Below are 72,089 nucleotides of genomic sequence, written 5' to 3'. Positions count from 1 at the left end.
ACATGAAGACAGATTCTGCGCTGACATAAGGCCAGATTCTCTGTTACGGGACCTCTCTCCTCTGCCTGGGTGCCTGGGCCTAAATGTGTGACAGTGGCCTGTTCCAGTGGTGGGTGACGTGAAGCCTGATTCTCTGCTATGACATGAAGACAGATTCTGTGCTGACATAAGGCCAGATTCTCTGTTACGGGACCTCTCTCCTCTGCCTGGGTGCCTGGGCCTAAATGTGTGACAGTGGCCTGTTCCAGTGGTGGGTGACGTGAAGCCTGATTCTCTGCTATGACATGAAGACAGATTCTGCGCTGACATAAGGCCAGATTCTCTGTTACGGGACCTCTCTCCTCTGCCTGGGTGCCTGGACCTAAATGTGTGACAGTGGCCTGTTCCAGTGGTGGGTGACGTGAAGCCTGATTCTCTGCTATGACATGAAGACAGATTCTGTGCTGACATAAGGCCAGATTCTCTGTTACGGGACCTCTCTCCTCTGCCTGGGTGCCTGGGCCTAAATGTGTGACAGTGGCCTGTTCCAGTGGTGGGTGACGTGAAGCCTGATTCTCTGCTATGACATGAAGACAGATTCTGCGCTGACATAAGGCCAGATTCTCTGTTACGGGACCTCTCTCCTCTGCCGGGGTGCCTGGGCCTAAATGTGTGACAGTGGCCTGTTCCAGTGGTGGGTGACGTGAAGCCTGATTCTCTGCTATGACATGAAGACAGATTCTGTGCTGACATAAGGCCAGATTCTCTGTTACGGGACCTCTCTCCTCTGCCTGGGTGCCTGGGCCTAAATGTGTGACAGTGGCCTGTTCCAGTGGTGGGTGACGTGAAGCCTGATTCTCTGCTATGACATGAAGACTTATTCTGTGCTTACATGAAGCCAGATTCTCTGTTACGCGACCTCTCTCCTCTGCCTGGGTGCCTGGGCCTAAATATGTGACAGTGGCCTGTTCTAGTGGTGGGTGACGTGAAGCCTGATTCTCTGCTATGACATGAAGACAGATTCTGCGCTGACATAAGGCCAGATTCTCTGTTACGGGACCTCTCTCCTCTGCCTGGGTGCCTGGGCCTAAATGTGTGACAGTGGCCTGTTCCAGTGGTGGGTGACGTGAAGCCTGATTCTCTGCTATGACATGAAGACAGATTCTGCGCTGACATAAGGCCAGATTCTCTGTTAAGGGACCTCTCTCCTCTGCCTGGGTGCCTGGGCCTAAATATGTGACAGTGGCCTGTTCCAGTGGTGGGTGACGTGAAGCCTGATTCTCTGCTATGACATGAAGACAGATTCTGCGCTGACATAAGGCCAGATTCTCTGTTACGGGACCTCTCTCCTCTGCCTGGGTGCCTGGGCCTAAATGTGTGACAGTGGCCTGTTCCAGTGGTGGGTGACGTGAAGCCTGATTCTCTGCTATGACATGAAGACAGATTCTGTGCTGACATAAGGCCAGATTCTCTGTTACGGGACCTCTCTCCTCTGCCTGGGTGCCTGGGCCTAAATGTGTGACAGTGGCCTGTTCCAGTGGTGGGTGACGTGAAGCCTGATTCTCTGCTATGACATGAAGACAGATTCTGTGCTGACATAAGGCCAGATTCTCTGTTACGGGACCTCTCTCCTCTGCCTGGTTGCCTGGGCCTAAATGTGTGACAGTGGCCTGTTCCAGTGGTGGGTGACGTGAAGCCTGATTCTCTGCTATGACATGAAGACTTATTCTGTGCTGACATGAAGCCAGATTCTCTGTTACGCGACCTCTCTCCTCTGCCTGGGCCTAAATATGTGACAGTGGCCTGTTCTAGTGGTGGGTGACGTGAAGCCTGATTCTCTGCTATGACATGAAGACAGATTCTGCGCTGACATAAGGCCAGATTCTCTGTTACGGGACCTCTCTCCTCTGCCTGGGTGCCTGGGCCTAAATGTGTGACAGTGGCCTGTTCCAGTGGTGGGTGACGTGAAGCCTGATTCTCTGCTATGACATGAAGACTTATTCTGTGCTGACATGAAGCCAGATTCTCTGTTACGCGACCTCTCTCCTCTGCCTGGGTGCCTGGGCCTAAATATGTGACAGTGGCCTGTTCTAGTGGTGGGTGACGTGAAGCCTGATTTTTTGCTATGACATGAAGACAGATTCTGCGCTGACATAAGGCCAGATTGTCTGTTACGGGACCTCTCTCCTCTGCCTGGGTGCCTGGGCCTAAATATGTGACAGTGGCCTGTTCCAGTGGTGGGTGACGTGAAGCCTGATTCTCTGCTATGACATGAAGACAGATTCTGCGCTGACATAAGGCCAGATTCTCTGTTACGGGACCCCTCTCCTCTGCCTGGGTGCCTGGGCCTAAATATGTGACAGTGGCCTGTTCCAGTGGTGGGTGACGTGAAGCCTGATTCTCTGCTATGACATGAAGACAGATTCTGCGCTGACATAAGGCCAGATTCTCTGTTACGGGACCTCTCTCCTCTGCCTAGGTGCCTGGGCCTAAATGTGTGACAGTGGCCTGTTTCAGTGGTGGATGACGTGAAGCCTGATTCTCTGCTATGACATGAAGACAGATTCTGCGCTGATATAAGGCCAGATTCTCTGTTACGGGACCTCTCTCCTCTGCCTGTGTGCCTGGGCCTAACCTAAATATGTGACAGTGGCCTGTTCCAGTGGTGGGTGACGTGAAGCCTGATTCTCTGCTATGACATGAAGACAGATTCTGCGCTGATATAATGCTAGATTCTCTGTTACGGGACCTCTCTCCTCTGCCTGGGTGCCTGGGCCTAAATGTGTGACAGTGGCCTGTTCCAGTGGTGGGTGACGTGAAGCCTGATTCTCTGCTATGATATGAAGACAGATTCTGCGCTGACATAAGGCCAGATTCTTTGTTACGGTACCTCTCTCCTCTGCCTGGGTGTCTGGGCCTAAATGTGTGACAGTGGCCTGTTCCAGTGGTGGGTGACGTGAAGCCTGATTCTCTGCTATGACATGAAGACAGATTCTGCGCTGACATAAGGCCAGATTCTCTGTTACGGGACCTCTCTCCTCTGCCTGGGTGCCTGGGCCTAAATGTGTGACAGTGGCCTGTTCCAGTGGTGGGTGACGTGAAGCCTGATTCTCTGCTATGACATGAAGACAGATTCTGTGCTGACATAAGGCCAGATTCTCTGTTACGGGACCTCTCTCCTCTGCCTGGGTGCCTGGGCCTAAATGTGTGACAGTGGCCTGTTCCAGTGGTGGGTGACGTGAAGCCTGATTCTCTGCTATGACATGAAGACAGATTCTGCGCTGACATAAGGCCAGATTCTCTGTTACGGGACCGCTCTCCTCTGTCTGGGTGCCGGGGCCTAAATATGTGACAGTGGCCTCTTCCAGTGGTGGGTGACATGAAGCCAGATTCTTTGCTATGGCATGAAGAGACTGATTCTCTGCTGACGTGAAGCCAGATTCTCTGCAATGGGACCTCTGGCCAATTGATATTGGGTCATTTTTATTTTTTTTATTTTAATTTTAATTCATTTCCCTATCCACATTTGTTTGCAGGGGATTTACCTACATGTTGCTGCCTTTTGCAGCCCTCTAGCTCTTTCCTGGGCTGTTTTACAGCCTTTTTAGTGCCCAAAAGTTCGGGTCCCCATTGATTTCAATGGGGTTCGGGTTCGGGACGAAGTTCGGTTCGGGTTCGGATCCCGAACCCGAACATTTCCGGGAAGTTCGGCCGAACTTCTCGAACTCGAACATCCAGGTATTCGCTCAACTCTAGTGGTGACCCCTAACTCACCTTGCGGCTGGCACCTGACTGCCCTGACGTCCCTAAATGGGTTCCTCACCCGTGCGGCGATCACGTGCCTAATCCCTGGCTTTCCCTAATATGAGCCCTAGATAGTGAACGGGCCGGTGGGATCGCTAGTCCGCACCAGGGAGAGGACAGACAAAACAGACAAACACATACACCCAGGTGGGTGACCACAATATACCAAAAAGGTCCAACAGGGATCCGGAGGGTAGCGTTCTGGACCAACTACCAGAGAACGCAGCAACACAGCTCCAGAAGGTCAGAATAGATGTCCAGGCAGAAAGCTCTATCTCTGGCAACCAGAGAAGTGTGAGAGAGGAATATAAGGAGGTCTGGGAGTGCTGGACAAGGAACAGCTGAGGAGAAGGAGCTACGGATCCCTGAGTGAGCCAAAAGGGTTTGCAAAGCAAACCCAGAAAGCTACCATAAGGAAAACAGCCCTATCTTAAATAGAGCATGCAGCCAACCGCTGCGACTTCCTGACCCTGGGTATAACGGAGTCAGGCGTGGTTCTCGATACCCTCGTGACAGATACATTCACTTGCTGCTGAACATGGCCATATAGCTCTGGGATGCCCTTCTGGGGAAAAAATTTCCTTCTGGGGACCTTCCATTGCGGTGTGCCAATGGCAACAAATTTACTAAAGGCCTCCAAGTCCACCAGTTTTTATGGCAGTAGTTGGCGGGCTACAGTTCCGATAAGCCAGCGGTCAGCCGTTGGGCAAGAGGGTTATCCAGCGTCATCAACTTTTTACCCTCAAACATTTGGGCCACAGATGCTTGCTTTTTGCCAGATGAACGCGACGACGGCACGGTGGAAGGTGGAGTGTAGGACAAATGGGAGGAGAGAGGAGAAGGAGAAGAGGCAAGATGTGGAGCGTCGGGAGTGTGGCTTTGTGAGTTTTGACGGTGTTGCTCCCACTGGGCTTGGTGATGGGAGGGCAGGTGCCTTCCTAAGGCAGTTGTCCCTAGGTGAGTGTTGGGCTTACAGCGACTTATGCGTTGACAGCACAGGCTGCAGATGGCAACACTATTGTCAGCAGCTGACACGTTAAAAAAGCCCACACTGCGGAGCCATGTGCCGGCGTCCTGGGAGCGCCAGATGTGACCATGCATGGTGGGTGGCTCACTCCAGATACATTTGCAGTCTGTTTTTTGCCTCCTGTGCACTGCGAGTTCTGCCTGCTTCTCCTCCTATCTGCTGCTCTGTCTCTCTCTCTGAACTCCCTCCTCTTCCTCTCTTGTGGGCACCCACGTGACATTCATCGATACGTCATGATCGTCACCTTCACCACCACTGACATTAGAGATCTTGGAGTAGTCAGCAACAGCGGGGACCTCCGTCCTTGGGCTAATCTGGGTACTGTCGTCAGACTGCTGGGTGGCGGCCGTTACCAACTCCTCTTCCTGATCCGATGCCAAGAATGGCTGCGCATCGGTAAGGTCTGGGAATTGATGGGAAAATAATTCCTCTGACTCGAGTGGAGGTGCTATGGTGGTGGTGGTGGTGGTGTATTTGGGGGTGCACACAGCAGAGAGTGAGGAGGGTGCAGATACAGAGGATGAGGAGGTTTCAAAAGCGGAAGGCTGAGTGAGCCACTCAACCAACTCTGGTGCGTCCTTTGACATAATCGCACGTACCTTCTCCAACTTCCCACTTAGGCTCCGGCCTGGTGCACCGACCCCTACCACCCCTGCGGAATGGCCTGCCTCTTCCTGTCATTTTCAAAATGACCCTGTGACAAATTCCCTATAGAAAAGCAGAATTTGTGGAAGCAGGTATATCGCAGGCCTCAATCAATATTTGGTGGAAGCTGGTATATCAAACCCCTTAATCAATATTTGGTGGAAGCCGGTGTATCGCAGGCCTCAATCTATATTTGGTGGAGGCCGGTATATCAATCCCCTCTATCAGTATTTTGTGGAAACAGGTATATATAACCCCTTAATGACTATTTTCTGGAAGCCCGTATATTAAACCCCTTAATCAGTATTTGGTGGAGGCTGGTATATCGCAGGCCTCAATCTATATTTGGTGGAAGCTGGTATATCAATCCCCTTTATCAGTATTTTGTGGAAACAGGTATATAGAACCCCTTAATGAGTATTTTTTGGAAGCTGTTATATCAAACCCCTCAATCAATATTTGGTGGAAGTTGGAATATCAATCCCCTCTATCAGTATTTTGTGGAAACAGGTATATAGAACCCCTTAATGAGTATTTTTTGGAAGCTGGTATATCAAACCTCTTAATCAATATTTAGTGGAAGCTGTATCGCAGGCCTCAATCAATATTTGGTGGAAGCTGGTATATCAATCCCCTCTATCAGTATTTTGTGGAAACAGGTATATAGAACCCCTTAATGAGTATTTGCTGGAAGCACGTATATCAAACCCCTTATTCAATATTTGGTGGAAGCTGTCATATCGCAGGCCTCAATCAATAGTTGGTGGAAGCCAGTATATCAATCCCCTCTATCAATATTTTGTGGAAGCAGGTATATCAAACCCCTTAATCAGTTTTTTGGGGCAACAGGTATATCACACCAGTTGCAATTAGTAATTCCAATATCTTTTGTCCCTCTATCTAGCTGCAGTATCTCAGCAGAACCGTACACAACTGCTGCACAATACAAATGCACTATAATATACTTTCTATGTTTGAAGGTATATTAAAGGTATATCACACCCCTCAATCAGTTTTTTTTAGGGGAGCAACAGGTATATCACACCAGTTGCGATTAGTTATTCCAATATCTTTTGTCCTTCTATCTAGCTGCAGTATAGCAGCAGAACCGCACACAACTGCTGCACAATATAAATACACTATAATATACTTTCTATGTTAGAAAGTATATTATAAGTATATCACACCCCTCAGTATGTCACACCTATTGATAGCACACCTATACCAGTCCTTAAAAGTACTTTTCTGGCCCTATTAGCTAGCGTTTAGTGTTCCTGCTCCACACAGCAACCTCACCCTACACTGGCAAAAAACAGAATGTAAAATGGCTGCCAGATCGGGTTTATTTATAGGGTAGTGGGTGTGTCCATGTGCTGAAATGTCTTAATTGGCTGTCCTGTCCCACCTGATGGATGTGACATGGGTCAAAGTTCAGCAAAATGCACAAGAATATGACACCGGCGGACATCGCCATGTGTTCGCATGTTCAGCAAACTGTGACCGAGCAAAGTTTGCTGCAAAACCACCGCTTGACGAACCGCAAGGCCATCTCTATTCTTGAGAGGCAAGATGACCAAACCCGACAATTCTAGCACTATGTGAGTCATTACAGATGCGGAAATTCCAATTATTTTATTTTTGCTTTATGTATAGATTCATAACCAAATCGATTGACAGGCATGGACTCGTGGGGCAGGGATGTAATATTACTACTTTACAATGCGTTGGTGCAGCCTCATCTGGAATATGCAGTTCAGTTCTGGGCACCGGTTAATAGAAAGGATGCTGTGCAGCTGGGAAAAGTACAGAGGAGAGTGACTAAACTCATAAGGGGCATGGAGGGTCTAGGTTATGAAGAAAGATTAAAAGAATCAAATTTTTATAGTCTTGAGAAGAGACGTCTAAGGGGGGACATGATTAATGGGAACCTGTCACCGGGATTTTGTGTATAGAGCTGAAGAGTAGGACATGGGTTGCTAGATCGCCGCTAGCACATCTGCAATATCCAGTCCCCATAGCTCTGTGTGCTTTTATTGTGTAAAAATGATTCATTTTTTTAAACAATAAAAGCACACAGAGCTATTGGGACTGGGCATTGCAGATGTGCTAGCGGTGATCTAGCAACCCATGTCCTCAGCTCTATACACAAAATCCCGGTGACAGGTTCCCTTTAACCTATACAAATATATAAATGGGCCATACAAAAAATACGGTGAAAAACTGTGCCATGTAAAATGCCCTCAAAAGACAAGTGGGCACTGCCTCCGACTGGAGAAGAAAAAGTTCAGTCTCCAGAAGCGTCAAAGCTTTGTTAGGCCCCTTTCACACGAGCGAGTATTCCGCGCGGATGCGATGCGGGAGGTGAACGCATTGCACCCGCACTGAATACCGACCCATTCATTTCTATGGGGCTGTGCACACGAGCGGTGATTTTCACGCATCACTTTTGCGTTGCGTGAAAATCGCAGCATGCTCCTCTTTGTGCGTTTTTCACGTAACGCAGGCCCCATAGAAATGAATGGGGTTGCGTGAAAATCGCAAGCATCCGCAAGCAAGTGCGGATGCGGTGCGATTTTCACGCACGGTTGCTAGGAGATGATCGGGAGGGAGACCCGATCATTATTATTTTCCCTTATAACATGGTTATAAGGGAAAATAATAGCATTCTGAATACAGAATGATAAGTAAAACAGCGCTGGAGGGGTTAAAAAAAAATAAAAATCATTTAACTCACCTTAATCCACTTGCTCGCGTAGACGGCATCTCCGTCTGTCTCTTTTACTGTATAGGACCTGTGGTGAGCATTAACTATAGTTCAAGGACCTGGGATGACGTCACTCCGGTCATCACATGGTACATCACATGATCTTTTACCATGGTGAATCACCATGGTAAAAGATCATGTGACGTACCATGTGATGACCGGAGTGACGTCATCACAGGTCCTTGAACTATAATTAATGCTCACCACAGGTCTTTCAACAAAAGAGACACAAGGAGATGCCGGGCTACGCGAGCAAGTGGATTAAGGTGAGTTAAATAATTTTTTATTTTTTTTTAACCCCTCCAGTGCTATTTTACTTATAACCATGTTATAAGGGAAAATAATACAATCCACAGAACACCGATCCCAAGCCCGAACTTCTGTGAAGAAGTTCGGGTTTGGGTACCAAACACGCACGATTTTTCTCACGCGAGTGCAAAACGCATTACAATGTTTTGCACTCGCGCGGAAAAATCGCGGGTGTTCCCGCAACGCACCCGCACATTTTTCCGCAACGCCCGTGTGAAAGAGGCCTTACTGTAAGAACTTTGAATCTGTGGAATAGACTTCCTCAGGACGTGGTCACAGCAGGAACAGTGGACAGTTTTAACCCCTTAAGGACCGGGCTCATTTTCACCTTAAGGACCAGGCCATTTTTTGGAAATCTGACCAGTGTCACTTTAAGTGCTAATAACTTTAAAACGCTTTGACTTATCCAGGCCATTCTGAGATTGTTTTTTCGTCACATATTGTACTTCATGACACTGGTAAAATGAAGTAAAAAAAAATATTTTTTTTGCACAAAAAAATACCTAATTTACCAAAAATTACCAAAAATTTGGAAAAATTTGCAAATTTCAAAGTTTCAGTTTCTCTACTTCTGTAATACATAGTAATACCCCAAAAAATTGTGATGACTTTACATTCCCCATATGTCTACTTCATGTGTGAATTGTTTTGGGAATGATATTTTATTTTTTGGGGATGTTATAAGGCTTAGAAGTTTAGAAGCAAATCTTGAAATTTTTCAATTTTTTTTGATCGCTTGCTATTACACTTTTTGTGACGTAAGATGGCAAAAAATGGCTTTTTTTACACTGTTTTTATTTTTATTTTTTTACGGTGGTCATCTGAGGGGTTAGGTCATGTGATATTTTTATAGAGCCGGTCGATACGGACGCGGCGATACCTAATATGTATACTTTTTTTTATTTATGTAAGTTTTACACAATGATTTTATTTTTGAAACAAAAAAAAATCATGTTTTAGTGTTTCCATAGTCTAAGAGCCATAGTTTTTTCAGCTTTTGGGCGATTATCTTGAGTAGGGTCTCATTTTTTGCGGGATGAGATGACGGTTTGATTGGTACTATTTTTGCATACATGCGACTTTTTTGATCACTTTTATTACCTTTTTTGGGAAGTAAGGTGGGCAAAATTTCAATTTTCTCATAGTTTTTATTTTTTTATTTTTATGGCGTTCACCGTGCGGGGAAAGTAACATGACCATTTTATAGATCAGGTCGTTACGGACGCGGCGATACCTAATATGTGTAGTTTATTTTATTTTTTTTATTTTTATTCAGTGATAAATGTTTTTTTTTTATCTTAACTTTTTTCACTTTTTTTTTACATTTTTTTGACCCAGACCCGCTTGGTTCTTGAAGATCCAGTGGGTCTGATGTCTGTATAATACAGTACAGTACAATATATATTGTTCTGTACTGTATTTTACTTACACTGAACAGATCTATGCTTTCAGCACAGATCTGTTCAGCACCATGGACAGCAGGACGCCTGAGCAGGCGTCCTGTTGCCATGGGAACCCTCCCCGTCTGCTCAGAACTTCGCAGACGGGGAAGGGTAAGGGGGGCTCTCTGGGGGCTCTCTCCCTCTCCATCGGGGGGCTGCAAAGGCACAGCAGCCCCCCGATGGAGAGGGAGGGAGCTCCCTGACCGATGACAGATTACTTTTTCTATACAGCGGTCCGTACGGACCGCGGTATGGAAAGGGTTAAACGGCTGACATCTGCACAGATGTCAGCCGTTTATACCAGGGTGCCAGCAATGTGCTGGCACCCTGGTATAACCACTAGAAGCCAACGATCGTTCATGGGGAGGCGGGCGGGGGATCGCGATCCCGCCTGCCGCACCGCCCGCCTCCCGCAACGCCCCCACCGCCTGCGACACCCCCCCCGCACCACCCGCCGGCATCAAATCATGCAGGGGTGCGGGGGGGGGGTGAAAAATATAGATTATAGGCACTCAAAAGTTTCTGATCCCCGCGGTCAGGGACCGCGGGCATCAGAAACTGCAAAAAGCGCAGCAAACCGCAGGTCTGAATTGACCTGCGGTTTGCTGCGATCGCCGACACGGGGGGGTCACATCACCCCCCCTGGCGTTGTCACAGGATGCCGGCTGAAGGATTTCAGCCGAAAATCCCGTTCCGTTTAACCCCTCGGGCGCCGGAATCCCGATTTAAAGGTTAGGACGTACCGGTACGTCCTTGGTCCTTAAGGGGTTAAAAAGGGTTTAGATGAATTCTTGAAAGTAAACGACATTAATGTTTATGAAAATGTGTAGAAATCTGAGTCTCACTTCCTTCTGGGATTCATATCCCCACCTAACCCTTGGTTGCCACAGCAGTGGTTGCAAGGTGTTTGTTCTCTGATGTTTCTTGCCTAACATGACAAGGTTCATCTGTCCAAAGAAAGCAGAAAACAAGACTCATCGGAGAAGGCAACCCTTTGCCAATCAGTTGAGGTCCAATTCCAATACTGGTGTGGAAATTGGAGCCTTTCCTGCCAATGCAACTTCATTAGCAAAGGTGCAGTGACCATCTGTCTCCTTCAGAAATGTTGTTTTAGACATACGTCTGGTAGCCCCCTGGTTCATGTCGGTGGTGAGCTTCTCCACTGTAGCAACTCCCCTTCCCTGGGACTTTAGACGACAGTTACTTCTCACTTCAGTGGCACTTGGTGCTTTGCAGTTTCCATCTCGTTTACTTACAATGGTACCATTTGCTCACTCACTTTCACCACAGCAGCATAACAGTTAGCAGGTTGTGCAGTTTCAGAAATACTGTAATCCTTGGCCTGAAAGCTAATAATCATCCCTTTCTGCAACTCTGATTAATCAGCCCTTTTAACCCATGACAGCATTGAGGGATATGTGTGCAGACAGCCCATCACACACCTTATATACCCACCAAGCAAGCTCACTAGTGAATTCCTTTATAAGATACATGCTGTAAATTTCAAAGTAGAAAGTGGTCATAATAATGTGACTAATAATATGAATGTATATGATTTGGATCAGTGTCTCAGAGTAAAAAGCAGAGTAAATTCAGACAGGACTCCTTGGAGAGACAGTGAGAGTCTCTATTCACACCTCTCCTCTTATCAGTATGTATACACAGAAGGCTGCCAATCATCCTGTATGTGAGAGGGGTAATCAGGACTATCACTGTCTCTCCTAGGAGTCCTGACAGGATTTACTCATTTACTTCTCTCCTTCTATGATATCCTGTGCTCCACTAAGGCTACAAAACTTGCTTGACAGTTTTTATTAAACTTTTAACCACCCCCCCCCCCCCTTCCCCAAACTATTGTAATGGCTGGATAGCTCTAAAGACTTGCAGATTCAGAACAATTAGGGGGTCATTGACTATATTGAAATATTACACAATTAGGCATATTTCAGGTGCAGACAGCGGCACAATGGTTAGTTGCGCCACTATCTGAGACTTTGCCCCGCTCACGCCAGGTCTAAAATTGTGGGAGTGGCAATGGTGGGGAAGGGGATAGGCTGGCATGTCCCTCTATTTCACAATTTTCTATGCCTATTTTATGTATAGAAAAAGGTCTAAATGTAAGATCGTCCAGAAGATGTCTTACATTTAGAACTGGCGCTGGATGCGCCGCAGTTATGGAGAGGTCTGCGCCTCTTCATTACTTCAGCGGATCCACCACCAGTTTAGAGCCTTATTATTCCCTTAAGGACCCATGACGTACCGGTACGTCATGCATAGTTCCGCTCACCGCCGCCTGGCGGGTGGTGATCGGAACTAGGCTAAATGTGCGGGGGGGGGTCCAATTCAGACCTGCGGTTTGCGGCTTTTTATTGTGCAGGCGGCTGTAGTCGGCGGTGCCATCAGGTCCCCATGGGGCTGTGGGGGGGACCCGATGGCATGGAAGGCAGCGCGATGCCTTTCTGAGGCATCTGTGCTTCCTTCCGGTGAAGAGCCTGTGAGATCCAGCCCCCTGGATCTCACAGGCCGGAAGCTGTATGAGTAATTCACACAGTATTAGGCCTCATGCACACGAACGTTTTTTTTCACGGTCCGCAAAAACAGGGTCCGTAGGTCCGTGATCCGTGACCGTTTTTTCGTCCGTGGGTCTTCCTTGATTTTTGGCGGATCCACGGACATGAAAAAAAAGTCATTTTGGTGTCCGCCTGGCCGTGCGGAGCCAAACGGATCCGTCCTGAATTACAATGCAAGTCAATGGGGACGGATCCGTTTGACGTTGACACAATATGGTGCCATTTCAAACGGATCCGTCCCCATTGACTTTCAATGTAAAGTCCGGAGTCCCTTTTATACCATCAGATCGGAGTTTTCTCCAATCCGATGGTATATTTTAACTTGAAGCGTCCCCATCACCATGGGAACGCCTATATGTTAGAATATACTGTCGGATATGAGTTAGATCGTGAAACCTCATTTCCGACAGTATATTCTAACACAGAGGCGTTCCCATGGTGATGGGGACGCTTCTAGTTAGAATATACTACAAACTGTGTACATGACTGCCCCCTGCTGCCTAGCAGCATCCGATCTCTTACAGGGGGCCGTGATCAGCACAATTAACCCCTCAGGTGCCGCACCTGAAGGGGTTAATTGTACTATCATATCCCCCAGTAAGAGATCAGGGCTGCCAGGCAGCAGGGGGCAGACCCCCCCCCTCCCCAGTTTGAATATCATTGGTGGCCAGTGCGGCCCCCCCCCCCTTCCTCCATTGTAATAAATCGTTGGTGGCACAGTGTGCGCCCCCCCCTTCCTCCCTCTATTGTAATAATTCGTTGGTGGCACAGTGTGCCCCCCCCCGCCTCCCCCCCCCTTCCTCCCTCTATTGTAATAATTCGTTGGTGGCACAGTGTGCCCCCCCCCGCCTCCCCCCCCTTCCTCCCTCTATTGTAATAATTCGTTGGTGGCACAGTGTGCCCCCCCCCGCCCCCCCCCCCCTTCCTCCCTCTATTGTAATAAATCGTTGGTGGCAATCATTGGCCCCCCTCCCTCTATAGCATTAACAACATTGGTGGCCAGTGTGCGGCCTCCCATCTTGCTTCCCCCCCCCCCCCCCCCCCGATCATTGGTGGCAGCGGGTTACTAGCAATAGTACAAGATTCATACTTACATGGGAGCTGTGATGTTCGTGTCCGGCCGGGAGCTCCTCCTACTGGTAAGTGACGGTTCATTTAGCAATGCGCCGCACAGACCTGTCACTGTCACTTACCAGTAGGTGGAGCTCCCGGCCGGACACGAACATCGCAGCAGCAGGTAAGTATTAATCTTCTACTATTGTACTATTGCTAAGTAACCATGGCAACGAGGACTGTAGTAGCGTCCTGGTTGCCATGGTTACCGATCGGAGCCCCAGCGATTAAACTGGGACTCCGATCGGAACTCCGCTGCCACCAATGATGATGGGGGGGGGGGGAGATGGGAGGCTGCACACTGGCCACCAACGTTGTTAATGCTATAGAGGGGGGGGGGGCAATGGGGGGCGCACACTGTGCCACCAACGATTTATTACAATAGAGGGAGGAAGGGGGGGGGCGCACACTGTGCCACCAACGAATTATTACAATAGAGGGAGGGGGGGGGGGGGGCCGCACTGGCCACCAATGATATTCAAACTGGGGGGGGGGGGGGGGTCTGCCCCCTGCTGCCGGGCAGCCCTGATCTCTTACAGGGGGATATGATAGTACAATTAACCCTTTCAGGTGCCGCACCTGAAGGGGTTAATTGTGCTGATCACGGCCCCCTGTAAGAGATCGGGTGCTGCCAGGCAGCAGGGGGCAGTCTTGTACACAGTTTGTAGTGTATTCTAACTAGAAGCGTCCCCATCACCATGGGAACGCTTCTGTGTTAGAATATACTGTCGGTTCTGAGTTTTCACGAAGTGAAAACTCAGCTTTGAAAAAGCTTTATGCAGACGGATCTTCGGATCCGTCTGTATAAAAACTAACCTACGGCCACGGATCACGGACACGGATGCCAATCTTGTGTGCATCCGTGTTCTTTCACGGACCCATTGACTTGAATGGGTCCGTGAACCGTTGGCCGTGAAAAAAATAGGACAGGTCATATTTTTTTCACGGCCAGGAAACACGGATCACGGATGCGGCTGCAAAACGGTGCATTTTCCGATTTTTCCACGGACCCATTGAAAGTCAATGGGTCCGCGAAAAAAAACGGAAAACGGCACAACGGCCACGGGTGCACACAACGGTCGTGTGCATGAGGCCTAACTCATACAGCCAATGCATTCCAATACAGAAGTATTGGAATGCATTGTAAAGGATTAGATCCCCAAAAGTTCAAGTCCCAAAGTGGGACAAAAAATAAAGTGAAAACAAGTTGAAAAAATAAACTTTTCCCCCCAAAAAATGAAAAGTTTCAAGTAAAAATAAACAAAAACATAATTTTCCCCAAATAAAGTTAAAAAAAATTGGTAAAAAATAGGGGAACAAAAAAAGTATACATATTAGGTATCACCGCGTACGTATCGACCGGCTCTATAAACATATCACATGACCTAACCCCTCAGATGAACACCGTTAAAAAAAAAAAAAAAAAAAAAAAAAACTGCGCTAAATAAACCATTTTTTTTGTCACCTTACATCACAAAAAGTACAACAGCAAGTGATCAAAAATGCGTTTGCCCACCAAAATAGTGCCAATCAGACCGTCACCTCATCCCGCAAAAAATGAGACCCTACCTAAGATAATCGCCCAAAAACTGAAAAAACTATGGCTCTCAGAATATGGAGACACTAAAACATGATTTTTTTTTCATGTGTCTGGAAGCTCTATGTTGGTGACATCACTGGTTGCATCATTGGGATTTACAACAGTAAAAATCACCCTTTTATACATGCATTATTAATAGGTATTAGATTATAAATAAGTAAAATCTGTCACTGGCGACCTCCCAATCGTAGCTTTGGTTCCCCTGATTAAAGCACTGTTTGGCATGTTTGGCATTACATGTTCCAAAATTCTGTTACATCTCATTTTAGGCACATTTATTATTCAGATGCATTAAAAGAATGACTTTTTCTGGCATCCTTGACATTTCCTGTCTAGAAACTTGAATCCGGGTGTAGCCAACTTGTGCCTATCTTTTAGATATGTCAATGAAGCTGAAATTCACAATGCTGGTGCATAAAAGTGGTGCAGATTGGACCAACTCAAAGTTGGCCTAAAGTTTTTGGTGGGCACAATTTTGGCGCAATGGGATAGATTTTGGCTCATGGGCACCCATTTTCAGGGCACTTAGGCTACGTTCACACCAGCATTTTTGCTGGATTCGTCATGGATCAGCAAAAACGCTTCCGTCATGATAATACAACCGCCTGTATCCATTATGAAGGGATCCAGTTGTATTATATTTAAAATAGCCCTGACACATCCGTCATGAACACCATTGTAAGTCAATGTGGGACGGATCCGTTTTCTATTGTGTCCGAGAAAACGGATCCGTCCCCATTGACTTACATTGTGAGTCATGACGGATCCGTCTTGCTCTGCATCCCAGGACACACTAAAAAACGCTGCTTGCAGCGCTTTTGTGCGTCATGGGAACGCAATGAAATGGAACAGAATGCATTCTGGTGCACTCCATTTTGTTCAGTTCAGTTTAGTCCCCATTGACAATAAATGGGGACAAAACGGAAGCGTTTTCCACCGCTATTGAGATCCTATGACGGATCTCAATAGGGGAAATTGAAATTGTTGGTGTGAAAGTAGCCTTAGGGCTCATGCACACGACCGTATGCCTTTCGAGACATACGGTCCCCGAGCGGCATACATCATGCAAATGGGAGCTCACAGCATCATAGGTTACTATGATACTGTGCTCATCGGGCTGCCAGCGGGACTATTGTCCTGCACTCATTTGACCGGGTTTTTTTGCAACTTTTTACAAAGTCACAATGATAAATCTGGCTAAGGGCTCATGCAAACGCCTGTAGTTTTGGTTTGCATCCGAACCACGTTTTTTGCAGTTTGGATGTGGACCCATTCATCTCAATGGGGCAGCAAATGATGCGGAAAGCACTCCGGCATCTGTAAGTCCGTTCCGCAGCCCGACACAAAAATAAAACATGTACTTGTGTTTTACGGACCTACAATTTGCAGACCACAAAAACGGATACATTGGTGTGCAAGAGAATGTAGCTCTGCCCACAAAACATCTGGTTGCCGCTTAGTAAATGTAACCTGCCAGCAACAATGAAACTGCAAACCACACTAAAAAGGACACAAGCACTTTATACACTTCACTTTTCTAGTGCTGCACATTTGACACATCACCCCCTAAATTTATGACTTAATAGGATGGAAGATCACATTCCGTCAGCTGCCAGACCTAACACCAAATAACCTCACTCCCAATTAACACTCTGACACAAACTTCTTGGTATAAATGGCCGTAGCAGCCCATTTATTAAACAACAAATTCTTCATCAACTTTTCTTTTAACGATCATAATAATGAACACATAAACACATAAATAAATAACTTCCAACACATTGCAAAAGGATCCTAGAAGGCAACCCAAGCAAGCTGCGTTCTTCACTCCCATCTCCACCTTACCCTTGGCCGCAGTCACCGACCCAAAGGTACCAAATCCTTCAAAATTATATCTCCATCCACCCCTGTGGGCATTTTAGCCCAAACAGGAGTCTTAGCCATCAGCTTAACGAATCTCATAAGATGCACGCTCCAACGTGTCATGCACCTCTTAAACATTGTATTGCCTTCCAGGACCCTCCATTAACCTGCAACAAACGAACACAGGAGACACCTCACCTGTGGACGTCCCGCCACACCCTCAAAGCTATCTCAAGACCATCCTGTAACCCCGAGGGCCACAAATCCATACCCACATCATTAAGATGCACAGCATCAGCCCTTAAGAATTGAGGCGACGCAGCCTCCAACTCCCTATGTCGAACCACAAATCCGCCCTGACCAGTGGCACACCTACAGGGGGGGTCCAGCCCTAGAACAACCAGCCGAATTTTTATATTTTTTATCCTTCAGGGCCGCACCGCCGATCACCACAGGCGGCGCGGCCCTGGATGTAATTGCGGCCGCGGCGGTGGTGGTGGGGGGGGGCGGTAGGAGTACTAGGAGATGAGCGCTTCCATTGTGGAAGCGCTCATCTCCATATCTAATCCATCTCTATCGCCGTCCTTAGGACAGCGATACAGATGCCTGTGCTGTGCTGCGGCAGGGGAGGGAGAGGTGTCCCTCCCCTGTTCTTCTGATAGGCCGCAGGCACTAATGCCTGCAGCCTATCAGAGGCCGGCTCAGGCGAGATGACGTCATCATCACGCGCCTGAGCCGGGCAGCACACAGCAGGGACACAGGCCGGAAGAGCCTGCATCACATCGCATCGCTGCTGATGGAGGTAAGTATCAGTGTATTTTTTTTTGGGTTTGTTTTTTTGGAGGGGGGGAGCTGGCACTATGGGGGCACTAAAGGGGAGAACAGCACTATGGGGCATCTGGTGGTACTTTTTTTTTTAGGTGGCACTTTTTACTGGCACATTATGGGGGGGGGGACCATGGGGGAGAGGAGCAGTATGGGGGCTCTAAAGGGGCTTTTTTTTTTTTTTTTTACACATTATGGGGGGCACTATAGGGGAGAACGGCACTAGGGGGCATCTGGTGGCACTATAGGGGCATTATTTGGGGGGCACCATGGGGGAGAGGAGCACTATGGGGGCTCTAAAGGGGCTTTTTTTTTTTTACACATTATGGGGGGCACTATAGGGGAGAACGGCACTATGGGGCATCTGGTGGCACTATGGGGAAGTGGGGGTTCTAAAGGGGCCTTTTTTTCTTATTGGCACATGGGGGCATTATGGCATCTGGTGGCACTAAGGGGGCATTTTTTACTGGCACATTATGGGAGGCACTATAGGGGAGGGCGGCACTATGGAGGAGTGGTGCACTATTAGGGCATATGGTGGCACTTTGAAGGGGCATTTTTTACTGGCACATTATGGGGCGGCACCATGGGGGAGAGGAGCACTATGGGGGCATCTGGGGGGTCTAAAGGGGCTTTTTTTTATTGACCTATTATGGGGGCACTATAGGGGAGAATGGCACTATGGGGCATCTGGTGGCACTATACGGGCATTATTTGGGGGCACTAAGGGGAAGTGGGGGCTCTAAAGGGGCCTTTATTCTTATTGGCACATTATGGGGGCATTATGGCATCTGGTGGCACTAAGGGGGCATTTTTTTACTGGCACATTATGGTAGGCACTATGGGGGAGTGGAGCACTATTTGGGGATATGGTGGCACCTAGAAGGGGCATTTTTTACTGGCATATTATGGGGGACACTATGGGGAAGGGGGAGAGGAGCACTATGAGGGCATTTACTGGGGCACTATATAGGGGTATTTTATACTGGCATACATTATGGGGACATTAGCTCAACAGCGGGCACTAAGCGGGGGTATTTCATGTACTGTCATATTGTATGGAGAATTATTAGTACTAGGAGGTATTATGCAGAGCTTTGCTAATACTGGGGGGCTATGAGGAACATGATTACTAGTGTGGGCACTATAGGGGCATTATTACTACTAAGTGTGCTCTGGCAGAGAATTATTTCTATTTTGGGGAGCCCTGTTACTTTGGGGGGCACCCTGCCACAGTATCAGCTTAGCACAATAATTTTTGGGGGACATTATCTTTATACTATTAGTGTCTGGGTGCAGTTATTTTTTTAGAGCACTGTGTGCCAATAATTGTTGAGGGGGGCACTATCTGTGTGGTAGCAGTATTTCCAGGGGGACTGTTTCTGCAGTATAGTATTGGGGGCACAGCGGGAACAGTATTGGGGGTGGCAGGAAAGGGTGTTCAGAAGATGTGAAGATGATGGAAATGTGGGAAACTAATGTCTGTTTGTTAATCTCTGAGATGGGAGATGGCTGAAAAATCATCATGGCGGTCTGGTCTGAATGGAGAAGATGAGGAAAGAGAACGTCTACAACAAAGGTGACATCACTGGATGTAAGAGGTAGGGGGCGCTATGTAGGAAAGGAGATGCCACGGCTCCTCCCCCTACCATTTGCAGAAGGAGGATTCAGAGCTGGGTGAGGATGGCGAAAGAGGGCAGCAGGCCACGGGCGGGTGGCAGATGGTGGGGGGAACCACAGGCCTTGAGCAGGATCAGGGGAAGGAGGAGAGCGGAGGAGCTTCCTGGCTGTAGCCTGCTGTCTATTGTATAATGTGAAGCAGGCAGTGCAGCCAGGACAGACCCTCCCCTCTCCGTATAATGTGTAGAGACAGGCCGAAACTATAGAATGTCAGCTGTACAGTGTTTGTTGGGAGTGGCCTATTATATATAGGAGGGGCTTTTAATAATGGGCAGGGCCCAAAAAATGTTAATTTTCCTGCAGTGCTTTTACAATCGCCAATTAAAGAATCAGCACAACACACTACTCCCTTTCCCTGCATTTTTAAATATAAAGGGGGCTTTGAAAAATTGAATTAGCACAGCGCACTACACATGCCACATTTTTTTGCCTTTCGGACCCCCCCTAAACAAAATTCCTGGGTGCTCCCCTGGCCCGTGACGGACAAAACGACCAACCTCCTTATTTAGCTTCGCCCCCGCGCCTTATTAATTCGATCTACTGACCTCGCAAACCGCCACGACCTTCTAGCAACCACCTCAGACCAAACAACCAACAAATCAGGAAATTCACCCAGCAACCGCAACAAATCCAGTTTGATGTCACGTATCACATCCCTAGAGCGACAAACACCTAAATCGTTCCCCCCAACGTGCAGAACTAAAATGTCTGGGGGCCTATCCAACCCCGCAAAAGCATGAAACTCCAGCAACACCCGACCCCACAACATCCCTCTCACGCCAATCCACCACACTTGCAACTCCTCCGGCCGAAAACCCAATTGCCTTTCGTTCCTCCGCACGTCTTGCTCTCAGCGCTCCCGAGTGAACGTAGGAATGACACAGAATCCACGCCAAACATGAAGATGACCCTAAAAAACAAACACAATGAGACTTGACCCGAACCTGCAAACTCCAACGAACCTCCTCCCCCACTACAACATATGAGGGCGAATATATCGCCGCAAGCAATCCGATTCCCATCGTCCAATCCGCTTGATAACTACATCACTGAGACCCCACCTTGCCGATTCAGTCGCCGCCCCGATTCTGAAAGAATGCGATGCAAACTCCATGGCCGGATGACCCGCAGCCGCCAGACACCGCCTGAAGATCGCCACAAACTGGAAAAGAGACATCCCCGAACCATCTTGGTGCATCAAAAAGCCCGCCACACCCGGCCATAATAACAAAAACTCCTCCACACACCGAACAGGGCACAGCACAGACCCAGCTAATGGGCGCAACAAAACACAAACCCCCTTACCGACTTGATCAGTTTTCGACTTACGCAACACACATCGTACACCTTCCTCACCCAAACTAATGTCATCCATCAGGGGAGTAACTAGAAGTGACTGGGCCCCACAGCAAATATTTGTAAGGGCCCCTCCAGCGTGCTTCGCACCTCCCTCCTCCTGTGTAAACCCCACTCCTTTGGCACAGTGTAGCGGTATACTGTATATTGTGTGGCACAGTGTAGCGGTATACTGTATATTGTGTGGCACAGTGGATGCTATATGTGTATAGCATAAACATATTTCACATGAAAACTTACAGTTACTTGACCCTTGGGGATCTCGGACACCACTTCCACACTTGGCCGGGGGCTCGGCGGAGCTGATGTTGTGCTTTATCCTAATGAGAAAGATTTCATAATAAGGATTTGGAGAAGGGGCAGAGGGATAGCAGAACAGGGAGAGGTTGGTGCTGCTACTAGGGGGTCATACCATGGGGAGTAATAAAGCCCACCATAATGCCCCCCAGTAGTAATAATTCTCCTTATAATGTGACAGTGCAAAAATACCCCCTTGTAATGCCCCCAGTTGAGCTAATGTCCCCATAGTGCCCCTATATCCCAGTATAAAATACCCCTATATAGTGCCCCCAGTAAATTCCCCCATAGTGCTCCTCTCCCCCCTTCCTGCTAGTGCCCCCCATAATGTATCAGTATAAAATGCCCCATATATAGTGCCCCAGTAGATGCCCCTCAGTGTCCGGCCTCTGATAGGCTGCCGGCCTAGTGTCCCCCATAATGCCCCCCAATAATGTGCCAGTAAGTGTCCCCATAGATGCCCCCCATCATGTGCCAGTATCAAGTGCCTCTCTCCCTCCCCCCATGTGCCAGTATCAGGTTCCAAACCCCCCTCCCCCCCCAGGTGCCAGTATCAGGTGCCAACCCCTCTCCCCCCCATGTGCCAGTATCAGGTGCCTCTCCCCCCCATGTAACAGTATCAGGTGCCTCCCCCATGTGCCAGTATCAGGTGCCTCTCTCCCCCCATGTGCCAGTATCAGGTGCCAACCCCCCCCTCCCCCCCAGGTGCCAGTATCAGGTGCCAACCCCTCTCCCCCCCATGTGCCAGTACCAGGTGCCAACCCCCCCTCCCCCCAGGTGCCAGTATCAGGTGCCAACCCCCCCTCCCCCCCAGGTGCCAGTATCAGGTGCCAACCCCTCTCCCCCCCCATGTGCCAGTATCAGGTGCCTCTCTCCCCCCCATGTGCCAGTATCAGGTGCCAACCCCCCCTCCCCCCCAGGTGCCAGTATCAGGTGCCTCCCCCCATGTGCCAGTATCAGGTGCCTCTTTTCCCCCCATGTGCCAGTATCAGGTGCCAACCCCCGCTCCCCCCATGGCAGTAACAGTCGGGTATTAAAAAAAAATAATAAACACTTCTACTTACCTCCATGTCAGCGATGCGATGCAGCGTCTTCCTGTGTCCCGCCCTGTTTGTCCATATATGGAGTCAGTGTTTGTATTGGGATTTGAACCCACGACCTTCTGTATCAGAGGCAAAGCATTTAACCACAAGACCATAACAGCTGCCTTGCTGCTGACTGAAAAAATATGAGACTTCTACTGTTATAGCTGGCTAAGTGTACATCTATACACATGGCAGCTGCTCATATATAGAGATATAGCAGAGCTGAGTGTGCTGGGACAGCTGTCATATAGAGATATAGCAGTGCTGGGTGTGTTGGGGCAGCTGTCATGTGTATAGCTGTCTTAGCCAGCTATAACAGTAGAAGTCTCATATTTTTTCAATCAGTTGTATTGCAGCCTTTATGGTTGTGAGGGTAAATGCTTTGCCTCTGATACACTGATACATTGGAGGTTGTGGGTTCGAATCCCAGACACATCAGGAGACTTTAGGAGACAGTAAGATTAGATCACATTAGCGAGGGGGCCTGGTCAGCCGCTGCTGTGAATCGATATTTAACTAACTTGAAAATTAATTGTCACACACGCTGCCGGGACGCCGGTCCCCGAAGCAGCTGCTTCCCCGGGAGTTACACCACTGTCATCCATCAACAATCCACCGCCATTCGCCCTACTACTCGCCACCAGCTTAAGGCCCCAAAGAAAGCCAAAGAAAACGAGGCCCTAAACAAACACACTTCATACTCAGAATTGCACACCACACCAACCTGCTCCCACACCTGTTGTAACACCGAAAAGGAAATAGGACGACGAGCGTCCTTCCTAACAGCCCTAGCCCTTCAGAGCCTGGCGCACCAAAAAACTCCGGGATACGTCAGCTAAACCACGCAAACGCAACCAAAAAGCCACAGCCGTCACCCTTTTAGAAGCCACCGAGAAAGACAATCCCGAACTATAAGCCAACCCCACAAAATAAACCAACAGCACATGAAAATCCTCCACTGCCTCACAACCCCCCACCTGATCTACAAGCCGCTCCCAATGAGACCACACTGAAGAATAAGCAGACCACGTACTCCTACTCACGGACTGCCGAATCAGATCTGACGAGACCCCAAGGCCATGCTCCGGAGCCACTGAGGACAGGGCAGACCCGTAGCATCCGCGCTGGGCACCAAACTGCGAAAACGATCCCACTGAAAACGAGAAAGGGAATCAGCGATAGAATTATCAACACCAGGAACATGCACCGACACAAAACAAGCATCCAAACGTAACCCTCTGAGGACCAGGTGCCGAAGCAAACGCACAACAGGAGGTGAATTAGCTGACTGACTATTTACCGCTTGCACCACACCCAAATTATCACAACAAAAACACACCCGTTTATTCCGTAACAATTCCCCCCACAGTTCAGTCGCCAAGACTATTGGGAACAACTCCAACAACGCTAGATTACCAAGCAAGCCGGTCCCTCTCCACTCCTCCGGCCAAGGCCCCGCACTCCAATGCCCTCGTCATTACGCGCCATACCCGATCCATCCGTAAACAATTCCAAATCTGCACTAGAAACGGGCGCCTCCATCCAAATCGAACGGCCGTTATAATCCCCCAAAAAACGCTCCCAAACGCCTAAATCCTCCCATACTTCCGCAGACAACCTCAAAAAATGGAAAGGTACCTTAACTCCCGCAGTAGCTTTGGCCAATCGCCTACAAAACACCCGACCCATGGGCAAAATTCTGCAAGCAAAGTTAAATTTCCCCAAAACCGACTATACGTGACGTAACTGCACTTTCTTTGCCCTACGCAGAAACGCTACCTCACCTCGCAAATCTACCACCTTATCTTCTGGCAACCTGCACTCCATTGCCACGCTATCAATTTCTATGGTCAAAAACTTGACCGATGTAGCCGGTCCCTCCGTTTTATCCACCGCTAACGGCACCCCGAACCTGTCTGCCACTCGCTCCATGGTGCGCAACAACACCGAACAAACCCGCGAACCAGCAGGACCAAGAAACAAAATCGTCTAGATCAGGGTTTCTCAACTTCGGTCCTCGGGACCCACCTACAGGTCAGGATTTGAAAATATCCCACAGAAGGAATACCTGTGTTAAGTCCTGAGGCATAGACACTAATTATATCACCTGCTCAATACTAAGGAAATCCTGAAAACATGACTGGTAGGTGGGTCCCGAGGACCGGAGTTGAGAAACCCTGGTCTAGATAGTGTAACACAGTTCCAACCTGCTTCTCGCTTTACCACCCATTCTAAAAATGAACTAAACATTTCGAACAAAGAACAAGAAATAGCACAACCCATAGGTAAGCAGCAATCCACATAAAATTGCCCCTCCCATCTAAAACCGAGTAAGTGAAAGCTATCTGGATGAATGGGCAACAAACAAAAAGCGGCCTCAATGTCCGTTTTCGCCAACAACGCCCCATACCCAAAACTTTGCACCCACCGCACCGCCTCGTCAAATGACGTGTACGACACTGAACATAACTCATCATCAATACCATCGTTGACGGAACTCCCCACAGGAAACAACAAATTGTGAATAAGCCGAAACTTGTTCAGCTCCTTCTTTGGGAGCAATCCCAATGGCGAAACCCAAAAACCCCGCAACGGACATTCTGCAAACAGGCCTGCTATCCTCCCCGCTACCACTTCCTTGGCAATCTTGTCAGCAATGACAACCGGGTGCGCCAATGCGGAGGACAAGTTGCGATCGGCAACCACAACCCCCTCCGAAACACACGGGATCTTAAAACCGTCCCTGAAACCCGATAACAATAACCCTGCCGCCTCCCTATTTGGATAAATCCTTAGGAAAGGCTCCATCTCGACCACCTTCACCAGAGTCACCCCTCTTCTGCATAAACTCGAATCCCTTGCCTTTTCCGCGCTTAAAACACCTCGACAAGTTGTGAGCCCCGCCGCAACCGGAGCATTCATGCTTAAACCGGCAATTGGCCAGGTACTTACAGAACCCCTCATTAAATTGCCAACAGCATCCCTTTTTATTCCCACTACTGAAGTCGGAAGCCGAGGAACCCCCGGCCGCCCCCCGAAAGGACTGGCTACCGCCTTTTGGAGCCGACATTAGCCGCATCCATAAGCTTATGTCCTTATGGTCCCACCTAATACTAGCCCGGATCGCCTTCCGCTGAAGAAACTGCTCGTCGTACCTGAGCCAAGCCAACCCCCCATAAGTCCGATATGCCTCCCCGACCGCATCCATATAACAAAAAAGCGCCGAATAGTGTTCGGGTGCCTTCTCGCCAACCACACTAGCCAATATGGCGAAAGCCTGCAGCCAATTCAGAAAAGTGTGCGGTATAAGCCTATACTGCCGCTTCTCCTCCTCCTCACGTTTGCTCTCATCCAACCTCACCCTATCCAACTGAAACTTCTCTAACGGAAGTAACGAAAAAATTTCCACAAACTCGTCCTTCCAAATCTTCGCCCTGACCTCAGGCTTCAAGTGCGCTCCCAATGGCCCCTCAAAGCACACGTATACCTCCCCTTTTGCCGCATCCGCCAACCTAACTTCCTCACCAACTTTTCCTTTACTTCCCCCGCTCACCACCACTTCGCCCACCGGGGCACCAACCACCACAACAGGCGCTTCTCCTGCCCTAACCCCACTGGATTGTTCGCCCAACCCAACCTCAGTCCCAGATGCCCACACCGCTGTTGGGGAACCAACCGCCCCATTACCCAAACGCGCGATAAGAGCCAACATGCCCGACAGCAATTCCTGCGCCAAACCCTCAGGCCCCGCCTGCCCTAACCGACCCCCCGCACTCCCCAACCCCCCACATTCCAGGGCCTGACACGAAGATCTCTCACCTGGCTGACCCTGGGGTATCCTCCCAGTCGCCGCAGAGCGCTCTGTCACTCCTCCTGGTATCACACCAACCGGACGTGTAGAAGACGATGGACCGACACCAACGACCTCCGACCTGTCGTCCGCTTTGCAATCTTCCATGCCGAGTTCTCCTTCCTCCAAAATAGAAGCCGACTGGAGACCCCTGCCACTGTCCGCGTGGCAGGGTCGCAGACCTGCTGGCACGTCGCCCCTTGGCCCACCGGAAGGTAGCCGCTGTCCCGCAACCTCGCCATTATTGCCGCCGTCCTGTGGCGCACCAGGACGGAAACCGGTAGCCGCGTAGCGTTCCCTTCCGGTCACATCACCTGACTGCTGCACTGGGGGCAGGACCACACTGGAATCCCCAGCCAGCGCATTGCCTCTGAATCTCTGGCCTGCAGTACCCAGACTCTCCACTGGCATTGCTGTTCTCACAGGATTCCCCTCTTGCTGCGAACTCCCAGCCTGCGCTCTTCCTCTGAGCCTCTGGCCTGCAGTACTCGCCACCGGTGCCACTGAACACGCCACTTGCTGCACAGAAGACGACTCCTGCCGGCCCACAGGAACAGGCCACAGCGCCTCCCGCTCCGCCGCTGCCCCCTCCACCGATGAGCCCTCACCACAGGACAGTGAGGCCGCGTCCCCCGACATCCTCTCCGCCGATCCACCGCACGTCCAAGTAGGTCGGGTATCTCTGCTCCAGGGACCACATGGGATGCACTCCCCGCAGCACCGCACGCCCCCCCCCCCCCCCCCGCCGAGCCAGGGACGAGCGGCGGGAACTAACACGACCCTCTCCCGCAGGTGCCCGCCGCGGTGCCGTATTCCTGCCACTACGCCGTCTGGCCGTAGCTCGATCAGCCCCAGCCGGTCGCAGTGGAGGGTCCCTAAGGGGGCTCCGCAAACGGCACCGCACCCGGGGGGGGGTCGCCTCTGGACTCAAGCGCTCCGGCGCTCCCACTAAAGCAGCCGTAGGCACAGCGGGCGCCTCCAAAGCTGCCTGCAAGCTCCTTTGTAGCCACGCAGAACCATGATGTTCTGCTGCGGCTCTGACCGCAACCAACAACTCATCTAGGGTTGCCATTACCTAACTAAAGCAGCGCAACTCACTACAACCTAACTCACCGAATATCCCCGGACACTGCTGCAGATCCCACCCCCACCTTGGGTTATAAACAGCCCGCAAATTATAACCCCCCGCCCCACTTTCTTAACCCTGCATACACCTATACTGAAAACCCACTTAACCCTTTCCTGCCTACATACTTCCCCCTAAGTCAAGTTACATTACGCTACTGTCTGCGCCCCGCTCCGTTGCTTAAATTCCATCTACAGATCAGACCAAATTAGTAAATCTGTAAATGAATGTCATGAATGTACCACATTATATTTTTTGGTGGGCAAATAAAGTGCACAGTCATTTATGATCAGCTAAATTTCAAAGATGGAGTGCAGAATCTGAGTAATGTTTGAACTCATTTGCCCTGGTAGTAGTAATGCAGTTGATGAAATATTAACTTGTAGCAGACAATTCACTGAGTGACGCACACTTTATTTACACTGGATAGTAACGCTGCCAAAAATCCCGGCAAGCAGAAGATATAAACCGCCTACTTTGTACAGTAGTGCTTAAGGCTGAGCTAAGGAAGTTTAGGGAGTGTCACTACAATAGTTGGAGCAGAACCGTATCTGTTCATAGAACACAGAACAGCTAATACCTGACATCAACATGAGCACCGCAGGAAAAGTATTACACTATTTCCATTATCATTTTGCTTTGCTGGCATGCTGCTTTCTTCCTTTAGCTTATTGCCTTTCAGTAATGCTAGTTTGTTATTTGTGTTCTTTTTATGTTTTTTCAGTAGATGTGTATGATTGCTGCCGTTTCAGCAAATACATTTGGCAGGTTTTACTGGTTTGGCAGTGAGTCAGGCTGTTTTGATGAAATGGGAGAAATGTTGCTTACGCTTTCATGAATATGTCTTACAATGGGGGCGTTCTGAAATTGCCTGTTTTGCACGACTTTATGCTAGTTCTTAGTATGCATGAGCTGTTTACAAGTCTGGACGAAAAAGAGTAGCCATGATGCAAATGCCTAAAATTATATTCTGTCTAGAAGGCAGTGCATACAGTTCCTTATGGTTGGGTTCACATGTGTAGAGAAAGAAAGGATAACGCAAAAATTGATATATCTCTCTTGTATGCACTCCTGTGTTTGTCTCAAAACACCCTGACCAAAAAATGCGTCCGTGATGCAGGCCTAAGGATACTTTCACACTAGCGACAGGGGACTCCGGCAGGCTGTTCGGATTCGTCCTGCCGCTAGTTCACGTGTGCCCCCGGACTGCCGCTCCATCCCCATTGACTATAATGGGGGCAGAGTTCCGGTGTCAGCACAGCAGCGCACGCCGAGAGGCAGCCAGACTAAAAGTACTGCATGCAGTACTTTTAGTCCGGCCGCCTCTCGGCGTGCGCTGCCGTGCTGCTGCCGGAACTCCGCCTTAGGCCACTTTCACACAGTGAGGGATCATGCACGCAAGTGTGTGCCCTGTGCCCGTATTGCAGACCACAGATCATATTGAATGGGTCCACAATCCACAAGATACTGCCGTTTTTCAGAGCTCCTTTCAAAAATGAAAGGTGGACTCTGGTTGCTCTGGGCAACTAAACCAGTTTTCCTTTACACCATTTTGCAAATACAGTGAAGGAGTTTAAGCATGCATGGGATAGGCATAAGGCCATCCTTCATATAAGATAGGGCCAGGGGCTATCCATAGTACTCAGTATATTGGGCAGACTAGATGGGCCAAATGGTTCTTATCTGCCGACACATTCTATATTCTATGTTTCTAATACATTGCCGATTTTCGCAATCAAGAATATAATCTCGAATTTGCGAATATATGACGAATATTCTACAAAATATTTGTGAAATATTGCGAATTCTAATATTGCCCCTGCCGCTCATTACTATTAATAATGACATGAACCATCACCAAAACAATGGTTTTATTTTGAAGGTCATTAAATGCAAGGCTGCTGTTGCCTGGGAAGCTCGCAAGCCCCTTACCATCGAAGAGATTGAAGTTGCTCCACCAAAGGCTCATGAAGTTCGTGTAAAGGTAAGAGAACTGTACTTAAAATGTCTAATATTCACCTTGCAGAAAAATTTGAAATGTACATTATGCAAATGATATTTTTGATCCGTGGATTAAGGGTAGGTCCACACGTCATGAAAAAGAAACTGATTTTGTCACGGATTTGCCTCAGATTTTACCCCGTGCATTACAAAAGTAGTGAAAATTCACAAAAAGAACTGACTTAGGCTACATGCACACGACCGTATGTGTTTTGCGGTCCGCAAAAAAAACTGATGATGTTCCGTATGGTATCCGTTTTTGCGGATCCATTGTAATAATGCCTATCCTTCTCCACAAACTAGAAAAAAATAGGACATGCACTTTTTTTTTTGCGGAGCATCAGTACACGGTGTGCTGTCCGCGTTTTTTGCGGACCCATTGAAATGAATGGGTCCGCATCCTATCCGCAAAAAAAAATGATCGGACACGGAAACAAAATACAGACGTGTGCATGAGGCCTTACTTGCATTTAAAAGGGTTGTTCACCCCTGGCAGACACCCATCGTGGCTGGACCTGCAGAATCATACTTACCTAATCCTCGCCGCTAGCCCCTTTGTTCCCCTGGCTCCGCTAAAGATCTTGGGCCTCCCCACATCAGCATCTAGTTTGCAGGGGACACGTCACCGCTACAGCCAGTCACTTGCTGCAGTGGCCACGTGACTCACGTCAAACATGATATTGACGCAGAGGAGTCGGAACACAGGGGTGGAATCGGGTAAGCATGATTCCCTCTGAAGATCCAGCCACGCTGGAGGGTCTGCCTATAAAGCCCTCAGGGGTGAATATCCTCTTTAAATTCTGCACCACAGGCCAATATCTACATGGATTTTTTTGCCTTCACTTGTGGACGAGATGTGTTAAAATCGCATCCTCTCTGCTGTTACTGTAATACGCTGAGTACTTTCCACCTGCAAACCTGTACAGAAAATCTGGAGCATATCCACAACGTGTAAACATACACAGTATTTAGGTGATGCTGCATTTTGTGGCAGTTTTATTTTTTTATGTAGAATGTTTCAGGTATGGTGTTATACTGGCCCTTTCTCCATACACTAACACACAAAATGTTTAATATAATTGAAAAACGCATAAGAAATGCATTTGTGTTTGTGGTATTCTTCAACTGCACATTTTTTTCATAAAACTGCACCTGGATGTTAATTTCATACTGATGTCTGGATAGGTCATCAGAATTTGATTGGTGGAGCTCGGGGGCATATTGGCCCTATCCTTACAGGGAAATGTCCAGGTGGGCCAATGCCCAGGAGCTGGCTAGTGACTGTTTTTGGAGATGTATTTTGTGCTGCAGGCAGTATTTTGTGATGGCTTGGCTGTGTCAGTATATTGTGCCACAATATGGTATTGCTGGTCCTGCCTTCCATCAATTTGGACTCAAGAATAAAACAGGGCCACTTTTAGTATTTTTTCCAGAGCCACTTTTAGTTCCCAGAGCTCCCACACCTGCAACCCCCGCCAATCAGATGTTTGAGAAGTCATTGGTGTTCGCAGTAGCGCTGCCTCCTTCTTGCAGCATAGCCTAGGCCGGTGACGACATGATCATTGGTCAAATGGCCTAGATGCAGCTTAGTCCTATTGAAGTGAATGGGGCTGAGCTGCAATACCAATCACAGATACTATACAATGTATGGCGCTTGTGAGCAAAGAGAATGCCTCTGCACTTTTGTGAGCGCCAGCTCATCTGTAAGGGTCCCGGGCAGGGGTGCACCACCAATGAGGCCAGGTGAGGCGATCACCTCAGGCAGCACCAGGTAGGGTCAAGAGGGGGGGCAGCTGAAGCGCCATGGGCTGAAGAGAAGGAGTTAGGTTAAGACATTGGCAGTGGGGACGAGGGGCGCTTTTTCACTTTTTGCCCCAGGCAGCAGAAAGGCTGCACCCCTGGTCCCGGGTGTCGGACTGCCACTGATCTGATACTGATGACCTATTCAGAGGACAGATAATCAGTAAAAAAAAGTCTCCGAAAACCCCTTTAAAGTCTATTGCAGATCATAGCATTCTTGTTTGCCTTTCCAAACACAGCAGATCCAAAGGAGAGATTTATGGCAAGTATTTGCTTTAACTATGTATGGCTAGAAAGGGGCACACAGGTTCGGGCCACAGAGCTCTGCCATGTGCATGTGTCCTAACTACGCCTCTACTCAAGTCACTAATTGTGTTGATGCTTTACAATTCCTGCTTCAACAAGTTCTTGGCAATATGCTGGTATCTTGTAAAGGACAAGGTGTCACCCAGCTGCAAACCTCTCCTTCAAGGCTGTAGTTCAGACACTTAGGCACTCAGTACTACACACTGACAGGATGTAAAGGAAAGCTGGTGCACACAGTTTTTTTGTTTCTAGCCAGCTAGTCGTAAGTGAACCGCCTTCCTGCTGTGACGTATTACTATACATTAGGCCTCTTGCACACAAACGTTTTTTTATTCCGTTCTGTTTTTTGCATTCATTTCAATGGGTCTGCAAAAAAAATTGAATGTACTCTGTATGCATTCCGTTTTTCCGTTCCCTTCAAAGATAGAACTTGTCCTATTATTGTCCGTGTAACGGACAAGGATGGAACAGTACTATCAGGGGCCAGCTGTTCCGTTCTGCAAAAAAACGGAATACACACGGACATCATCCGTATTTTTTGCGGATCCGTTTTTTGCCGACCGCAAAATACTGAAAAAGCCATACGGTCGTGTGCAATAGGCCTTATTTACATGCCAGTGATTGGGAGCCAAAAGCAGGAGTGGAGCTACACAGACAAGGTATAAGGGAAAGATCTGCACCTGTTCTGTGTTTAGAGCCGCAACTGGTTTTGGCTTAAATTCACTGAAGGAAATCACTGACCGAACGCTGACTGCATTACTCTGCAGTACAGGAAGGGGTTAAAGAAATAATGTCATTACAGGCTGGTGATGACCCAGGGATCCGGCTTCTCTTGCCTACGGTGATTGGCTGTTATCACCAAGGAGAACCAGGGACAGATATTTTAAAACTTTCACCAAAAGGAAATGAAGTGTCCTAACGTAATACTTGGTTGGCATCTCAGCCAAGGCCACTTTACACAAGTCACTCTTTGTATTCTGTCTCCAAGCTTTGCTGTTTTCATTTCAGAACTCTTTGCATAACCTGGAAGTCTTTATCTTTTCATTATACATCCAGTATACAGAAGATTGTATCTCAGGATACCAAAATAACTAGATTGTATTGATCTTGCACATTCCTCTGAACTACTGGCCACCTGGAAATCCATGCCTTTGTCCTAAAGGAGTCTAGTGACTACTACCATCATGTCTGCATACACAGACCCCTGTCTATATGCTGTACTAGAAGGTCTCCAGTGAGCAATGCCTCCTCTATGTGCCAGTATTAAAAGCTACCCTATTGAATGGTGACTATTTTTTCCCTTATGAAAGTATCAATGTGTTGTAGCCAAAATACTGTGCACTCATGAAAACATAGGCTTTCAACGATATTCTGTTGAATGACTTTACACTGTCACATCTTTCACATATTTACTTTGCCTTCTGTATTATCATTATTTTTATAATGTTGATATTGATAGTAGTCATTGCCATGTTATGATGTAATCACCAAGTTATGTTTTCCCAAGATATTAATATAAGTAAGATATACATTCTTCCAGTTCAGCCTGTTATCCTGCAGAGTTGATCCAGAAGAAGGTAAAAATAAAAAAAAATAAAAAAAACACAAAGCAGAAGGCAATTTTCCTAATGTTAGGGGAAAAAATCCTTCTTGAATCCAAAACAGGCAATCAAAAGAAATCTCTCGATCAATGACCCACTTCCAGTAATCTAGTAAAGATAATACGTAATATTGTTACTCTCCAGGTTCCTTTGGAATTCATTTAGTGAATTCACCATCACCCCCTTCTCTGGCCGAGAATTCCATGGTCTCAGTCCTCTCACAACGTTGGTGTAGAAACCTTCTTTCCTCTAGAAATATATGATGCCACCTGAGTAGCATAGCGTTGAGTATTAAAAGTGAAGATCATGGCAGAAATCTCCGTATCCTTCTTACATATATTTAAAAGCAGGATCACTTTTCTAAACTAAATAACCCCAAATTTGATGATCTTTCTGAGAACTGTAGTCTACCCATGCCATAAAAATTTAGGTCAAAAACTCGTAGTCTAGAAATTCCGGTGGTCTGGTAAGCATTGAAAATGGTAACCACAAACTTCCAGCAAAAGTCAAGCCAACAAGAGATGGGTTCATCACAGCTGCTACTTTGCTCTAACAATTAATAGGGATCACATGGGTTAAACTCCCACCAATTTGAATGTTGATGACCCCTTTAGGTTCAATACCCCTTTTAGGTGTACATTATATGTTGAGTAACATAGTAACTATTTTGGGTTACTTACCTCATAGTGATTTAGAGTAACATTCATGACTTGATTGGACATGATAGACTTGTGCCTCTGAACCCTATCAACTATGTAACTGTGACTAAGGCCCCATTCACACGTCCGCAATTCCGTTCTGCATTTTGCGGAACGGAATTGCGGACCCACGCTTCCGGGTCCACAATTCCGTTTTCGAAAAAAATAAAACATGTCCTATTCTTCTATTAGTGCAGCGATGTGCACATTGCCGGTGTCCGTGTTTTGTGGATCCGCAAAACATGTTATGGACGTGTGAATGGAGCCTAAAGGTAATTTTAGCATTTTGCTAGTTTTCAGTTAACAGGAGACAATACATTGTTGGAAAAAGTGACATTTTACGCGGTTACAGATAATCCAGTAGGTCATGTGTCCCAGAGGGGCATATTTTAAGACATCATTTTTCTCATCATTACGGGCACATATGAACATGGACCCAACACATTACCATATGAGTCATTTATTCCAAATTTACATGACAAATGGGCAATATACTCAGTGCTGATGTTAATGCTCGAGGTGGTATTGAACTCTGCAGCTATGGAGTCAGCAGAGCATTGTCAAATCTTGCACACTGTGCTCTGCAGTACTACGACCATGCTCTGTCATTTCACATGGTCTGCCACCTTGTGGCTGAGTTGCTGTGGTTCCTAAACCTTCCTTCCATGTTGCAATAGTACCACTCACAGGTGATCGTGGATTAGGATAGAAGAAATTTCACAATGGTGACATCCTATTACAGTATCATTCTCGAGTCCAGGGAGCACTTTTTTCACAAGTGTTTGTAAAGGCCGACTGCATGTGCTGGATTTTATACCCCTGTGGTAATGGGAATAAATGAAACACCTCAATGAGCAAGAATGGTGTCCTGATGCTTTTGACTGGCTTAACACATCAATACAACAAAATCATGTAACAGCAATACAGCAAATCACATTAAAATGAGTCAAGATAAATCTGGCGTGTGTATATATTTTTACAATTCATGCTGTCGTTTCATACTGTTTTAGGGTGCATTCACACGACCGTAGGTGTTTTGCCGTCCACAAATTGTGGATCCGCAAAACACGGATACCGGCGTGTGCGTTCCGCAACTTGAGTACCGCGCACGGCCAGCGCTATATAGATAATGCCTAAGCTTGTACGCGGTTGCAGACAAGAGTAGGAGATGCTCTAACTTTTTTGCGGATCCACGGAACAGAACAACAGATGCAGACAGCATCTGCATCTTTTGCGGAATGGATGCGGATCCATTTATACGGTCGTGTGAATGCACCCTTAGGCTCCATTCACACGTCCGCAAAATGGGTCCGCTTACGTTCCGCAAATTTGCGGAACGGGTGCGGACCCATTCATTCTCTATGGGGACGGAATGGATGCGGACAGCACACAGTGTGCTATCTGCATCCGCATTTGCGGAGCGCGGCCCCGATCTTCAGGTCAGCAGCTCCGCAAAAGATAGAACATGTCCTATTCTTGTCCGCAGCTTGCGGAAAAGAATAGGCATTTCTATGGGGGTGATGGGCTGGTGTGTTGCGGGTCCGCAATTTGCGGGTCCGCAACACACCACGGTCGTGTGAATGCAGCCTTAGGCCTCTTTCACACTACCGGGTTTTTTTTCCGTTTTGTGGGGCGTTTTTTGCATTCCGTATATGGAACCATTCATTTCAATGGTTCCGCAAGAAAAATGGAATGTAGTCCGCATGCATTCCGTTTTCGTATTTCCATTTTTCCGTTCCGTTAAAAGATAGAACATGTCCTATATTTGGCCGCAAATCACGTTCCGTCTCTCCATTAAAGTCAATGGGTCCGCAAAAAAAAAACGGAACACATACGGAAATGCATCCGTTTGTCTTCCGTATCTGTTCCGTTTTTTGCACAACCATCTTTTGAAAATGTTATGCCCAGCCCAATTTTCTCTATGTAATTACTGTATACTGTATATGCCATATGGAAAAACGGAACGGAAAAACGGAACCGAAACAAAAAAACTGAAAAACGGATCCGTGAAAAACGGAACGCAAAACACTGAAATCGACATACTGTAGTGTGAAAGAGGCCTTATTCTGAGCTGTGCAGTAAGCCCCTGGTGGAGGCTTTATAATTTGGAGTTCTGAATGAGAAAAAATTCATCTCTAAAAAGATGGATCTTTTTAAAAATGCATTAATAATACATCAGCACAGAATTTCCCCAATTGTTCATATACCTGACTAGGGACATAATAGGGGAGCGGGATCCCACTCTGAGCAAGAATAGATATCTGGATAGTTGCATGTAACACTGCATTTCCCTGGCTGTTCATGGATCCAAACTGAAAGGAGTTATCCTACTAAGCAACTTTATCTTCAATGTGAAGTTTTAGAATAAAGTCTTAGATATTACAAGGTTGTCCAAAAAAAGATCTATGTGGGACTTGTCCAGTCTGTGCTGTTGTTCACCACAGGTTTCTGAAAATTTTAAAATATTTTGTAATTTTTCCATTGTACACAGATTATTTCTTCTGGTATTTGCGGATCTGATAACAGTGCACTTAATGGAATAATAGCAACCAAGTTTCCAGTGATCTTGGGTCATGAAGCTGTTGGAGTGGTTGAAAGCATTGGTCAGGGAGTCACCATTGTTAAACCAGGTGGGTCAGAAGTAATGTGTTGTACTGAAGCTAATATACGCCTACGGCAGAGCAGTACAATCATTGTGGTTTTCATAATTTTTTTTCATTGACACTGATCAACAGGAAAAAGTGTAAATTATAGTAAATCTGTTGGGCTGCGGAGTCCCCTCGTTCTAAGCCCTGCTCACTTTACTCACTAACTTTTTAAAAAGTGACAAGAAGTGAAAAGTGGTAAATTATTGTGCAATTATAGTGTGCGCCACAATTTGTGACTTTTTTATACCACAATAGGAAACACCCCTCAGTGTGAGCCACTGTGATACCTTTGATAAATCCTCAGACAGCCTGCTGGAAGCCTACCCCCTCTAAATATTAGACCGCCGTAGTAAATGGAGCACACTGATTTGCAGATTTTTCTTCTCCCAAGCTGCTGTTCTTTTGAAGATGGCAGCAAGTCATCCTCAAGGATTTCTGTGTTTTGTACTGCAATCATTTTATCCTCTAACTTCACAAGTGTTCCAAAGCTGATGCTCCGGATTAGATTCATAAGATGTGTTGATCGTTGTTGCGACTTTGTCAGAGGCACTGGGATTCAATATTGTGACGCAATAAAATAAGAAAAAGGGCTGAAACTTGCTAAATATTCAATAATAGTGTAAACGGTGTACAACCTGATGCAAAATGTAAGAAGATCAAAACCACTGCAATGATCTTCATTACCATTGTCCAGTAATGAACATATGCTAAGACTGTCTCCTTCTGTTCTTCATAGGTGACAAAGTCATCCCGCTGTTTGTCCCACAATGTGGATCCTGCAGAAGTTGCAAAACCGCAAACTGTAACCTGTGTGAAAAATTTGAGTAGGTTTATTGTGTATAAAATGTGTACGACTATAAGTGACGTTACCCCATTGAATAGTATTCTTGGGTTATAACTACACTTTTGCTTGCTTAAATTTCATGCACTTCAGCATCAGTTTCTACCACTAAAATCAATAGAATATGTTGTTTCACAAAAACATACTACATACAATGCTAATGTGGATGTGCCCTTAAAGAGCACCTGTCACTTCCCCTGACTTGTCAATTTATAGTAAATACTTGAATTCTTCATGAAATGCCAATTCTAGAGTATCTTTTCTTATAACTCCCCATTGTGTCTTCTGAATATTGATGAATACATTGACAACAGGGTGTTACCAGTTCGGGGTCTGTCCCTACACACTCTGGCAGTGGCAGCACTGACTGGGCAGTGTCAGACTGTGTTGGGACATGCCTAGTTGTCACTTTATACATAAATATACAGGAGAAATAACACCGGAATGACTCAATCCAGATACACTAGAACCATTAGTTCATGGGAAATGCAAGTCTTTTCTGAAACAGACACATCAGGAGAGCTGATATGTCCTCTTTACATAGTAGTAAAATCTACGAAGGAGTGTTTGTGCAGATCTGGCTAAAATAGAGGAAATGCAAATAAGCTCTTATATAACACCATGTCCAAATGCCACTGTATCTTGCTAATAGCACAGCACAGTTACACACTGCAGTGATCCATGACATCTGAATAATCTACTTTCCCCTGCATCCATGACTTGCAAAGGAGTAAGGGTGGGTTCACACTAGCGTTATGGAGTCCGTATTTATGGCTTTCCGTTATAACAGGGTTATAACGGAACATAACGGAATCCATAGGATGGAATGCAAAATGGAAGCCTTTAAGAGGCATTCTGTTTTGCTCCGTCCTAATAGAAGTCTATAGGAAAACATAACGGATCTGTCTGGGTCCCGTTATGCAAGACGGAAAACAAAGTCCTGTCGACAGGACTTTGTTTTCTGTCTTGCATAACGGGAACCAGAAGGATCCATTTTGATTCCCATAGACTTTTAATGGCGTCCGTTTTGCATTCCGTCATAATGCAAGTCTATGGGCAGCAAAACGGATCCGCCCTTTCGTCTTATGCATTCTGTTATGTTCCGTTATAACCCTGTTATAACGGAAAGCTATAACGGACTCCATAATGCTAGTGTGAACCCACCCTAATTATTAGAAAAACATGCATTAAAAGGGGATAGGTAGACTATTCCTTTAAGACGCCGGCTTGTTTCATGGACATGGCATTCATTCTTCTGATGAATACAATGCTTTGTGTTTGCTTAGATTTCTCTTTCCTATTTTACTTGCCAGATTTGTGAATACAATATTAGGGGTGATCTTAAAGTCCACATCTAAGTTTAAAATATTAGAACTTTGTTAAAGGGGTATTCAGATTTTGCCAACTAAAGAGTCTTTATTGCACAATGAATAGCTCTACTAATTTTCGAATATACTGCCTGTATCAATTCCATATGGTTGATCGCAAGCAGAGCTTTTGGAGAACCATGAGGAACTGATCCACAAAGTACCGTAGATTGGAAAATGTCTCACCATTTTGCAACACAAAGAGTTTTATTTGTTGAAACCAGAATATTCCTCTTTCAATGTCAGTTCTTTAGATGATTATCACAGGGAATATTTCTTCATTTTTTTTCCCGATCTTCTCTCCTAATAGGTTTGGGTTTTCCGCCCTCTCAGGAGTGATGGCAGATGGTACAACTAGGTTTACCTGTAAAGGCAAGCCAATTTATCAGTATGCCAGCACAAGCACATTTACTGAATACACGGTTTTGTCTGACATTTGCGTTGCCAAAGTGAATTGCCATGCCCCTGTTGAAGTTTGTCTTATAGGCTGTGGATTTGCAACTGGGTATGGTGGAGCTGTAAACACAGCTAAGGTAAGAATTGTAATAGTCAACCAATATTAACCGGACAGAATGATATCAAAACATCGGACCCCCAAGGAGTCATAATAATCACCAAAAGAATGAAACTAACTTTCGTATGTATGAAAATCCAAAAAGCTTTATTGTAAATATATATAAACAGTACATACATGTATTATAAAACAGGCAGCACAAGGCGGGACACACAGATCAGGAGCAGGACCCAAGGAGAGGCCGGAAGATCAGTGCAAAAAAATACAGGGAAAAAGAATACTAGCTGAAAGAGCATACCTCAGAGTCTCTAGTTCTACTGGCGAAACAGCGTTGGGTCAGGAGTTGGCCGAGAGATCTTTGCACCATTCAGGGTATGTTTAATTGTGTTCCTTTGTGTTCCTTCCATCTTAAACCTCAGTCTCCACCATCGCCTCTGTTGCATTGTGTTTTGGGCATTGCTGCTATGAGACTCTGAGGTATGCTCTTTCAGCTAGTATTCTTTTTCCCTGTATTTTTTTGCACTGATCTCCCGGCCTCTCCTTGGGTCCTGCTCCTCATCTGTGTGTCCCGCCTTGTGCTGTCTGTTTTATAATACATGTATGTACTGTTTATATATATTTACAATAAAGCTTTTTGGATTTTCATACATACGAAAGTTAGTTTCATTCTTTTGGTGATTAAGAATTGTAATAGACACATTTTATTTCATAAAACTGTTTGTATGCTACAGAAATGTGAGGATCATATGCTATAAGGACCATCTTTTGGCATACATCAGTCCAATAGAAGTGTTTTTGGACACATACAGTCAAGATACTTCTTTTTTATATATACTGCCTGATGTATAATATGTATTTTTGCATGTAAGGAGGAAACAAGCAGAAGGCTAGAGGAGAAGGCAGAAATGTTCAAGCCAAACATGACTTATGGCATCAAATAACGGTACTCAATGGTAAATGGCTCTGTTGTGTGCCTGAGACCTATGGTATTAGGAACAGTAGAGGGCATAAGTACCTACTAACTAGTTGTAGAGCAAGAAAACAAAAGTGATTCAAGCTGAACTCATGAACCCACTTGCTTCTTACATTCCTGTCTAAATATACATTTCCAATATGATTAAATGTTTTAAATTATCTGTTATTTGCCCCTTCTCAGGTGACAAAGGGCTCTACCTGTGCTGTATTTGGTTTGGGAGGTGTTGGTTTTTCAGCAATAGCAGGATGCAAAGATGCAGGAGCCTCACGAATCATTGGAGTAGGTACACATAAAGACAAGTATCCAAAAGCCATGCAAATGGGTGCCACTGAGTGTATAAACCCAAAGGATTACAAGAAACCTGTTCATGAGGTCATTTGTGAGATGACTGACGGAGGAGTGGACTTTGCCATTGAATGTGCAGGATACATTGACACCATGGTAAGTAGAGAATAGCATGACGAAGAAATGGTGTGATGAAGAACTAACTCCTTTTCATATTCCACACTCACAGGTGAATCAATACAAGACATGAACATTTCTAGAAGGTCAAATATATTCTTATACTTATTAAATAAAGGTGCATTTACATGATGATTGGAAATGAACATTCGAGCATATGTCTATTCGCCTGATTATAGCCTCATGTAAACATGCTCCAGATCAGCCAACAAATGAGCATGTTTGTTGGCGGGTTATATCTTATATGGGGCATTAAAAATAAGCATTTGTTGGCAGCACACCTCATCATGTATATAGGGGATCCGCTGACATCAAATGCAAACGGTATAAGGGTGAATGTGTGGGGATCACATTAAAGGGGTTATCCAGGAATTGCCCTGCCACTATACAATGTACGGCACTGTGCTTGGAAAGCTGTTGGGAGCACCAGGGAGTGCAGGGGCTCCCTGAAACAGCTGGAGGTGTCAGAACTAGGACCCCGGCCAACGTGATAATGATGACTTATCCTGAAGATAGGATTATTATCTTTACCCAGATAATCCTTTTTCTGGATTGTTTATTCCCATGCTAATTATGATTGGCACATGTACAGGGCACGCAATAAGTACTGATCAACATGGTATATTGCAGATAGACGCTCGTTAACAGGCAGAAAATCGAACTTTGTAAAAGGTCCCTTAAAAACATAATACTATTGATGGTCTACATTTTGTTTTTAGATGACTGCTCTTCAATCCACATACCTAAGTAATGGGGTTGCTGTGATCCTAGGTGTGGCATCTCCTACGGAGACACTTAACTTGAATCCAGGTTTGCTTCTCCCAGGACGTTCACTGAAAGGATCTATATATGGAGGTAAGGTATTTGAAAAGTCATCTATGACATGTAATATGAGAACGGCCTGAATCCACCAGAGGGAGAGTTGCGGCCTGTTGGTGGCTTTGCACTGCAGCTAATAGACTAGATTGGCATGTGGGGACATATACATAGGACCTGTCCTGATCAGACGACCCCTTTATGTTGGATTCATCAATTTCAATTCAGGAACGGGTATCTGTATCCTAGTTTCTGTCTATACCCAGACTGTCTTCTGTAAAGGTTTTACCTAAGCACAAGCTGGTTATGTATATGTGAACAGGAAGCGCCATCATGGTGCAAAAAAAAAATATATATAAAAAATGAAACATAATATAGATCTAGCATTACAAAGATTTTAAACCTTATGGGGAATATCCGAATAAGCAATTCAACTGACTATTCTTTAGGAAACATTTGGCTATTGCCATTATAGTGGTTTGTAAAGGTGCATTTCTGCTGCATGATACCAGCTGTACCCTGCTCTACCTCCTTTTGGCAGCAGGTAGTTTTCTTTCCACTGTGGATATGGTACTGTAGCTGGTAGCAGTGTAATGACAATTCTCTCAGACCAATTACTAGGCAGCAGTGTGGTCAAGTGACCTTCATGGTACTGGCGTAATACGCTTTGAACCTCCTTTGATATAGCACCAAAAAAGCACCATTTACTATCTGCAACACTGGACTAGTGGAAACAGGGTAGAGTCAGGCAAAATTGAGCCATTTATGTGAAGTGGAAAAGGGGCTAAAGATACCTTTTATAAGGTAAAAATATCTATGGATGTGAGCCTCAAACTATAGAAATGGGTGTAACTTATACATTGGGTTAAGCATGATATGTTACAGTTATTTAATAATCCAGAAAATAAATGTAAAACTATATTTATTTGCACAGGCTACAAGGGTGTGGCTGATATCCCAAAACTGGTGGAACAGTATATGAATAAAAAAATCAGCCTGGACCACTTGATTAGCAAGCACTTAAAACTGGATCAAATCAATGAAGCATTTGAACTGATACGCAACGGGTCAGGGTGAGTACATTAAAATTAACAAAAGTATACACAAATGAGTACTAGATGGACAGATAGAGCTATATAATCTCATTATCTGTGGAACATCATGAAGTATAGGGTATACATACATGGGAGTCACTGTAAGGCTACCACTGAGGACTAATATGGGGTTTTAGCACTTTGAATTCTACTTTGAATATTGGGGGTCTGATCAGAACCTTGGATATATCACTATGACATATCAAAGTTTGGCTCCATGCCATCTCCAATTCTGAAAAGGGAGGGGACGAGCCGCACTATTTTATTTTACCTATTTTTTTATTAAATAAATATATTTAAAGACAAACTTTGCAGTTTTAGACATTGGTTCAAGAGGAGGAGTTCTTTTTTTTTCATCATTTTTTTTTTTTACCATAGGCTGGTAGCCTAACTTGCTGTGCCATCCCAAACTCCCTCCGATCTAGCGCCACCACTCTGTCCTTTCTGTCAGACTACAGCCAGGACATATTGGCTTTGGCTGCAGCAGTACATGGTACAAAAACACTGAGGCCAGTGATTGGCTGCAGTGGTATAAGGCTGCAGAAAAAAACACTATTTCAGCCCAGGGGAGAGGACAGAGCCGCTGTGCTGGATTGGAGGAGGCTTGGTAAAGTATTTTTATTTAAACAGACCCTCAACAACTTGGAACAACTAGAAAACAGCACAAACAAACCCCTTTAATCTCAGTGAAGCGCATAATGACATAAGATGATTTAACTTCTGCGTTGATTGGTTTCCAAGAGTGTATCATGAAGTACTACAAGCCTAAATAGAATTCCTTGCTCACGGATTGCCAAGCAGCAAAAATGATGTGCTCTTTTCAGATAACTGTTGACCCCCTCTAACATTGGTCGCATACATTGATAGATTGTACAATCTATAATTATTTTCTCCTTCTTTCTTGTTTCAGAATTCGGAGTATTATGATCTACTAATCATCCTGCAACCAGACTATGGATCCTTCATTCTTCAGATGCATTTCCAGCTTATGTTTAATGATGTAGTAGAACTATTTTGGATAGACAGACACCAGAGGGCTCTTGTGCAATGGTATAGGGGCCTCTTGACCTCCTATAGCTCATGACAGAGCATTACTAGTTCATATGATTCATGACACCCATTGACTCACTCCCTCTCATACACTCTGATAAATAGTAGGAATATGCTTTTAGTGTTATAATGGGGCCTCTGTACTTACTGGACCCCTTTGCAGTAGCACAGGTTGCAGGTATGGTATGCCATCTGCTGATTTGCATGTGTACACACATTTCTATATCTGATGTAAAATGTTTTCTGTACATGGTGGAAGAATCATTTCATGAAAATACAGGCTTTCATTCAATCTCTATTCTGATACTGTTATTTCAATAAATTCTGGCACAAATAATTGTTGTCGATTTAATTCATCACCAATCATCTGTGGAAAGCAAAAAAAAAAAAGTTACCCTAGCTCAAGTATACACCTTTAACCTCCTCAGTTGCATTAACCACGTCACATCTAGGCTATTTACCCTTTCTTCAAGACCAGGCTTAATTTAGCAAATCTGACATGTGTCATTTTATGAGGCAATATCTTTGGAACACTTTTATTTCTCCAGGCCATTCTGAGATTGTTTTCTCGTGACACATTGTACTTCATGACAGTGGTAAATTTGAGTCGATATATTTCACCTTTATTTATAAAATAATCCAAAATTTACCAAATATGTTGAAAAATTCGCAATTTTCAAAATTTCTATTTCTCTGCTTTTAAAACAGAAAGTGATACCTCATAAAATATTTATTACTTAACATTCCCCATATGTCTACTTTATGTTGGCATCATTTTTTAAATGTAATTTTATTTTTTCAGAATGTTAGAAGGCTTAGAATTTTAGAAGCATTGAGGGTTAACAGCCAAACAAAACTTAATATTTATTACACTGATTCTGCGGTTTACATAAACACCCCACATGTGGTCGTAAACTGATGTAAGGGCACACGACAGGGCGCAGAAGGAAAGAAGCGCCGTATGGTTTTGGGAAGGCAGATTTTGCTGAACTGGTTTTTAGATGCCATGTCCCATTTTAAGCCCCCCTGATGCACCCTTACAGTAGAAACTCCCAAAAAGTGATCCCATTTTGGAAACTAGGGTATAAGAGGACAGTTTTATTGGTACTATTTTGGGGTACATATGATTTTTAATTGCTCTATATTAAGTTTTTTATGAGGCAAGGTAACTAAAAAAATGGCTGTTTTGGCACTGTTTTTATTTTTTACAACATTCATCTGACAGGGTAGATATTGTGCTATTTTTGTAGAGCAGGTTGTTACGGACGCAATGATATCAAATATGTCTACTTAGTTTGTTTGCTTCAGTTTTACATAATATAGCATTTTTGAAAAAAAATATGTTTTTGTGTCTCTATTTTCTGAACGTCATTTTTTTTTACATTATTCTGCTCATCGTCTTGTGCAGTGGCTCGATTTTGCAGGAAGAGTTAATGTTTTTATTGATACCATTTTTGGGTACATATGATTTTCTGATCATTCATTATTGCACTTTATGGAGCAAGGTGACCCAAAAATTGGTTGTTTTAGCACAGTTTTTATTTATTTTTACAACGTTCACCTGAGAGGTTAGGGCATGTGACACTTTTATAGAGCAGATCGTTACGGACGTGGCAATACCTAATATGTATACTTTTTCTTATTTATTTAAGTTTTACACAATAATAGTATTTTTTAAACAAAAAAAATTCTGTTTTAGTGTCTCCATAGTCTAAGAGCCATAGCGTTTTTTATTTTTTGACCGATTGTCTTAGTTAGGTTCTCATTTTTTGAAGGATGAGGTGACAGCTTGATTGGTACTATTTTGGGGGCATACGCCTTTTTGATTGCTTGGTGTTGTACTTTATGTGATGTTAGGTGACAAAAATGGCTTTTTTTTGCACTGTTTTTCTATTTTTATTTTTTACGGTCTTCACCTGAGGGTTTAAGTCATGTGATATTTTTCTAGAGCTGGTTGTTACGGATGCGGCGATACCTAATATGTATACTTTTTTTTATTTATTTCACTTTAACACAATAATAGCAGTTTTGAAGCAAAAAAAAACATATTTTAGTGTCTCCATTGTCTGAGAGTCATAGTTTTTTTTATTTTTTGACCGATTGTCCTAAGCAGGGTCTTACTTTTTGTAGGAAGAGGTGATGGTTTGATTGGTACTATTTTGGGGGGCATACACCTTTTTGATTGCTTGGTGTTGCAATTTTTGTGATGTAAGGTGACAAAAAATGGCTTTATTTGGCACTGTTTTTATTTTTATATTTTTTACAGTGTTCACCTGAGGGTTCATGTGATATTTTTATAGAAACAAAAATGTCTCCATGTTCTGAGAGCAATAGTTATTTTTTAATGATTTTCTTATATAGGGGCTAATTTTTTGTGGGATGAGGTGATGCTTTTGTTGGTACCATTTTGTGGGACATACGCCTTTTTGATCACTTGGAGTTGCACTTTTTGTGATGTAAAGTGCCAAAAATAGCTTTTTTTGACACAGTTTTTATTTTTATTTTTTTATGGTGTTTACCAGATTGGGGGGGATCATGTGATATATTTATAGAGCCGGTCGTTACGGATGCGGCAATGCCAAATATGCCTATTTTATTTATTTTAGTTCTATTTTAAAAAATATATATGTATTACTTAATTGGTGATTTTTTTTTTTTTTTTTACATTTGAAACCTATTCTTTCTTTCTTTTTTTATTTTACACTTTGTGTCCCCCATAAGGTCATACAAGACCTCTGGGGACCGGACATTTAACTTCATTTTTTTTTTCCCCCACTCTTGATTTCTCCTGTAACTAGGGCTGACATAGTAGCCCCAGTTACAGTGGAAATACACCCCCCCAGAGAGGCTGTAAAGCACAACACAATACTATACAGCGATCTAGAAGGCAGGCACAAGTGGGAACTGTCCTTGCCTTCTCTCTGGGTTGCCCTGCTGTCACTGACAGCAGGCCCTCCGCTCGGCAGCTGCACGATTAGCATGCAACTGCCATCTCTGAACGTTCCAGAAGGGCCATTCAGAGATAAACATTCACTCATAGGACATTTATATCCTGTGAGCGGATGTGAAGTGGTTAAAATTGGAAAAACCCTCCTAAAAATTTCACTTTTTTATTGTAGATTTTTGTAGATTTTTTTCATAATGAATTTTAGCTTTAAGGACCAGTAACATATTCCTCCTTTGTGTTCCAGCAGTCATAACTTTCTAATTTTTTTTAATTTGCGGGATGAGTTGTAGTTTTTTTAGGAACCATTTTGGGGTATAGATAGTGTATTTAATGCATTTTATTATTTAATTTTATAGGGCAACATAAAAACAGCACTTTTTACATTATTTTGTGGAATTTATTTACGGTGTTCACTGTGTGTGGTAAAACTAACAATTTTATTATGCTGGTCAGTACAATGATGATAATGCCAAATTTCTATATATTTTTACTATTTTTCCATTCGTCCTGCAGCCTGTCAGTTCTGTAACTGCTCCCCTTCCTCCTCCAGACTGAATGGGGAGGGGGCTTGCTTTAGCTGCACATATCTCTTGATTGGTAGCAGCTAGAGATATGGCATTTCAAAGTTTCAAACAATTCTAAAATCACAGCATTATCTTCACTACATGGGAAGATATCACTGTTGGAAATCAGGATGCAGTGAATGTAGCTGAAATTAAAAGTAAAAGCAGGTTTTACTGCAATTAATCCTAACAGTGATATCTCCTGTTGATGTTCTGCTAATGCTGAAATGCCAGCTTTTAAATAAGACCAGGCCTATGTCTCTAGCTGCTACCAATCAGGAGAGATGAGCAGCTAAAGAAGCTCCACTTCCCCTTCTGCCTGAGCTGAACACCGTCAAAACAGTTAAGTACTTTTCCCACAGCCCGAGCTGGGGCAAAACAGTAAAGTGGTTAATGAAAGCCAATTGATTAGACACGAACATTATATATTGTGGATATGCTGATATCCTCAGGATAGGCCATTACTAGCTGATTGCTGGGGGTCCGGCACCCTGCACCTTTGCTTATTAGCTGTCCTGTATAACTATGTCACCTGAAGTCAGCACTGGAACCACACAGCACTGTCAACATTGTAGTTGACAGCTCTTGTAACTGCAGCGCTTAAGTGAATGGGAGCAGTACTGCAGTGCCAAACACTATGCACTACAATGCTGACTGTGCAGTGTAGTTTTGGCACCGATTTCTGGTGACAGAGTTCAATGCCGGGGCCCATGGCCAGCCAAAACGTCCATCAATATTCCTGGGCAAACACCTGGGGCTTGAGCCCCGGATATTTTGCCCCGTGCTCGCATTTGAATACTACAGAGCGGTATGAGGGCCCATGACTCCTGTCTCCAACGTTTACTCCCATAGGCAGCAAGCATTTAGGCCTGATGCCTATGAGGCTGTAAAAATGACATCATTGCGAGTACCTGCATGGGGACATCAGTGGTGCAATGATGTCATTTCAACCGCCCACACTGGAAACTGTCCCGCATCGCAGATGGCAATTAAACAAAATAAAGTAAACAAAATAAAACGATACAAGTTTGACATCGGCGTAATCATATCAAGCTGCAGAATAAAGGATGTCATGGAATTTTTAGTCCAGTCAATACCCTAAAAACCTTGGCAGAATTTTTTTTGTTTTTATTTACCTCACAACGTAATTTTTTTACCGTTTTCCAATACAAGACATGGTAAATTAATAGTGGCATTACAAATGAATCTTGTCCCATAAAAAAAATAAGCCCTCATAAGGCTACGTGACTGGAAAAATAAAAAAGTTATGGCTATTGGAACACGGGGAAGAAAAATCAAAAATGCAAAAATGAACATAGGCCTGGTCTTTAAGGGGTTAACTGTCATGAATTATCATCAATATTAATTATTCTGCCCCATGAGAAGCTTAAGAGAGGCATTTCATAGTTAAAGGGTTTCTGTCACCTGAAAAATGGGTATTAAGTAGAGATGTCGCAAACATAAAATTTTTCCGTTCGCGACCGGCGAACGCGAATTTCCACAAATGTTCACAAACGGGCGAACCGCCATAGACTTCAATAGGCAGGTGAATTTTAAAACCCACAGGGACTCTTTCTGGCCACAATAGTGATGGAAAAGTTGTTTCAAGGGGACTAACACCTGGACTGTGGCATGCCGGAGGGGGATCCATGGCAAAACTCCCATGGAAAATTACGTAGTTGACACAGAGTCGGGTTTTAATCCATAAAGGACATAAATCACCTAACATTCCTAAATTATTTGGAATAACGTGCTTTAAAACATCAGGTATGATGTTGTATCGATCAGGTAGTGTAAGGGTTACAAAGAAAAACACAAATGCAATAGCACTCTGCAACCAGCACTCCGCCCTGCCTCCATGCTGGATGTTGAATGAGGCATTGGTGTACATTTTGGCCAAAGCGTAATAAGCCTCTCACCATGTCAAGGTCGCCTCTATGAGTGGTCCTTAACACTAGTTCCTACCTGTTTATGGGCCATGACAGCCACACAAAGTCCAGGGAGCGCAGGTACAGCATGAACGCCAGGCACACTCTGCTTTTAACCCCGTCCGGTGCCGTTACAGCTTTCATCGTATCCAGGGATGCAAGTACCAACATGCATGCTGAGCCCAATATATACTTCTCCTGGAGCCAAATGGCTATTGGTAGGCCCTGTAGAAGTAGATCTAGTTTTATACTGACTTTAAAACCAGCCTTTAGGGCAGATTAACTGGTCAGGTGTGCATGACTGCATGGAGATCGCCACGCCTCCAATATATACTACAAAGAAAAAATGTGGGGGATTCAGTCAGCACAACCCTATATGCAGGTGCACATCGCTATGGCGAAATACATATACAAAGAAAAACACAAATGCAATAGCACTCTGCAACCAGCACTCCGCCCTGCCTCCATGCTGGATGTTGAATGAGGCATTGGTGTACATTTTGGCCAAAGCGTAATAAGCCACTCACCACGTCAAGGTCGCCTCTATGAGTGGTCCCTAACACTAGTTCCTACCTGTTTATGGGCCATGACAGCCACACAAAGTCCAGGGAGCGCAGGTACAGCATGAACGCCAGGCACACTCTGCTTTTAACCCCGTCCGGTGCCGTTACAGCTTTCATCGTATCCAGGGATGCAAGTACCAACATGCATGCTGAGCCCACTATATACTTCTCCTGGAGCCAAATGGCTATTGGTAGGCCCTGTAGAAGTAGACTCAGTTTTATACTGACTTTAAAACCAGCCTCCAGGGCAGATTAACTGGTCAGGTGTGCATGACTGCATGGAGATCGCCACGCCTCCAATATATACTACAAAGAAAAAATGTGGGGGATTCAGTCAGCACAACCCTATATGCAGGTGCACATCGCTATGGCAAAATACATATACAAAGAAAAACACAAATGCAATAGCACTCTGCAACCAGCACTCCGCCCTGCCTCCATGCTGGATGTTGAATGAGGCATTGGTGTACATTTTGGCCAAAGCGTAATAAGCCACTCACCACGTCAAGGTCGCCTCTATGAGTGGTCCCTAACACTAGTTCCTACCTGTTTATGGGCCATGACAGCCACACAAAGTCCAGGGAGCGTAGGTACAGCATGAAAGCCAGGCACACTCTGCGCTCCCTGGACTTTGTGTGGCTGTCATGGCCCATAAACAGGTAGGAACTAGTGTTAGGGACCACTCATAGAGGCGAATTTGACGTGGTGAGTGGCTTATTACGCTTTGGCCAAAATGTACACCAATGCCTCATTCAACATCCAGCATGGAGGCAGGGCGGAGTGCTGGTTGCAGAGTGCTATTGCATTTGTGTTTTTCTTTGTATATGTATTTCGCCATAGCGATGTGCACCTGCATATAGGGTTGTGCTGACTGAATCTCCCACATTTTTTCTTTGTAGTATATATTGGAGGCGTGGCGATCTCCATGCAGTCAGGCACACCTGACTAGTTAATCTGCCCTGGAGGCTGGTTTTAAAGTCAGTATAAAATTGAGTCTACTTCTACAGGGCCTACCAATAGTCATTTGGCTCCAGGAGAAGTATATAGTGGGCTCAGCATGCATGTTGGTACTTGCATCCCTGGATACGATGAAAGGTGTAACGGCACCGGACGGGGTTAAAAGCAGAGTGTGCCTGGCGTTCATGCTGTACCTGCGCTCCCTGGACTTTGTGTGGCTGTCATGGCCCATAAACAGGTAGGAACTAGTGTTAGGGACCACTCATAGAGGCGACCTTGACGTGGTGAGTGGCTTATTACGCTTTGGCCAAAATGTACACCAATGCCTCATTCAACATCCAGCATGGAGGCAGGGCGGAGTGCTGGTTGCAGAGTGCTATTGCATTTGTGTTTTTCTTTGTATATGTATTTCGCCATAGCGATGTGCACCTGCATATAGGGTTGTGCTGACTGAATCCCCCACATTTTTTCTTTGTAGTGTAAGGGTTACGCCCGCTTCACAGTGACAGACCAAACTCCCCGTTTAACGCACTGCAAACAACCGCAAACAGTCCATTTGCACAACCGCAAACTCCCCATTTTCACAAGGTTGGATACCAAGCTAGCCATGTCCCGTTCCTTGTCCTCACTGACGTCATTGAAGGTCTCTTCCTCCACCCAGCCACGTACAACACCAAGGGTCCCCGAAAGGTGACAATAAGCCCCCTGGGACGCCTGCTGTGGTTGGTCTTCCACCTCCTAAAAGCCACCTTCCTCCTCTGACTCCTCTTCTTCAGACTCCTCTCTCTGCATTGCCGCAGGTCCAGCAATCGAGGACGACAAGGCTGCTTCTGGTGGTGATGGTGACCACAACTCTTCCTCTTCATGCTCATCTATGGCCTTATCCAGCACTCGTCGCAGGGCACGCTCCAGAAAAAACACAAATGGGATGAGGTCGATGATGTTGCCTTGGGTTTGACTGACCGGGTTTGTCACCTCCGCAAAAGGACGCATGAGCCTACAGCCATTGTGCATGAGCGTTCAGTAACGCGGCAAAAAAATACCCAGCTCCGCAGAGGCTGTCCTCTTTTTTTTAATAAAAAAAATCTGTTCTTACCAGTTTAATCTCTGTTTTGTCCCCTATCAGGGGCCGGTGTGGTGTATGGAATAGATTTTAGGAATCGGGAGATGGAAAAAGATGCTTGGTCGGTCCTCTTACTTCCAATTTGGGGCACTGCGCGTGCGCCGTGCAATGTACTGGGCTACCCGATATGAGTGGTATGTTAAGTAGTACTATTCCTATCAGTTTAATCCCTGTTACGTGTATAGAATAGATTTTAGGAACCGGGAGATAGAAAAAGATGCTTGGTCGGTCCTCTTACTTCCAATTTGGGGCACTGCGCGTGCGCCGTGCAATGTACTGTGCTACCCTATATGAGTGGTATGTTAAGTAGTACTATTCCTATCAGTTTATTCCCTTTTACGTCCCCTATCAGTGGACATGTATCGAATAGAGTTTAGACAACCGCAAAGAGTTGTCAATAGTTGACACACTCATGACATAAATTTTATTCCTCTATGCGTCAATCTTGGTGTAGTGATGACTGTGCTCGTGCGCACATTTGGGAGATTGCAGGCGATGGGGGTTTTTCAAAGCCTATGGTCGTGCTGAGGTAGTTCAGTGACAGTTAAGTGACCCAGAAAACAATGATTCTGCAGTGTGGGCTCATTGTTGGCCTAGTAGGCTTTAATGATCACCTTAGATAATCACAAAGAAAATGAATTTTTTCCAATGCAAAATTATCCAGCCGATCGCTTTTGGTCTGTTCACAATGAAGCAACGACCTTATCATCTGGGGTGTGCCAACATTGCCATTGCCAACACACTCATAGAGGTGGTCGCTTCATTGTGATACGCAAGCCCCTTCACCACAACAAGGTAACGATCACGAAGGGGAATTGACACATGTATGTGCCTTTTTTTTTGTTTTGTTTTTGCAGCCACAGTGCAGCACCAGAGGCCAGAAAAATTAGGCATGTACACATGCCTGAAAAATTGATGTTTTCCAGGCAGAAGGTGCACTAAAACATTGCGGCTTGAACCCTAGTTGGTGGCAGAGAAGTCACGCAAGTCATCCGGCATGCAGAGATTAAATAGAACAGCGTGTGGACCATTTTTAGCCCAAGGCATCTCATCAGGCCTTTTTTAGTCAAATGCATCCCCCACTGTCAGTCCCTTCGGGATCCATGCCTCATTCATCTTAATAAAGGTGAGGTAATCTAGACTTTTTTGACCTAGGCGACTTCTCTTCTCAGTGACAATACCTCCTGCGGCGCTGAAGGTCCTTTCTGACAGGACACTTGAAGCGGGGCAGGCCAGAAGTTCTATCGCAAATTGGGATAGCTCAGGCCACAGGTCAAGCCTGCACACCCAGTATTCAAGGGGTTCATCGCTCCTCAGAGTGTCGATATCTGCAGTTAAGGCGAGGTAGTCTGCTACCTGTCGGTCGAGTCGTTCTCTGAGGGTGGACCCCGAAGGGCTGTGGCGATGCATAGGATTTAAAAAGCTCTGCATGTCTTCCATCAACAACACGTCTGTAAAGCGTCCTGTCCTTGCCGACGTGGTTGTGGTAGGAGGAGGATTACTTTCACCTCTTCCCCTGTTAGATTCCCGTTGTGCTGTGACATCACCCTTATACGCTGTGTAAAGCATACTTTTTAACTTGTTTTGGAACTGCTGCATCCTTTCCGACTTCCGGTAATTCGGTAACATTTCAGCCACTTTCTGCTTATACCGGGGGTCTAGTAGCGTGGCCACCCAGTACAGTTCATTCTCCTTCAGCCTTTTTATACGAGGGTCCCTCAACAGGCATGACAGCATGAAAGACCCCATTTGCACAAGGTTGGATCATGTCACGTTCCTCGTCCTCACTGATCTCATTGAAGGTCTGTTCTTCCCCCCAGCCACGTACAACACCACGGGTACCAGATAGGTGACAACGAGCACCCTGGGATACCTGCTGTGGTTGGTCTTCTTACTCCTCAAAGCCACATTCCTCCTCTGACTCCTCTTCCTCAGACTCCTCTTCCAGCGTTGCCGCAGGTCCAGCAAGCGATGCTGATAAGGCTGTTTCTGGTGGTGATGGTGACCACAACTCTTCCTCTTCCTCTTCACGCTCATCTACGGCCTGATCCAGCACTCTTCGCAGGGCACGCTCCAGGAAGAAAACAAATAGGATGATGTCGCTGATGGTGCCTTCGGTGCGACTGACTAGGTTTGTCACCTCCTCATGAGCCTAAAGGCATTGCACATGAGCATCCAGTAATGTGGCAAAGAAATACCCAGCTCTGCAGAGGCTGTCCTAGCACCCCGGTCATACAAATACTCGTTGACGGCTTTTTATTGTTGGAGCAGGCGGTCGAACATTAGGAGTGTTGAATTCCAACGTGTCGGGCTGTCGCAAATCAAGCGCCTCACTGGCATGTAGTTTCGCCGCTGAATATCGGAAAAGTGCGCCATGGCCATGTAGGAATGCCTGAAATGGCCACACACCTTCCTGGCCTGCTTGAGGACGTCCTGTAAGCCTGGGTACTTATGCACAAAACGTTGTACGATCAGATTCAACACATGTGCAATGCACGGCACATGTGTCAACTTGCCCAAATTCAATGCCGCCAACAAATTGCTTCCGTTGTCACACACCACTTTGCCTATCTCCAGTTGGTGCGGAGTCAGCCACTGATCCACCTGTTCGTTCAGGGCGGACAGGAGTGCTGGTCCGGTGTGACTCTCTGCTTTCAGGCAAGTCAACCCCAAGACGGCGTGACACTGTCGTATCCGGGATGTGGAATAGCCCCTAGGGAGCTGGGGGGGTGCAGTTGATGTGGAGCAAGACGCAGCAGAAGAGGACTCAGCCGAGGAGGTTAGCGAAGAGGGTGTAGTAGGAGGAGTGGAGGAGGTGGCAGAAGGCCTGCCTGCAAGTCGTGGCGGTGTCACCAACTCCTCTGCAGAGCCACGCATTCCATGCTTGGCAGCCATCAGCAGGTTTACCCAATGCGCAGTGTACGTGATATACCTGCCCTGACCATGCTTTGCAGACCAGGTATCAGTGGTCAGATGGACTCTTGCCCCAACACTGTGTGCCAGACATGCCATGACTTCCTTTTCCACAATAGAGTACAGGTTGGGGATTGCCTTTTGTGAAAAACAATTTCGGCTGGGTACCTTCCACTGCGGTGTCCCAATAGCTACAATTTTTTTGAAGGCCTCAGACTCCACCAGCTGGCGGGCTAAGAGTTCCGACAAGCCAGCTGTCAGACGCCGGGCAAGGGGGTGACTCTGTGACATTGGCTTCTTACTCTCAAACACAGGAACTGCTGAAGGTGAGAGGCGGAGTGGCGGATGGTTGAGAGGGGGCAAGGAGGACAGCAGTGGTTGACGTGGCTGAAGATAATGGACCAGGAGGAGGATGGTGGCTTTGAGTTTGTGTGCTGCTTGTACTCATGTGTGGATCCCATAGGCGTTTGTGATGTGACATCATGTGCCTTCGCAAAGCAGTTGTACCTAGGTGGGTGTTGGACTTCCCACGACTCATTTTCTTTTGGCACAGGTTGCAAATGGCATCGCTGTTATCAGAGGCAGACACACAATAAAAAGGCCACACTGCTGAGCTTTGCAATGACGGCATTCTGGTGGTGGCAACAGCATGCGTTGATTGGCGTGCTATCTGACTGACCTCGGGTGCCGATGCATGCTGTCTGACTGTGCCACTAGCTCCTTGCGACGACCTCCCCCTGCTTCCAACTTGTCTTCTCCTCCTCCTCTCTGTCTCCCCATCTGAACTTTCTCCCTGTTCTTCTTCTCTTCGAGCGGGCACCCACGTGACATCCACAGACACATCGTCATCATCAACCGCATCACTCGTATCTGACAACTCAGCAAAGGAAGCAGCAGCGGGTACAACATCATCATCATCTCACCGTACGTCCATGTGTGTAATGCTGCCTGACTGAGACATATCCATGTTATCTACATCCTCTGGCAATAACGGTTGCGCATCACTCATTTCTTCCAACTGATGTGTAAATAACTCCTCTAACAGATCAAGTGAAGCAGCTGTGGTGCTAGTGTTGGTGGTGGCGGCAGGCGGGTGAGTGGTAACTTGAGAGGTGCCCGAAGCTGAGCTGGAGGAGGATGGTGCGTCAAGGTTCCGAGCGGAAGCTGTAGAAGATTGGGTGTCCTGTCAACTATGTCCTCAGAAGTTTTCGAGTTCAGGGTACATGGCCTCTGAACACTAGTCATTATTCTAGGGCCAAAGGAAATCACAGCACCACGACCACGACGGCCCCTGCGGGGTGGCCTGCCTCTGCCTGTCATTTTTTTTTCGATTAGTGGTACTATGCATGCAAGATACTGTGACACCAGATATGAGTGGTGGGCACTGGCAGTAGTGGGCACAGTACACGCTGTGGGCCTGACACACACGCTGGCAGGCAACTGCAATTATATTACAGTGAAAAAATTGTTTTACTGTTTTAAATGCAAGCTACTGTGACACCAGATATGAGTAGTGGGCACAGTACACGCTGTGGGCCTGACACACACGCTGGCAGGCAACTGCAATTATATTACAGTGAAAAAATTGTTTTACTGTTTTAAATGCAAGCTACTGTGACACCAGATATGAGTGGTGGCACTGGGCACTGGCAGTAGTGGGCACAGTACACGCTGTGGGCCTGACACACACGCTGGCAGACAACTGCAATTTTGTTTTTATTATAATTATTATTTATTATTTATTATATTACAGAGAAGAAAAAAAAGCAGACTGATGTACTAGCCCTAAAAAGGGCTTTTGGGGGTGCTGTAAGGATGCTGTCCTTACAGCAGATGAGTCTTTGAGGACTGGAGTGGACGCAGAACACTGGCCTAGCTAACGATTTCCCTATTAAATCAGCAGCAGGAGCACTCTCCCTGCTCTCACTAACACTGCAGCTTCCGAATGAATCTAAGATGGATGCTGTCCTTGCTTTTTGATAGGAGGTGGGAGGGTCTGGGAGGGAGGTTAGGCTGCTGATTGGCTGGAATGTGTCTGCTGACTGTGAGGTACAGGGTCAAAGTTTGCTCAATGATGACGTATAGGGGGCGGACCGAACATCGCACGTGTTCGCTCGCCGCGGCGAACGCGAACAAGCGATGTTCGCCGGCGAATAGTTCGGGACATCTCTAGTATTAAGCTGGCTGACATTAGCGATGTGCTAATGTCAGCTGAACATAACTACTGTATATTAGTGCCATCTTACTGCCTAAAGTCTTTATTGAGAAAAACAAACTTTTATAATATGCTAATTAGCCTCTAGGAGCAGGTGGGGCATTGAACCTGCTCCTAGAGGGTCCGTTTGCCCACTTCTTTTCACGGCCAGAAAAGAGGTGGGCAAATGGAGCCTCTAGGAGGAGGATCAAGGCCACCCTTCCCCCCAAGAAGCTAATTAGCATATTATAAAAGTTGTTTTTTCTCAATAAAGTCTTTAGGCAGTGAGATGGCTTTGATATATTTATGTTCAGCTGACATTAGCACATCGCTAATGTCAGCCAGCTTAATACCAATTTTTCAGGTGACAGAAACCCTTTAAGATTATCTTCCCATGAGCCCAGTCAAGGGTGTACACAGATCTCATAGGGCCCACAGCAAAACTCAGCCTACAGGGAGGCTTCTGTCTAATGTATGATCTTTTTGTTATGTGAGAAAAGCGAGCTCTGTCTCACCCACTTTACCTGACTTTTGTGTTGTAAAAATTAGAAAAAGCACTTGTTCTATAAATAATAATTTGTGTGAGATGTAGTGTTGAGCGAAGCGAGCTTCGGATGCTTCATCCAAGGTCACTTTGTTCAAAACTTCAGAATACAGTAGGGAGATTCGTCTCTGTACAGTATTAGAATGGATGGGCTCCGATGAGCCAGAGTTAGTTATCCATGAAGTCGCGCTTGACTTCCTCTAATAACTTTGGTAGTTGATTTTTAAAGTGGAAAACCACTTTAAAACTTGAAACCGAACTCGGCTTCAATTCCGACTAGTAAATATCTTACTTCGGCTCATCGGAGTCCATACATTCTAATACCGTACGGAGACGAATCTCCTTTCAGTATTATTTCGAAGTTTTAAAGCATCCAAAGCTCGCTTCGCTCAACACTAGTGAGGTGCTTCCCATTACACTATATATTCGATGTTGTTTATTTGCAGTGGTGCCATTTTTTCACTCACTATACACTTTCACCACAGCAGCACGCAAACAGTTCACAAACTGCGCAGTTTCTGAAATATTGCCGCCCTTGGCCCGAAAGGCAATAATCATCCCTTTCTGCAAAATGTAACTTTTACTGTAATACTCAATATATACCATATAAAAAGCAACTGACAGTTTGTATGATTGATTTTATCAATTCTAGTCCAGGTTTTAGAAGTCGATTTGTTAAAAACGTTGTTTGAATGCTGTATGGACATCTGTCTCCGAACAGAATTCAAAACGTATGGGCTCCTGCGAGGGAAATTCGTTATTCCCTAAGTCTCTCTGGACTTCAGTTTAAAACTTTGGGATTTGATTTTTCAACTTTAAAACCATTTTAAAACATGGATCCGAGGAGTCTGGTTATACAATCACCGTATCGAGGCTGTTGCCTGACCGTCGCTCCAGGGCTCGGGCCTGGTCGCTGCAGCCCGTACCCGCTCCTTTGGAGGTTCCGTCCCTCTCTGTGACTGGTGAGTACTGCGGGGAGGATGGTTCTTGTGCAGAGTTAGAATCACTGGTAGAGGCGGTGTCCCTGCCTTAATAAATAAAAAATTAAAATTAAAATAAAAAAACAATCTCGATGGTTGCTTAATGGCTTCAGGGTGGATTTACAGAGCCTGTAGGTTACCCGCACATATTTTCCTGGAAATTGGGCAACTCAGGTGCAGCCCTGAGCAACGGGATATCATTAGCATATATGGAGGTTTTTTCTGTCGATACGTTTAAAAAAAATAAAATAAAATAATTACTAACCGAATTAATATATTATAGGCATTAAAATATACAAATGAATAACAAAGGGTATTATAAAAAAAATAAATAAATAATGGAACTGAGTATATATATATATATATCTAGGTATTATATATAAAAATAAAATATATATTAATTAATTAATTAAAATAAAACGTGATTAAAAAGAATGAAATGATACTAATAATAAATGATTTAACAATGTAATTTTATGGATAAAAAAAAAATTTAAATAATGGAATATATATATTACGATAAAGGTATAAAAAAAAAAGAAAAAAAGAAAAAAAGAATAAATACATATATAAATAAATAAACAGGTTTGATCGATGTATATATTTATTATGTATGTTTATATTCTCCTGCATGAGAAGCCTTGCTTCTATCTTGTGTCTTGTTTATTGGCTGGCCTTTTTTGCGGATGTTTTTCAGGATAGATCAGTCCTGTCGGGTGTTCTCCCAATTTCCCTTTCAGCATGGAGTGTGGTATTTAAAAAAAAAAAAAAAAAAAAAAAGTAGTAGTGCCTGTTATGCTCCTATCTGCGGGCACTAGGCCGTGTGTATATAAAAAATTAAAAAATTAAAAAAAATAAAATATATAAGCGTTTTATTTGGCCTTTCAACAATGACATACAGGACATGGTTAGTACATATATACGGAGGCGAGACGCAGAAGTAGTAATCCCTCTAGCATTCAGCTCTATAGCTCGTGGCTATGGACCTTCCTTTAATGTAAATGGTTGTGAGTTCATATCATCACAGCCGCAATTACGGTTTTCTCTTTCTGCAGTCTACGGTACGGGTCACCGGCCCAAGGTTCCGTTGGTATGGTTAATACCTGGGCACTGCTGCTGAGCTTATAACATGTCTGTGCAGGCGGGCAGCTTGGTGGTGATGCACTTTCCTCATGTCCAGTGCTACAGGAGTTACAGTGCGGTGGGATCCAGTTGGGTCGAATCCAGGGGAGATGTACACAATGTTAGCAGTTCATGAGACTTTCTTCTAGTCCAGCAGGGTTGGTTGCCGTGAGGGCGGTATTAGTATACTGGTGCCACATGGTTTGTACGAAGCAGGGCTGCCCCTTGTTGAGTGGATATGGCGGAATCAGCAGTCGCAGGTATAACTTAATGGTCAGCCAGAAGCGGATAACCAGGTCCGTTCGTAGACATCGCTCAGGGTGGAGCCTTGATATAACACCATTCATGGAGTTACACTGTTAAACTGCAGCCTTTCATTCCCCGTTCGGATCTAGGTTGTGATGCGGGTCAGACCCACTGACAGGTCCTCTTGACAGGACTTCACAGGTCGGCATGGTGACCCTCCAAGCATTATTTGCATGTATCGTTTCATTGTATGGTAGGCGATACCGGTATAGTTAGGGAGTACTTAGTTTGGATAGTCACGTCCCGTCTCCTTCAGCCTTCTGTTCTGGCTGATTGATATTTTCTCCAAGGTGTTTGTCTCTTCATTCAAGGCCGCACTGCGCGGGGGGTTGTTATTCCAGAATTTTTGTATGGGGTAATAGTACTCGGGATTGGGGTCCGTCTATACATGTCGATCCAGTTAATATAAAGGGGTGGGTACCTCCCCTCCGCCTGGTTTCGATCCGGGTGGTCGGTTCGTTTGGTATTCTGTAATGACTTCACGCATGGTGGGGCTCCAATTGTTTTTCCCTTTAGGTTAGGTTTTCCCCAGGCGGTTTGACAATTTGTGGGTGATTTGGGCCGGCGCCCGGGGTGGGGTGTACCCGGACTGGTTTGTTCGGGTACGGTAAAATAAAATAAATCTGGTTGCATTTATTATCTATGCCAGTCTGGATAGGCACAACCCTGCTCTCTATATAGAGCTTTGAGGATACAATTCTGATTACTCCTACTGGGACACAGCTTTTATCATCTCCATTGGGACTCACCCATATGATATGGGCTTATTACACTGGGACTTTAATTGTGAGAAACATCTAGGTCTCCAGGAAAATCGAGTATTCATTGATTAAGGATATTGTTTTGTTAGTTGCTTTTTAATTTTATGCATGTATCTTACCTTCTCCAGAGCAAGGGGTGGCTCTCTTCGTCCAGAGCACCTAGCGTGATCACTCACAGTGAGCCATCCGTTCACTCTTTCCAAGTGCACTATGGTTTGACAATTTACCTTGGTCTTTAAAAAAAAATAATAATAATAATAATAACAAAAAAGAAAATACTTTTTGGATGAAATATAACTATTCTGTGTCTAGTTGTGCTATCCTCTTTTGCGTGTTATGGCACGGGCTAATTGTTTTTTCTTTCAGATTTGGGGCGTTTAGCGGTTCGATGGCTGGCTTTCGTATATCTTCTGTGCGGTGCGGAGAGAGGAACAGAGGCTGGTGGGCGCTCTTTGTTTTTTCGAGAGGTGGAAGTCTTTTGGACAGGGATCCTGGAATTCTGGTGGTCATAACTCCTTCCAGACAGGGCCGGCGCCACCAGTAAGGCGACTTAGGCAGTCGCCTGGGGCGCCATTTAGCAGGGGGCGCCCGTTGCGGTGTGAAAAAAAAAAAGTTGGTTATATAAGGGAGGGGGGGGGGGGGAAGAATGACATTGACAAGGGAGGGGGGGGAATAATGTCATTATTCCCCCCCCTCCCTTGTCAATGTCATTTTTCCCCCCCTCCCTTGTCAATGTCATTATTCCCCCCCTCCCTTGTCAATGTCATTATTCCCCCCCCTCCCTTGTCAATGTCATTATTCCCCCACCTCCCTTGTCAATGTCATTATTCCCCCCCTCCCTTGTCAATGTCATTATTCCCCCCCCTCCCTTGTCAATGTCATTGTTCCCCCCCCCTCCCTTGTCAATGTCATTATTCCCCCCCTCCCTTGTCAATGTCATTATTCCCCCCCTCCCTTGTCAATGTCATTATTCCCCCCCCTCCCTTGTCAATGTCATTATTCCCCCCCCCTCCCTTGTCAATGTCATTGACAAGGGAGGGGGGGGATAATGACATTGACAAGGGAGGGGGGGGGAAATAATGACATTGACAATGGAGGGGGGGGGGAATAATGACATTGACAAGGGAGGGGGGGGGAATAATGACATTGACAAGGGAGGGGGGGGAATGACATTGACAAGGGAGGGGGGGGAATGACATTGACAAGGGAGGGGGGGAATAATGACATTGACAAGGGAGGGGAGGAATAATGACATTGACAAGGGAGGGGGGGAATAATGACATTGACAAGGGAGGGGGGGGAATAATGACATTGACAAGGGAGGGGGGGGGAATAATGACATTGACAAGGGAGGGGGGGGAATAATGACATTGACAAGGGGGGGGGAATAATGACATTGACAAGGGAGGGGGGGGGAATAATGACATTGACAAGGGGGGGGGGAAATAATGACATTGACAAGAGAGGGGGGGGGGAATAATGACATTGACAAGGGAGGGGGGGGAATAATGACATTGACAAGGGAGGGGGGGGAATAATGACATTGACAAGGGAGGGGGGGGAATAATGACATTGACAAGGGAGGGGGGGAATAATGACATTGACAAGGGAGGGGGGGGAATAATGACATTAACAAGGGAGGGGGGGGAAATAATGACATTGACAAGGGAGGGGGGGGAATAATGACATTGACAAGGGAGGGGGGGGGGATAATGACATTGACAAGGGAGGGGGGGGAAATAATGACATTGACAATGGAGGGGGGGGAATAATGACATTGACAAGGGAGGGGGGGGGATAATGACATTGACAAGGGAGGGGGGGAATAATGACATTGACAAGGGGGGGGGGGAATAATGACATTGACAAGGGAGGGGGGGAATAATGACATTGACAAGGGAGGGGGTGGAATAATGACATTGACAAGGGAGGGGGGGAATAATGACATTGACAAGGGAGGGGGGGGGGAATAATGACATTGACAAGGGAGGGGGGGGAATAATGACATTGACAAGGGAGGGGGGGGAATAATGACATTGACAAGGGAGGGGGGGGGAATAATGACATTGACAAGGGAGGGGGGGGGATAATGACATTGACAAGGGAGGGGGGGGGATAATGACATTGACAAGGGAGGGGGGGGAATAATGAGAGTGACAAGGGAGGGGGGGAATAATGAGAGTGTCAAGGGAGGGGGGGGAATAATGAGAGTGACAAGGGAGGGGGGTGCCGGGGTGGAATAATGAGAGTGACAAGGGAGGGGGGTGCCGGGGTGGAATAATGAGAGTGACAAGGGAGGGAGTGGGGGAGAAGAGAGTGACAAGGGAGTCCCCAGAGCCAGACCAAGAGCCAGACTGCAGCCAGAGACCAGATCATCCTATTGTCCTGATGGTAAGTAGACAATGCAATATGTTTATTATGTAATTGTTTAGTTATTAATACTACATTGGAAACTAATTTACCTCACATTTAGGGTCCATTCACACATCCATGTGTGTTTTGCGGATCCACGGATCCGCAAAACACGGACAGCAGCAATGTGCGTTCCGCATTTTGCGGACCGCACATTGCCGGCACTAACAGAATATGCCTATTCTTGTCCGCTATTGCAGACAAGAATAGGACATGTTCTATTTTTTTCCGGATCGGAATTGCGGATCCGCAATTCCGGATCGGGGCCGCACGTCATGCGGCCCCATAGAAATGTATGGGTCCGCAATTCCGTTCTGCAAAAAAAAAGACAGCTACAAGAAGCTGGATTAACCCTAAGGCTCAGTTCACACCTGAGCGCTTTACAGCGCGTTCCTACGCACTGTAAAACGCTCAACAAGGAGAAACCAATGCTTCCCTATGGGAATGGTTCTCACCTGGGCGTTTTACAGCGCGTACGATCGCGCTGTAAAACGCCCGACGCTCACACAAGTACAGGAGCGTTTTTTTGGGCGCTTGTCGCGCGTTCCCGTACATAGACTTTCGGGAACGCGCGACACTGTGTGTACACTTGTCTCTGTATGCGCGCTTGTAAACGCCCATACAATCGCGCATACAGAGCGCTCCTTTCAGAACGCTCAGGTGTGAACTGAGCCTAAGGCTGGGTTCACACTTGAGCGTTTTACAGCGCGTTCAAACGCGCTGTAAAACGCTCAACACATGAAAACCAATGCTTCCCTATGGCCCTGGTTCTCACTTGAGCGTTTTACAGCGCGTTTGAACGCGCTGAAAAACGCCCTACGCTCAAACAAGTTCTTGAGCTTCTTTGGGGCGTTTTGACGCGCGTTTGTGGCCATAGGACACTGCAGTCAATCACACAAACGCGCGTCAAACGCGCGTTTACTATTGCAAAAAACGCACATAAAAACGCGCGACAAAAACGCGCGTTAAACGCGCATATCAAATACGCTCAGGTCTGAACCCAGCCTAAGGGAAACATAGCAGTTCTTTTTATTTAAAAGCTGAGAAAGGGGTTGAACATGTGTGATGTCATGATATGGGCAGATTATCTGATAAGGGGGGGCGGCAATTTTTATCTTGCCTAGGGCGGCAAAAATCCTTGCACCGGCCCTGCTTCCAGAGGTGGTTGGTATAGAGTTCCGCCGGAGGTGCGGTGATGCTGGTGACCCGCGCTGTGGTAATGCACCTTTGTCTATTCCAGAGCTCTGGACCTCATGTGTCCTGACATATGATTATCCCTTTCTCACCCACCTCCTCAGGCAGAGTGTCCCATAGTCTCACTGCTCTTACCGTAAATAATCCTCTTCTATGTTGTGAAAATACATTCTTACCTCCAGACACAGAGAATGTTCCCCTTGTCACAGTCCTGGGGATAAATAGATGAGGGGAGTGATCTCTGTACTGACCCCTGATATATTTATACACAGTTATTAGATCTCGCCTTAGTCGTCTTTTTTCTACAGTGAATAAACCTTATTTTGCCAATCTTCCAGGGTACTGTAGTTGCCCCATTCCAGTCATTACTTTAGTTGCCCTCCTCTGAGCCCAGAGCTGTACACAGTACTCCATGTGTGGTCTGACTAGTGATTTGAAAAATGGTTGGACTATGCTCTCATCATGGGCCTTATTGGCCTTGGTTTTTAATGGGACCTGATGGTGTCTTCCTTTTGGGTGTTAATTTGGACAATTCCTTTTCTGGCCTGTACGTGAGCTAAAACAGACTCGGTTATGCTCGGTGGTGGTCGGAGCCCCGTTGGGAGAACGGGCCTCCTCCGTGGCGGCATTTGAGTACAGCGGAGATATGGTGGTTGCAGATGGAGTAACTGCCCGCTGGGAGTCCAGCGGTTGGCAGACAGCTCTGATTATTACGGTTTAACTTGCCCGCTGGGAGTCCAGCCTTTGGCATACCATTCCGATATTATGGTTTATTAAGGTTTGCCGCTTTAATAAAGAAGCTGTGGCCGATCACCATCCAGCAATAAAGTGATACAGTTGTCGTGTCTTTTGTTATGGGTCAAGGTTGGGTAAAGGGGCCAAGGGTGAGTTAAAGGTGGTATCCCCTCCCCCTGTTACCCTGGATACCAGCAGTCTGGAAAGCGCCTGACTGTATAGGGAGGGTGCTTAGGGACTGATGGTCCTCCCCCTCCCCCCTTTTCCCCTTAGGGGCATTTAGGAATCTGGCCCCGTCTCAGTAATGGTTAAGTAGGTTGCAGATTAGGGTCATTGAGGGTTAATCCCTGGGGATCCTCCTTAGACAGGATGGGGGCGGTGCAGGAAATCCTGAAGGTCACATATACCTCCTCTCTGTCCTAGTCACTTCCTCTTGCAAGTGGAAGCAGATTGGCCCTCCCTCCCTCCCTTTGCGGTTATTCTTGGGAGGCAGCTTGAAGTGCACGGTTCTGTTCAGTTATTGATACTTGGTTATTCTGTTTTGTTTTTCTATTTTTAAGAGACCCTGCTGGGAGTCCAGCGGTTTTGGATATTGCTCCGATGATTACGGCTTTGGAGAGCTGCGAATTTTGGTCGATTTTATCAATAAAGTGAAAAAAAAAAAAAGAAGTCACAGCTGGCGGCATTTGAGTACAGCGGAGATATGGTGGTTGCAGATGGAGTAACTGCCCGCTGGGAGTCCAGCGGTTGGCAGACAGCTCTGATGATTACGGTTTAACTTGCCCGCTGGGAGTCCAGCCTTTGGCATACCGTTCCGATATTATGGTTTATTAAGGTTTGCCGCTTTAATAAAGAAGCTGTGGCCGATCACCATCCAGCAATAAAGTGATACAGTTGTCGTGTCTTTTGTTATGGGTCAAGGTTGGGTAAAGGGGCCAAGGGTGAGTTAAAGGTGGTATCCCCTCCCCCTGTTACCCTGGATACCAGCAGTCTGCATTATCAATGGATATTAGATTATAAATAAGTAAAATCTGTCACTGGAGACCTCCCAATCGTAGCTTTGGTTCCCCTGATTAAAGCACTGTTTGGCATGTTTGGCATTGCATGTGCCAAAATTTTGTCACATCTCATTTTTGGTACATTTATTATTCAGATGCACCAAAAGAATGCCTTTTTCTGGCATCCTTGATATTTCCTATCTAGAAACTTGAATGTGGGAATAGCCAACTTGTGCCTATCTTTTAGATATGTCAATAAAGCTGAAATCCATGATGGTGTTGAATAGAAATGGTGCAGATTGGACCAACTCAAAGTTGGTCTTAAGTTTTTGGTGGGCACAATTTTGGCACAATGGGACAGATTTTGGCTCATGGGCACAAATTTTCAGGTCAATTTCCGGTTACAGATTTTAAGAGAATGGAGACATAGATACCCCAACAAAAACTAGAGATTCTAAAGATGTGCCAGATCTATCATCTAGCATCAGCCTCTAAAATATATGATTATGTATCATTATGCGACTTTTTGAACTTTTTTGGAGTGCCTGATTGATTTGAAGGCTTTTTTTTTATTTTTTACAAATTTACAAAATTCTGCAAGTCGTTTGTTAAGTTTGTTGTGCAGTGATTTCTGTGTCTAGAGTCTAATCTTATTTATTAAAATGTTTCTATCAATTTTTTACTTCATCTGGGGACTGGGTCACACTTTTTTGCAACTTTTTGCAAACAGTCACAATGATAGATCTGGCTAAGGGCTCATGCACACGGCTGTAGTTTTGGTCCATATCTGAGCTGCATTTTTTGCGCAAAAGATGCAGAAAGCATTCCGGCATCTGTAAGTCTGTTGCGTGGCCCCACATTAAAATAGAACATATTCTATTCTTGTCAAATTTGTGGACAAGGATAGGACAATGTTACAGGAGTAAAAAAAAAAATGACGGCAGGCTCTCAGACGGGATCCGTGTTTTGAGGATATGCAGACCGCAAAAATGTATACAGTCGAGTGCAAGAGGCCTGAGAATGTAACTCACAAAACTACAGATTAGACCAGCTTAGTAAATCTGGGCCTCTGTACATGAATGTCATGTATGTACCACATTATATTTTTTGGGTGGGCAAATAAAGTGCACAGTCATTGATGATTTGCAATATTTCAAAGATGGAGTGCAGAATATGACTAATGTTTGAACTCATTTGCCCTGGTAATAATAATGCAGATGATGAAATATTAACTTGTAGCAAACAGCTGATTGTTGATGCGTATCCCTGAGTGAGGCACGCTTTATTTACACTGGATAGTAATGCTGCCAAAAATCCTATCAAGGCAGAAGTTATAAGCTGCTTAGAAAGTACAGTAGTGGCTTGGGCTGAGCTGAGGAAATAGTTTAGGGAGTGGCACTACTATAGTTGGAGCAGAACCGTATCTGTTCATAGTAAACAGAACAGCTAATACTTCAACTGACATCAACATGAGCACCGCAGGAAAAGTATTACACTATTTCCATTATCATATTGCTTTGCTGGCATGCTGCTTTCTTCTTTTAGTTCATTGCCTTTGAGTAATGCTGGTTTGTTATTTGTGTTCTTTTTATGTTTTTTTTTTTCAGTAGATGTGTATAGTGATGGACGGTTCGCAAACGCGATCGCAATCAAATGTTTGCGAACCGCAAGTTCGCGGCGGGCCCCATTCACTTTAATGGAAGGCGAACCAGAAAAACCTTTAGGTCATATTTGCAGCCACCAAATACTTACAAGAAGTACACAAATAGTCCCACATCATGGACAGTGACATACCAGAGGGGGATCAATCAGGGGCCATTTTTATGCGTCTTAAATTGAAACTCTCAAAAATGTGCCATGCTGGAGCCTAGAAGTTTTTTATTTTAGGCCACGGGAGTACAGGCTACAAACATTAGGCATTCACCTGACAGAAAACATCAAGTGATTATGTGGCTGGAGGTACGTATATTAGACGGTCTTTAGATATCAATTTTACTGCAGGTCAGTGGAGTACAGGCCCCAAAAATAATTCATTCAATGTACAGAAAAGAAGCTTTGTCTTCTTCTCATTGTCTGTCGCTAGTAAAGGCCTAAGCTGGCAGGCAGGTTCCCCCAGAAGTATCTTTCTGGATGAGCAGCCAATATCGCACTTGCATCAGTCTTGACAGGATTCGGCTCCAGGTGTAGAGGAATTGTTTTGTTTTTTTAATGCTTTCTCCATCGCAACACCCTCCACGTCTTTGAATAAACTGAAGACTTGCCGATTCTCTCCTAAGAATTTTTTTAAATGTTATTATTAAATTTATTCCATATATTTTATAAAATTCTGTGTCTCCATGATCAATCTGCAGCATAGGGGTCCCACACGGGTTCTACACACTTTGTGTGCACATTGTGGGACAAACAGCGGGATGACTTTGTCACCTATGAAAATAGAAAGAGAAAATCTTAGCATATGTTAAGTACTGGGCAATGGTAAAAAAATACATACTCACCTGATTCATTTAATCGCGGAGAAGCCTCTGTGGCCATCTTGATTGAAGAAAACTCGCCAAATTTCGTGCATGGTGACATCAAGATGGCCTCATCGGCCTTTCCACGATCAAATGGATGAGCGAACGGCGAACAAGCAAAGTTCACCGCAAAACGACCGCCGGGGGAACCTCAAGGCCATCTCTACTTGTGGAGGCTAACCTTCAACAGCAGGAGGCCAATAAGCAGCAGCAGGAAACAAACCAGCTGCTGTTACAACATGTGATAGCTTTACAAGCAGCAGGAGCATCCCAGCGTGGCCATGATGCCCGGAAAGCAGTCCATGCGGCGATCCCCAAGATGACCCCCACAGACGACGTCGAGACCTATTTGGCGATCTTCGAGAAGGTAGCCATGAGAGAGAAGCACCCCAGGAGCAATGGGCTGATTCCGTCTGGACCCCAGCAGGTGTATTTTGACTTACTGGACAATCAAGCGGCTGATTACCCAACAGTAAAGGGTGAGATCCTGGCGAGACTGGGGGTGAATGTATTAGTCCAGGCCCTGCGGGTGCATCAGTGGGAGTTTACCCCAGCTGAGCCCGCCAGGCCCCGGTATTATACCCTATTACACCTGTTGCAAAAATGGCTGCAACCTGACGTGCTGAGTCCCACTGCTATGTTGGACCATCTGTTGGCTGATGTGTTCTGGAGGGCTTTGCCATACCCCCTCCACCACTGGATCGGCCAGGTGTCTCCTGGTAATGCCCTTAAGATGGTGGACCTGGTGGAACGCTATGAGGCTACCAGGAATTAGAAAGGGCGTTCGTTTGGGAGGGGGGCACCCAAACCCCAGAAATCTCCATCACAGACCCAGAGACTTGTGCCAACCAAGCCTGCCCGGAGTGTACCCCCCATAGACCCGGCTCCACAAAATATGAAAATATGCAGGTGGTGTCAGGAGCCTGGCCACGTAAGGGCCGACTGTCCCCATCGGGGCGAACCCATGGAGACTAACTATGGATACCGCAACTCGTTGTACGTCAGGAAGCTGTGTGCATCAGGCATCCCAGAGACTATAAACAGTAACCACCTGTGCCAGGTAGAAGTGGAGACACTCTGGCAGTGGCTTTGTTGGAGTCAGGGAGTCTGGTGTCCCTGGTAAGAGCAACCCTGGTGCGGCCCGACGGGTATCAAGGCCGAAAAATCGGGGTCGTGTGCATACATGGAGATTTAAAGGACTATCTCACTGCCCTGGTTTCTCTATCCACGGGAGGTGGCAGGTGGACCCACGAGGTGGCCGTTGCTACCACTTTACCTTATGAACTAATAATAGGGATACTTCCCGGCCCTGTGGCAGGCTGTGAGAAATGTTGATGCCCCTGAGTGAGGGGTAACTTCAGCAGAGTGGCCTGGGTTGGGCGGGAGGCCAGAATACTGGAACCCGAGGCCGAAGGGCCCGTGGTAGGGGTAGTCGCCACTTCGGTGGAAGAGGAGGAGACAACCCCGCTGAGTGTGTTGGTAGGAGACGTTGAGGACTTGCCATCTGGTCCTGAATTGGCAGACCTCAATGTCTCTGGTGAAAATTTCAGTACCGCACAACACCGGGACCCAACCTTATCCCGGGCCTGGGAGAATATTGTAATAATTGACATGACATGCTGTATCGGGTAAACCAACTACAGGGTGAGCATTTTGAACAGCTGGTGGTGCTCAAGGCGTATCGCAAGCTCGTATTGGAGCTTGCCCACCAACATGTTCTTGGGGGTCACTTGGGATGGCAGAAAACGCAGGACCGGATACTACAGCGGTTTTACTGGCCCAGTGTGTTCAGAGAGGTACAATAGTTTTGTAAATCTTGCCCAACCTGCCAGATAAATAGCCCTCAGCCACATTTCCGGAGGCCCCTGGTACCTCTCCCGATTATCGAGGTCCCGTTCAAGCGAATCGCTATGGATCTCATAGGCCCAGTACCGAAGTCCGCTAGAGGGCACCAACACATCTTGGTCATCCTCGACTACGCCACTCGGTACCGGGAGGCGGTGCCACTGCGACATACATCAGCCAAACTCATAGCTGAGTCAATACAGATGTTTTCCCGAGTGGGACTACATAAAGTCGCCTCTTCCCGACCAGCCAGACTTGTACGCCGCTCCCACGAAGATGGATCTCCTTCAGTGACGTGTCTTCTCCCTTGCAATCACTTGAGCGATGCAGTGACATTTTTCTGAGCCTCCATCTTCTTGTTGGTGCTGTACTTTTCCGTCCCTTGCAGCTGCTTGAAAGAAGTCCTTTTGTTCCGGATCGCTTCTTCCCGACCAGCTGGACTTCTATGTACCTCCAACGAAGATGGATCTCTTTCCGTGCCTTCTTCTCTTACCCCAGCGACGGTGACCGTGTAAAGCAAATACAAAAATATTAATAAACAGATAGATTATAGATTCTCTGCAAAAGATTTTGTTTTATTTCTGGTACTCTAAGGGAAGTATCGCTTCTCCTGTACGAGACCTGCACGAGACCTGTACTTCTCCTGTACGCTGACCGCGTCTCTCCTGCCCGCTAATTCACAGTACCAGCGACCCTCAGCCTTAAGACCAAAAATAAACGCAAAATCCACGCAGTGGGCCTGGCTCGCCAATGTAAAGGGGGAATATTAATCATCAATATTTATGCAAATATCAATAATTAATATTCATAAATAGGAGGAGCCGTCTATTGATGACTCCGCCCATTTATGCCTTTATATAATAATAACAATACCTTCGCTATGCTTTACACTGATCGCTACGCTAGCTGCATGCGCCTAACTAACTAACTATCGCCAATAACTACACGTTACACAGATAGTTACAAGTAACACAGTATTTTTTACTAACAATACACTACGCACGCAATACTAACAATACAGCACTACAATGTACAATCCTAAACTACACTACACATTCCCATATTCCACCCATAAACTATCTATACAGTTCACACATACAAGTATATAACAATAACCCAACCTGACTATTCACTGTCCCTACGGGGTACGACGAAGGGTTAAAAGGATTGTTTGCAGAGCAGAGGCATGCTCTACAGAGGACAGACAACCAAGGCAGGGAACCAGGGTAACCACCAGGGGTTAATCAGGGCTAACCAGGGGTGTATCGGGTTCCAGGGGTCAGTAGGGGATCAGGGGATATAGGGTTTGGGTTACCAGGGGTGTCCAGGGGTAACAGGGTTAATCAGGGATTCCACAATAGTGGTAGGGATCGTTGGTGGGATAGGCGATACTCAGCAGGGCAGGGTACAGCAGGGAGGAACCAGCTCCATAGGGGTATGGCAGGGGTTAACCAGAGGGGGAACAGGGTATCAGGGGTGTGAAGGGTTACCAGGGGTGATAGGGGTAACCAGGCAAGGGACCAGGGGTTATAGTGGGGGTAGTCAGGGGTACAAGTAGGGAAATCAGGGCCACAGGATCAGGGGTACAACAGGGGAACAGGAGACTTAAGGGTTAATGGTATATCGTTGGTGGTATAGGGAATAAAGGGAGTGATACTAGTATATACTTGCTCGTTCGTCCAGGGGGGGGTCCCGATCCTCTCTCCTGAGGAGGGCAGCCTTGAGCGCCGATCGTGCTCTCCTATCCGAAGGGGGGTCCGGTCCGGTCGGCTGCCACGTGGGGGGCCCTGACTCCCGGAGCGCAGGACGCGCTCCTCTTCCAGGTGGGGGCCCAGATGTTAACTCCTGAGTGTCGGGGCCGCCGGATATTTATCCCCCGGCGGCCCGGACTCCCGCGCCACGCCGCCCCCCAGGGGGCGCGCGCGCACGCCCCCATCATCCACGTGGGGACACGCTGCAGACAGACGGGAGAAGCCTTTGAT

The 72,089-nt window shown here is 46.0% G+C and overlaps 1 protein-coding gene across 2 annotated transcripts; it reads left to right on the top strand.

Moving 5' to 3' along the window:
- The first annotated feature begins 27,845 nt into the window (after positions 1-27,845).
- Positions 27,846-43,846, top strand: LOC120989844 (NADP-dependent alcohol dehydrogenase-like). Of its 2 annotated transcripts, XM_040418201.1 has the most exons (10): positions 27,846-27,944; positions 29,218-29,319; positions 36,233-36,371; positions 37,126-37,213; positions 38,908-38,969; positions 39,072-39,130; positions 40,268-40,528; positions 41,269-41,404; positions 42,300-42,438; positions 43,370-43,846. In XM_040418201.1, exons 1-10 carry the CDS (start codon positions 27,927-27,929, stop codon positions 43,392-43,394), a joined length of 1,029 nt encoding a protein of 342 aa, XP_040274135.1. In that variant the 5' UTR covers positions 27,846-27,926; the 3' UTR covers positions 43,395-43,846. The 2 variants fall into 2 exon arrangements, with proteins under 2 accessions (XP_040274135.1, XP_040274134.1); XM_040418200.1 differs by having other exon boundaries at positions 38,908-39,130.
- The last annotated feature ends 28,243 nt before the right edge of the window (positions 43,847-72,089 follow it).

This window comes from Bufo bufo, chromosome 2 (genome assembly GCF_905171765.1).
Source record: "Bufo bufo chromosome 2, aBufBuf1.1, whole genome shotgun sequence".
Classification (NCBI taxonomy): domain Eukaryota; kingdom Metazoa; phylum Chordata; class Amphibia; order Anura; family Bufonidae; genus Bufo; species Bufo bufo.
The sequence above is the reverse complement of the archived record's forward strand: the minus strand, read 5'-3'. Positions and strand labels throughout refer to the sequence as shown.

Excerpts from the sequence above, each read along its gene's own strand:
- LOC120989844 (XM_040418200.1), top strand. Across the intron at positions 29,320-36,232 it reads CTCATGAAGTTCGTGTAAAG|ATTATTTCTTCTGGTATTTG; the intron begins GTAAGAGAACTG and ends CATTGTACACAG. Across the intron at positions 37,214-38,907 it reads AACCTGTGTGAAAAATTTGA|GTTTGGGTTTTCCGCCCTCT; the intron begins GTAGGTTTATTG and ends CTCTCCTAATAG.